General features: G+C 46.2%; 1 pseudogene; it reads left to right on the top strand.

Annotated features, from left to right (window-relative positions):
* The first annotated feature begins 24,648 nt into the window (after positions 1-24,648).
* Positions 24,649-25,973, top strand: LOC147690210 (metal transporter CNNM3-like; annotated as a pseudogene).
* Positions 25,974-72,089: the final 46,116 nt, after the last annotated feature.

Genomic DNA, 72,089 nt, shown 5'->3' with positions numbered 1-72,089 from the left:
CCAAGGGAACACCTCATCCTGATGTCTCCTGCATTGCTCTCTAGCCATCTTCCATTGTTTGAAAAGTATCTCTGATGGATGGATTGTCGGCACCATGATACCTTACGATCCGGCAATTGGTTTGGTGAGGGTGAATGTTGGAAAGTTTTCACATGGATTATGTTGGGCATGGTCATTTTAGAGTTGTTGAAATAAAGGGATAGGTTCTCATGATTTGGTGAACTTTTGCTGATTAGATACAGTTTAGCTTTCACCCCGGTTGCCTGGGGAGTACAGCAGTATGAGTTTGTACGAGTACAGTATTCTACAAACAGTGACTGACTTAGTTTTTACAAACTGTAGACAATATTGTGAACTAGCTGTACCCTGCCACGCGTTGCTGTGACTCAGTCTGGTTAAATGGAAGAGAAAGAAAAGAGTAAGCACACGTTTCTAATATGTTTAATTTCACAATGCTTGTGGGCACACAATATGTTTTTGTGACTATTGTCACGTTGTGTATATATAAACACACGCTAATGTTGCAAAGTGAACCAACTCCTCCCCCCTCCCTCCACCCACTTCCCGGTCTGCCATCCTGACACCAACTGTACATCCTCATATATGTAGACTATTGTCTCTATGCGTCCATTTGCAGCAACCAAATCGATAGGGTCTGTTCGGCCTTTCGATGAAAAACACGCGCGTATTGGACACACGCGTATTCGAATCCAACGTTGTGTATATATAAACATGCGCTAATGTTGCAAAGTGAACCAACTCCCCCCCCCTCCCTCCACCCACTTCCCGGTCTGCCATCCTGACACCAACTGTCCATCCTAAAATATGTAGACTATTGTCTCTATGCGTCCTTTCTTAATGTTGCAAAGTGAACCAACTCCTCCCCCCTCCCTCCACCCACTTCCCGGTCTGCCATCCTGACACCAACTGTCCATCCTAATATATGTAGACTATTGTCTCTATGCGTCCCTTGTAGTTTTTGCGCAGCAACCAAATCGATAGGGTCTGTTTGGGCTTTCGATTAAAAACACGTGCGTATTGGACACACGCATATTCTAATCCCACGTTGTATATATATAAACACGCGCTTAATCTAATCCAACGTTGTGTCATCATTTCAAATCAATCGGTGAAGAACTTTCGGAGATTTAAGATTTTGAACAAAGGAACATTGACATTTTTATGTGTCTGTTCGGACTTTCGATTAAAAACATGCGCTTATTCGACACACGCGTATTGGAATCCAACGTTGTGTATAAAAAAACACCCCTCTATTCGAATCCAACGTTGTGTCAAAATTTCAAAGCGATCGGTGAAGAACTTTCGGAGATTTGCGATTTTGAACAAACGAACATTTAAATTTTTATTTATATAGATAGATTGGACGGCATGGATTATAAATGAATAACTGCTGGGGCAATTATTTATTAAACAACGAGCATCGCCAGTGAAAAAACACTTTATAACTGATCAGTGGAAAGGAAGTTGTATGTATCTTAGACAGAAGAGGATTGCTACTTTACCTTCCCCGCTGCCTAAAATGCAACTCCTTATTATTGATAATGTGTTACTGGCTGTTCTCTGTTCGGGTTATAACTTTTGACTCGCTGCGCTTGAAAAGGATCCAGTTATTATTTCACTGGGTTATAATTATTAGACTCCAGTAGGGGCTGGAGATAGTTGGTTTAAAAATGATATATGCGATAATGACGGAACACTGATGGGTTTCCCTTACATAATCTTTTTCAGTCTATGCAGTGATGAGCTATTGATATGGCATGATTACCTGACTTCCTCCCTGTGGTATAGGATTACTGTTGCACACGGTTATGTTGTAAATTATATAGGCATGTTGGAAGACACATTGGTTGGTCCTACAAGGCACTGAATAGCCTTTCTCTACTCTTTTACCCCTTAGGTGATGTGGTAGATGGAATTTGTTGTCCTGAGGAGACCCACTGGAATCAGGGTATAGGTTGAACGTCAACAATGTTGAAGGGATTGTCTAAAATAGACTGATTTACAATTCAAGCAACACATACTCAGTTTGACTGTAATATTAGAATAGAGGAACATCCCTGCTGTTCAATGTATGTATGTGTATGTTATTTTTATTGTTCACATGCTACACCAATGAGCACTGAGACTCCTGCACCACTACATATTCTAACACTAACTAAAGGGATGTAAATGAATGCCCTATTTTCCATTTTGAAGGGCTTCGCTTGTTGCTGTTCTTGAAGAACACATTTTTCACAGGTGTTCATTGATCTGTTCTTGTCTGCTGTGATATTGAAATAAGATCCACAGAACCTTTTGTTCTTTTTGGACTCTTCACAAAATAGGGTTACAGAACCAAACGTGTCTTTTAGTCCTGCAGAACCAAACAACTTTGAAGTCAGAACAAATCACTTCACTTGAGCGCTACAGGAAAGACGCAAGTACATGATCAGTTCCAGGAAAAGCCTCAAACTACTATAATTGTGCATCACCACAGCCAACTGTATTCAGTGCTGCTGTGGATTCAGCTTGTACTCCCCGAGCCTTCGTAATCGGAACACCTTCACCATCAGCCTTTAACCAAAGCAAACTGTAATGATATCTACTTGTCTCATATTGGACCAACAGAGACTATAAATACCATATTGGACCCTCCACCAAGACTTTCTTGCTACAAGCCTTCCAGGAGACCAAGGAAGAAATAAAGGCAGTTAAAGTTGATCTGCAGTGAAACCCAAAGGAAGTAATTTCTGCATCCAGGAAGTCAAACAAGGCGCTATTTACAAATATGTAACAGACCGATTCAATGCCATACTGGAAAGATCTGAAAAAGTACCTATAAAACTGGACAGGACACATATATTTGCCCCAATGACACTGAACATAAACCTCCAACTGATTTGCTGGTGAGAATACACTTTTTTTGATTAACATGATAAAGAGGCCATATTGCCAGTGGCTAGAGAGGAGGGCCCGATGTCCTATAACGGATCACAATTGCAGCTCTTTCAGCATCTTTCATTCATAACACTAGTGAAACATTAAGCTTTCAAACCCTTCATAAAACATCCTCTGCAATCCAAGGACATTAAGTACAATTTGAATCACCTTTTAAATGGATCTTTTAAAGGGAGGGACAACAGTGCTTCTCCTTGAAAGAAGCACAATCCACACTTTAATTTACCCAGAAGATGTTGCTGGACCCCGCCATGCAGGGAAGTGTGCACCTGCTGATACCTATGAAAGTCTGGCACATGGTCTCCTTTTGGAAAAAAAGAAGGCAGCTCCCTGATAAAGGGGAACTTGTATCAAGCAAGGAAGCAGTAATTCAGTATCTATGGATAGCCTCAAGTGATTTGGATACCGGCACACCTATCAACGTAGAAAGATACCATGGGCAATTGTGGCATGTGAAAGGCTCTGCTGGGACTTTGCAAGAATGGAATACAAGTGGTAGGGTGGTGGTCTCCAGGTCTGGGATGGGCCCAACAGGACAAGTAACCCTTGATTTTTGTTTGTTTCCTCATTCTTTTGACAGCAGCCAGAGGGTGCTGATATGCCTTTCTGTTAGGCTTGTACACTCAGATATCTAGGGTTATCCTCTGGGAATGAATTAATGTGAATTGGTTATACAGTTAGTTATGTTGGGGAACTTGAGAGAATGGACCGATGGGGGGCGCGGCCGAGCCAGCGACCAAGATGGCCGCTTGACTCTGTAGCTCTGGAGCAGTTGCTCGTTCTTGGAGGGTCCGCCTTTGTACTAATGCCGAAGACCTGGGGACCTCGTAGCGGAATGCATCCGGGGAACTCCGGCTGCTAAATGAGCTGTCTAAGCCGCCTGGGTCTCGGGTGAACCTGAGGGCGGAGTCTGGAGGCCGCACGGCGGCTGCATTTTGGAGCCGACTTGGAGGACCTGGAGATGCCAGCTGCACTTCCCTGCAATTCCATGAGTATGGCTGGACCCCCTGCTCTGGACAAAGGCGGTGGAGCATGATGCTGGAGGTACCCGCGGCGAGACGTAGGAGAGGCCTTGCTGTCTAGCTCCCCCTTCGCTTATGGCATTCCGCTGCCTCCGCGCCTTCATTATCAATGCTGGGCCCAACTGGGTGTTATTCATGGAGCCCAAGCATAAATGTGAGTTATACTAGACCCATACTGATAGTTCCACTGTCACTGGGCCTTTAAATACTGCTGGCCCACCGGAGCCCAATTGTCCATACCCGTGGCGCACATGACCAGCGACCCGGCTGATGGTGCTTTGCTGCATGGGAGATACATTCATTGCCGGCTGCGACCCTCTCAGATACCGCTGCTTCTCTTCAAGGCGTGTGGAGTGACTTGGCCTCATTAACTGAGAAAAGTGAACTGCGTCCCATTCCAGTAGTGCTGCATATTCCGTCAACGAAGCAATATGGGCCGAACCGACCCTAACCAACGTCAATTCACCTTTGAGGCAGGGAAAAACCTGAGGCGAGAAGAAGCAGAGGGCCCTAACGATCTAGAGTCCAGCCAATTAGAGGGAACTCCCCCCATAATGGCTGAGTTACGAGCCGGTTGTCACACCATCGACACTCGTCTGGACACCCTCACCACCCGACTGGATGATATTCACGGTCGCCTCGAGGCCCAAGATACTCAAATGAAGGCAGCTGAACAGCGAATCTCAGACTTAGAAGACACGCAGCCAACCGTTCAGAAAAGATTGGAGCGTGCGGAGAACCTACCAAAACAGCTCACTACTAAAGCTAAAGATTTGGAGGCACGATCACGCTGCAGTAACGTCCGTATTGCTGGTATAGCCGGATTCACGGACACTGGACCCATGGCCAAATTCGTTGAATCGGTATTATCAGAGGTTTTTGGGAGGGTGGCTTCCTCTACTACTTTTGCAGTGGAGCGCACGCATCGTACATTGACCACGCCCGGTGCCTGGAGCAACCCCTAGAATGATCATTGCTAAGCTCCTGAACTACCAGGATAGTGATACCACTCTCTGGCTCTTGAGAGAACGTGGCATACTCACCTATCAGGAATCGAACATCGCAGTGTTCCCAGACTTTACACCCATGGTGCAAGCTCGTCTAAAGTATATTAGCATTAAACGCTCCCTACAGAAAGCGAATGTCAAACATGCCATGCTGTATCCGGCTCGACTTAGGGTTCAGATCGGAGGTAAAACACATCTTTGACACCCCCGAAGAAGCGGTGAGGTTTTGGAAGAAACTGCAAGACGGAAGCGGCGCACAAGAGAGAAATGGTGGCCATACTCCTGACTCTTGATGACCAGTGGGAATCTTATGCATAGTAATTGGCTGGTAAATCGCTTTGGCTCTGGTGTGGAACACCAAACATGGTTATTTTTTACATTTCATGGTTTGCCAAAATAATGTTGCTGTATCCTCCGGTACTTCTGATTGACTGATGTGTTATGAGTCCATATTGGGCGGACATGACTCTAGCCTTAAACGCTTTATGTAGAGACGGCTCCACTGGGACGTTGCCTCCCCAACTTCCACCTCCCCCCAGGATGTTATCATGCTCTCCTTTCCCCTCTCTCTACCTCTTCTTCTCTCTCTTTTCCGTCTATTACTATTGGATTAGGATTTATGGGTGCCTCGTTTTGTGGATCCGATGGGGGTGGGGTTGCGTGTGGGGATGGGATTTTTTTATTGATGTTTTCTGTTTGGTTCTATGTTGGTACGGAGCGCAGCTTACTTATTCTGCACAGTGTATTTTTTATAATCCCCTTTATTGAAATGATCTATTTAATGATGGTTAAATGACCCCTAGAGAAGAGCGTGGCTATTACTTGCGCCTTCGATGTCTATCCTGGAATGTGCGGGGACTGTCTAATCCCAAGAAGGGCCGACAGGTTTTGGCATACTTGGCTAGGTGTTCCATTCAGATAGCCTTCCTTCAGGAGACGCATTAGGCACCACTATCTATCCATTGTTTCACATGTCATTAGGCAGCCACCTTTCTTTTGCCAATTATAGTACATATTCCAGCGGGGGGGGGGGTGTTTTGATTCATTGCTCCCTTCCTTTTAAGGGTCCCAGAAGTTATAACTGACGATGAGGGCAGATATACTATTATGTTGGGACTGCTACGGGGAGTATTGCTTCTACTGGAAACCGTGTATGCACCAAATGTTGATATGGCTGATTTCCCCCCCAAAATCGCTACACATATTGATCGCTTGGGAGCAGACAATATAGTTATGGGTGGTGATTTTAATCTCACATTGGACCCCATTCTTGACACCACAGGGCCAGGCCATATTACGAAGCCACAAGCTACACTGGGCTTTACTGAACTATTGGATTCTCAGTTACTCAAAGACCCATGGCGCACGTCACACCCGGAGACCCGCAACTATTCCTTTTACTCCGCTCCACATGGCTCGTGGTCCCGAATAGATCACTGGTACCTTACCCCACAGTTCTTGTTAGAAGTGCAAATGATTAATTATCTCCCCCGCACACTATCTGATCATTCCCCTGTTTTGCTCTCAGTTGACTTCCCTACAATTCCAAGACAGTGGCCTCTGTGGAGGTTCCCTCCATCAGCCTTACTTGATCCGGTGTTGCATGCTGAAGTGGGTGATGCTATCAAGGAACATTTCTCACATAACAAAGGGACTGTATCTTCGCAGGCGATGTTGTGGGATGCTTTTAAGGCATTCATTTGCGGGGTCTGCATTTCTAAACACTCAGGGGTGCTCTGCTCTATCCACGGGGAACTGGGGAAAATTGAGCAGAAACTAGGAGACATGGATATATCTGCACAGGCCACCTCCTTACCCGAATCATTGCATGCCTGTGCAATTCTAATGACTGAATTCACTGATTCTGCTGCCCGGGAGATCACATTTCTGGGCAAATACGCTAGCACGTGGACATATGGGGAGGGTGAGTGACTTGGCAGGACACTAGCTCGCATTCTAAGGCCCCATTACCAGTCAGCATTTATCACGCACCTTGACACGGACACAGATGGCACACTGACTAAAGGAACCAGCATCACTGCAGCTTTTCTTACTTACTATACCCATTTAAACAAGACATGTGACCGTCCGACGGGACAGGCCTTGTTGGACTTTCTGCAAGAGGTTGCTATGGTCTGGTTAGAGTCGGGACAGCACAAATCTTTGGCTTCCCCGATAGATGTGGTGGAAATTAGGCACGCAATGGGAGACTTGGTTGGGAGCCGTGCCCCTGCGGCTGACGGCCTAATCGGGGAATTTTATAAAGCCTACCAACATGAACTAGCTCTGCGATTAATTGGTGTGTTTAACGAGGCACTACAGACCGGGGCTCTTCCCCAACAATGCGCGAGGCTATTATCACGCTACTGCTTAAACCAGGGAAATTGCCGTGCCACTGCTCGTCCCTACTTAACCATGATTATAAAATTCTCGCCAAGATATTAGCCACCCGCCTATCGTTGCTTACGGATACCACCTCCCTTCCCCCCCCCTCCCCTCCCCAGCACCTTGAGACCCTCACAGGTATGTAGTGCGCTTAACAAATGACTGATTAATTGATTGATACCACCTTATGTCCTTTTCAGGCGGGCTTTGTCCCTGGCAGGTCAACTTTGCTTAATTTGCAGGCTTTCTTTTCAGTCATAAACCAAATTGAACCCACATTACCGGCCGCGGCTGTCCTTTTAGATGCCGAAAAGGCATTCGATTATTTACAATGGCCCTCTTTATATGCGGTGATGCAGAAACTGGGTATTCCTATTGGCTTTCTCAATTTAGTGCGCTTACTATACTTTAACCCAGTGGCTCGAATGAAGCTCAGTGGTGAACTTACAGGCCCATTTCCTCTGTCACAGGGCACCAGACAGGGATGCCCTCTTTCGCCTTTATCATTTATTGTGGCCATGGACCCATTGACGTGACAAATACAGGAACGGCATCTCCATTGTGGCTTACAACTTCACACGGGTCCACTTGTAGCTTCATTTTATGCCGATGAAATTATGTTGTTTGTGTGGCAGCTGGTAGAGAACTTCTCCCCTGCTTTTCCATGAGGTGGTTCGATTTGGAGTATATTCAGGATTAGTTATTGACTGGACCAAGTCCGAAATTTTTCCACTGACCCCGGCACCTTCCCAGTAAGATTTTGAGTTCCCCGTAAAATGGTGTTCAGTGTCCCCCAAGTATCTGGGGATCTTCTTACATTGTAACGCAGCAGAGGTTACCCGCCTTAATTACGGGCCAGTGATCGACACTCTCATGTCGCAAGTATTTAAATGGATTAAACTTCCTCTTTCTATGGCTGGTCGAATCGCCATAATATAAATGGTAGGCCTGCCGCGGTTTCTGTATTTTTTTCTAATATTCCCATTGCATTAACGACCAAGTTTTTTGGCACACTCCGGTCTTTACTTATTCACCTCGTCTGGGCAGGCAAACAGACTTGCATAAGCTGGAATACTTAAATTATGCCATACGAGCATGGGGGCTTCAGAATCCCTGATTTTTATTTATATTACCTTGTGGCCCAAATCCATTTCCCGTATTATTGGTACCACCCTGATGCCCGACTCCAATATCGTAAACCTGACCATTCGCAAATATATCCAAACCTGTTATCCGTTGTCTTGCCACAGAGTCTGCCTCGCTGCCCCACTGAGATTCAAACGGTGCCGATAACGTGCTGGGCTTGGACTAAATTGCGGTGGTACCTGCAGAGGGAGGTCCTCTACTCAGCGCACATTCCTTTGGCAGATAATCCGTGGTTACCCCCCACCCCTGAGACTCTCCCCAAGCGTACATTGCTTAAACATAGACTTCATAAGATTTATTTACCGGCTCCCGGCCCTGTTCAACAACTGAACTACTCTCTTACGGAGATGCCACGTATATAGTCAGCTTCCTACTACATACCGTTTGGGATCCCTACTTGATGCCCTACCGGATCCCTTGTCAGACCCGGAGGAATTTCCTCCCCTAAAACTTGTCATCACCTCGCCCGATAATACTCATTTGGTCTCACCCCTATACCACTTATCCTCATCCCTCCGCCCTGTAGTTGGGACCAAGTAGCGGGCAGCATGGGAACAGGATTTAGGTATTTCTATAACAGACACTATATGGCATTTGTGCTGCACACAAACACTGTAGATCTCAAACAACCACCGCCATAAACTCCTACATTTTAAATATTTACATAGAATATGTGACCCCGATGTTTCTAGAGAAGATGGACCCCAACATATCACTTGCATGTGTCAGATGCACTACCCCTGTTCCCGATTTCCTACACCTTGCATGGACTGGTGCACCGGTGCGAGCGTACTGGGAGGAAGTCTTTCAACATATATCCCTAATGGTAGAATTGACTATAAAACCCACACACCAATGGAATTATTGGGGCATGCTCAGCCTATTAAGAAATGTGTCAGACTGTTCACTGCGATTGCCTTACTTATTGCTAAGCGACAGGTGTCACTTCACTGGGAGGATCAAGAATACCTACTGTGAAGGCTTGGTTGCGGGATATGATACAATGTGACACTACGAGTGACGTGTATGCAACGCTATTATCACCCACCTCATGCCCCCGAGATATTTTGCAGCCGCTAAGGGACTACCTAAGTACACATCCACTAGATGGTGACTAGGAGGGGACTGCGGAAAATTATACATTGGCTCTGCACATAGGGTCATCTGGGCATTAGGCCAACCAGTATCCAATAGTTGATACAGTTACTGCAGAATGGTTACTACTAAAATTGCAGGAATAGATAAAGCCAGATACATTGGATTAAGCACACAAGATGTAGATTTGACTACGTGTTTGTTACCTGCTCCTGTACCTTGTTCAGTGTTGGGGTATTGTTATTAATGTCATTATGACACTCCACTGTTTTGGAGTGTGGCACATTATCATGCTAAGATAATATCATTGCTTGTCTTATTGTTTGTTAAGTAAATCTCAATAAAGATTTTTTTTTTTTAAGTGAGAAGGGACGGATGGGAGTAGGGCAGGGAATTTCCACCACAAAGGCAACTTTATACCCAAATGATTGCTATACCATCAAGGAACAGCTTGGCCAACCAGTCATGACCAGAGGAAAGTTCCACACAGTGCTTGAGACAATGACATTGAGGGACACTACATTCAATGTCCAGGGCCAAAATAACTCGGCTAACTTGAAAGTTTTCAAGAGTAGTTAGCCAACCAGAAAGCTGACATTTCTTTTCTCTTGGAGACCCATCTTCTCTGTACAGACCTGAGTAGGATGCGGTCCGATTTATATGCCAAGCGTTTTTTTACCTAACACCTACCAAGACAGCTGAGGTGGGAATTCTGGTAAACTTACATAGGTCTTTTGTGAAATTTTAATCATGATGGGTAAAAATGGGTAAGGTGAAGTGATGGATTGCCATTTGCGAAAGTAGGAGGGAGATCCTATATATCATATGCCATCAACCAAAGACAAGAAAAGTTCCTACAACAGGTTATTCATAAGACTGTTAAGTTTTTTCCTGGTCTCTTAATTATGAGGGGAGATTTTAACCTATTAAAGAATGTTCTAACAGACAAGGTAGACAAGTTACCTACCTCCAGTAACACTTTATCTGGTAGAGACATTATCTAGCCAAAGATTCCTTACCTTAGAACTTTTTAGGCATCAGGCTGAATCCAGAAGATTTTTGATAGCAGTACCACTACGTGCCGATAGGTGGCGTGGTCGACTCCGTGCGACGTCGTAGGGGTTGGGTTTGTCGCTGTCGTGACGTCCGCCTCATCTATATAGGCGCGACCTCAGGGCGCTGACGTCAGTACTTTTCACGACTTTCCACGCCAGAAGCACAGAGCCATGAAGTGACTGGCCATGGTGTGTTCAAAAACAACTAGATCCCTGAAGGGGAACAGCCCTGACACCAAAAACTGATACGCAGTGCTGGTAGGAAGGGTGAGTTGATAAGGAATCTGGGGCTAGATCATAGCTCTACCAGATAAGGCGTTACCAAAGGTAAATAACTTGTAAATCTGATAGAGACATCGAGCCGCAAATTCCTTACCTTAGAACAGATACCCAAGCAATACCATCCCCAAAGGAGGGACTGCGAAAAAGTGTTAGTACCAAACTGCAGAAGAGGCCTCCCCTATGGACGTAATTGTCCACGCAATAATGTTTGGCAAATGTGTGCAGAGATGCCCACTAGGCCGCCTGGCAGATGCCAAGGACTAGAACCCACGCTGAAGAGTTGTGGTGGCTGCCATAGCTCTGGTGGAATGAGCTCTAAAGCCTTCAACAGGCTGTTTCTTTGCCGAAGCTTAACAGATTTTTATGCAGATGATAACCCAACGTGAGATGCTTCTCTTCTGCACAGCACGACCCTGCTTTGCTCCAAGGTACCCCAGAAAAGTTGGTCATCCACCCGGAACTCTTTAGTATGATCAAGGTACAACGATAATGCTCTTTTTAGGTCCAGGTGGTGGAGACGCTCTTCTTCCTTAGAAAGATGCGGAGGAGCATAGACGGTGGGCAAGGTGACAGATTGCCCTAGATGGAAAGGTGTCACCACCTTAGGCAACAAAGAAGCCCTAGTGCAGATCACTACTTTGTCTGGAAAGACATTCGGGTAAAGAGGCTGAGAGGACAGGGCCCGCAATTCGCTCACCCTCCCTGCAGAAGTTATTGCCACGAAGAAGGCTTTTTTTTTATAAGAAGGAACCGTAGGGGGCAATTGTGCAGTGGCTTGAAAGGTGCACATATCAAATAGGTGAGAACCAAATTAAGGTCCCACTGGGGCATGATAAATGGTGAGGGGGAAAACATGTGTAAGCCCCTTCATGAATCTATGTAAAATTGGAGAATTAAAAAGTGACGGTTGATCTGGCAATCGTAGAAAAGCAGAAAGGGCTGAAATGTAACCCATCAGAGTGCCCAGAGCAGAGCCCTGCTGGGCTAAAGAAAGAATGAAAAGAAGAATGTCAGAGAGGAATGCAGACAGGGAGTCAACAGACAGTTCTGTATGATATTTACAAAATGTTTGCAATCAGCAGGCATATACTGACTTGGTGGAGGGACGCATGGCTGCCACAATAACTTTGCAGACTTCAGGAGAAAGGTCCAAGGCTGTCAACTGTCACTGCTTGGAGTCCACGCAAGGAGGCAGAGTGTCAGGTCTGGGTGGAGGACCCTTCCCTGCTTCTGCAACAGAAGATCCTCCCAAAGGGGCAGCCTGATCAGAGGACTGATGCTCATCTGTAGAAGTTCAGGATACCAAACTCTCCCTGCCCATTCCGGAGCCACAGGATGGCTTGGGCCTGGTCGCTCTTGATCTTCTTGAGCACTCTGGAAAGGAGTGGTATGGGTGGAAAGGTGTACAGGAAGCCTGTGCCCCACTCAAGATAAAAAGCGTCGCCGAGCGAGACTCGCCTTGGAAACCCCAACGTGCAAAACTGCGGACATTGTGCGTTCTCTTCAGGGGCAAACAGATCTAACCAAGGCTCTCCCCACTACTAAAGAGACCTTTCACGGACTTCATATGGCGACCCTATCCGTTATCCACTAGACACCGACGGCTATGTTTCTCCGCCCTGGCGTTCAAGGAACCGGTCAGGTGTTGAACCACTAGGGAAAAGCCCTGTTGTTCCAGCCAAGTCCAAAGGCGTGGGGCCTTCTAATAAAGGGTCCATGACTCCACCCAACCTTGTTTGTTGCAGTACCACATGGTGGTGGTGTTGTCTGCGAACACCTGAACTAGCCTCCCCTTGAGAGATAGTGAGAAGGCTTTCAGTGCCAATCGGAGCGCACAAAGCTCCAACAAGTTGATGTGGAGGCCGGATTACGCCGGAGACCAGAGTCCTATGACCTCCTCATCTCCCAGATGGCCGCCCCAGCCCAGAAGTGACACATCTGTCACTACTGTGAGATTTGGTTGGAGAAGGGAAAGGGGTCTGCCTCTGACCCAATTGCGTTTTGTCAACCACCACTACGATCTTTCGCAGTTCCCACCAATATCTGGACTAGGTCTGCGAGATTTCCCTGATGCTACGCCCATTGGAACTTCAGATCCCACTAACAGAGCCTGCATGTGCCATCTGGCATGATACACGAGCAGGATACAGGAGGCCATGAGGCCCAGCAGCCTCAGGGTCACTCTTACAGAAATCCAGGATAGAGGCTGAAACATTGGTATCATAGCCTGAATTGCCACTCGGGAGGATAGGCTCGAAACTGCACTGTGTCCAGTACGGCTCCGATGAAAGGGAGTGTCTGAGAGAAAGTCAGGTGTGACTTCGCATGTTGATAGTGAACCCCAACGAATGCAAGAGGTTCGCCATATTCTGGAGGTGGGAGATTACTGCTTGGGGCGAGCCTGCCTTCAACAACTAGTCGTTGAGATAGGGGATGACTGGAACCCCTGATCTCCGTAGACAGGTTGCGACCACCACCATCACCTTTCTGAACACCTAAGGGGCACTGGTAAGGCAGAAGGGGAGCACAGTAAACTGAAAGTTCTCGTGGCTCACCATAAACAGCAGGTGTAGGGTCGATGGGCAGGCAGGTCGGATATATGGAAATGGGCATCTTGCAAGTCCATTGCTACCATCCAGTCTCCCGGGTCCAGGGCAGACAGGACCTGAGCAAGAGTGAGCATCTTGAACTTTTCTTCTCTGAGGAAGTAGTTGAAGGCTCTAAGGTCAAGGATAGGATGAAGGCCTCCATCTTTCTTTGGGACCAGAAAATAGCGGGACTAGCAACCACAGCCTATTTCTGGCCCAGGAATCCTCTCTATAGCTCACTTGACAAAGAGAGTTTTGACTTCCTCACGAAGTAAGACAAGGTGATCCTCCGTCAGTCGATCAAAATTGGAGACATGGAAGAAGGGGTAGTTTCAAATGGGTGGGAGTAAAACCCACCTGTCCGAGGTGATGTCCCACCAGTGGTGGAGGTGATGGCGTATCCTGCTAACAACTGGACGCCCATGAGCTGGGAGGATCAGACTAGGAAGGTTTGGAGGTGGAAGGGGAGGGGTTTGCGGCCTGACCTGACATCTGGCCTCCAGACCCTTGGGGTCAGGGTGAACCACGCCCAATGCAGCGCAGAGGTTGTGAAACTTGCTCGGTCTTCTGGCTGGTGTAGGGCTGGCGCAGTAGGAAGCCCCTTCCATAGCCATAAAAGGAGCAAAAGTTGGACGCAGGCCCAAGGACTAGGCTGTAGCCCACCACTCCTTCAAGCGCCGAATCTGCCCTGTCCCCGAAGAAATGAGAGCCATGTCCATGACGTTGACTTGTAATGTGGAAAACAAGGGGTCCCCTGCTACAAGATAACTTGCCCAAGGCAGGAATAGTACCAATAAATTACAAAAAAATCTTGGGCAACTATTCACAAACACAGTCAAGGTACGAGGCACATACTTAAACAAATGGAGAGACATGCACTTTGGTACAAAAATAAATGGAAATATCACTTTATCTATATACATATATTTTTTTTTTTGCACAGGGATACATGGTCATTGTGTTTAATCTCCAATAGAGTAAATGCAATGTATTCATATGACCTACTCATTCTAACACATACACATACATGCATCCACTTCACACATCTCTCCTATATAAAATATTAAAGAGGAATACATTATAATCATATACTGTATGAATACAAAAAAATGAGCAAAAATTGTTATTCTGATACACTGATGGTCAGTTCACATGTATGGCCTAACCAATGTGAATATTTTTCTACACGTATTTCGGCTGGTCGCCTTCTTCAGGAAGCCACAGAATGAATTAATCAGAATAATATCTGTTAGTATTTCATATTCTGAGTCCTGATGGCAACAAGCCTTTGCAATGCAATCAGTCTCTTCTTTGGGACCTTATATGTATTTAGCTATGCAACACTTTAACCTGGGTACTGAAACATCTGCTGTTCTTTAACATGGTGGGAAAGTAAGCCCCAAACTGCGTAACACGCCAGGTATGGGGACACATGGAGAGAAATGTTGCTTTTGAGCGGGAATTGGTATAGTCCAAAGCTCTGTTTTTAATATAAAAGCATCGCCTTCGGTGGTCCTATCACTGAAAATACAAGATTTGGAGAAAAAAATACTTATGTCTACAGGTGCTTGTGAAAGACAGTTTTTATGGACTAGAATCTAGATAATGCTAAAGTGATTCTGGTATTTTACTGACCTCTGATGGTCATTTTCTATCAAGAAAGTTAAATAGAGGCAGTTGCCAGAAAAATTAAAAAAAGAAAGTCCCTCAGCAGAAAGCAATTCTGGTATTTTACTGACCTCTACTGGTCGTTTTCTATCAAGACAGTTAAATAGAGGAAGTTTAACATAAAAAAGTCCCTAAGCGGAAGCAGACAAGTCCTAGGGCTGATCTCCAGAGCCCACAAAGTACATACACATTTAAGTATATACTAAAGTATATACAAAAGGTCTTGAATGCTCGACCTAAAAATTGAACTTTATCTAACCCATAAGTGTCGACAATAAAACTGGTGAAGCTAGAAAAGGCTATGCTTCTTCAGTATAGTGATGGGAGCCTATCTTTTGATGCTTATATGGACGAAGAATCTGGATGTAATAGAATGAATGAGTATCCGACTTAAATGAAGTTTCTACTAAAGATTGTCGAAATGCTTTCGTCTCAGCGTTGAGCTTTCTACTCCAGCATCGCACTGCCTGTTGTAGAGGAGCTTTTCAGAGCAGCCCACCAGCGCACTCTTCACAGCAAGCACCATGAGGTTGGCTTGGACACCCCAGAAAACTCAGATGTTCTCAGCCAGACATGTCGCCTAATGGCCACTTTCAAGGAAATTGCTCTGCCCAACGAGTCTGTCATGTCTAGGTCACAGCGTATGGCAAACTTTGTTGCTATTCTCCCATCTGCAACAGCTTGGGGCATGCAGTGTTTACCGACCGCAATGTGAGGCTGGTGCAAGGGAAGATATTCTTACCAAACCCATCTAGCCTTTTGTATTCCCTATCCTGTGGAAGGGAACATGCCACAGGAAGTAGAGGCTTGGACCACCAAGTTCTCAGGGGTTGGGTAGTTGGAAAGGAAAGCTGGGTCGCCTGGTACAGAGCGATGACGCTGCGGGATAGTTTTGTTCACAGGAGCCCCTGTGCTGGGCTTGGATCAGGTACCCAGTAGAATTTCTGTCAAGACCTCGTTAAATGGCAGCCAGGGTTCCAAGGTGGAGACACCATGCTGCAGGACCTCCATCAAGACATTGGTCCTGACTGCCACAGTAGGAAGCTGCAGGTCCAAGACCTCTGCAGCCCTACGCACCACCATTGCGAATGAAGCCCCCTCCTCCATAGCCAAGTTAGAAGGAGACAGCAAGCCAGGCTCTGGAAAGGTGTCCATGCCGCTGGCATCACCCAGGCCCTTGTACCAGTCCAGTTCCTTGTTGAGAAATTGGATTCCTAAGGGATCCTGCTGCCCTTCTCATTCCTCATCCTGTACTAGCCTGTCTGAATAAGGCACAGGATATGGAATGGAGCCCATTGAACGGCCAGACTCCTTCGTCTCGTCAGGTGATGGACCGGGTGAAGTCGAAGCATGCGTAGATGACTTTTGTTTCTTGTGGTGCTTCTTACCTGACCTCGACAAGTGAGAGGAAGAAGACTTGGATCCCCCGGAGTGGTGCTTGGACCTTCCTCTCGACTGAGACTGGGATGGGAACGAGATTTTCAGGGAGATCTCCGAGGCGCCTGGCGCAGGGCCTCAAGCAACTTCAGGGACTGCTCCCTCACAGCTTTCTGCACCATGGCCTGGCAGTGGGAGCACGACTTTGGGTCGTGGTCGCACTCCAGGCATCAAAGACATACCAGATTGCGATCCGAAACTGACATGGCACAGTGACAGGTGCCGCACGGTTTGAACCCCGAGGTCTTCTTACTGCCCATACCTACACACCAAAAACATCAACAAAAAGTCTGTAAAAAATGACAGAGGGTAGCTCTCTTCAACGGATCGGCGCTGGCTGGAGTGGAAAGTAAAGAACTTACGTCAGCGCACGAGGTGGCGCCCATATAGATGACGCGGACGTCACCACAATGACGAACCCTACGCCTATGACGTTGTATGGAGTCGACCGACGCCACCTATCGGCATGCAGGGCTACTGCTATCAAAGATCTTCGGGATCCATCCTGACGCCTGGACGTTCTGAGGTAAGGAATCTGCCGCTAGATGTCTCTATCAGATGCAGGGGTACTCACAAACATTTTCTGAGGAGCCAAAAAGTTCATTGGTGGTGTGACTGAGAGCCACATTGATGCTAGCATGGTGGCAGTTGGGCGTGGGAGGTGTAAGGTGGGCGATGGGGAAGCAACACATGTACATCTAGTGGTTGAATGGCACCTGGAATCAATTCCAGCTTCCGCAAACTGTGTGATCCTAGGCAATAGTTTTATTTCACTTTGATATTGTCACGGGAGGTTGGAGGGGAGGCATGAATGTTTTTACATTCATGTTTGAAAACTGTCACTTAAAAAAAAAGTGTGCTGCACTTCTATAATCTGATGTCCTAAGGTGAAACGCTTCTGCAGGTTAATGAAATACACTTTTTTGAATTTTAAAGGAACTGTATCATATTTCTACACGTTTATTGCAAGACATCTTTCAAAATTAAAGTGCTCTTAAACTTAAGTAGTGCAGAACAGCTTCTGTGCTTTTTTTCTTACTTCAGTTCAACTGCAAACAAATGTTTACCATTTATTTCACATCTTTATGACTATTAGTGCTTTGTAAAGTAAACAGCAACCTAGTGCTATTGTTTAACCAGGGGCCACATGCATTAGCGGTCGGTGGTGGGAGTAGCTGCCGGGCGGTGACGTGGGGAGGGGGAGGGGCAGGGTGGGGGGTAGTACTCTATGGATTACGGAGGATTACAGGTAAATTAACATATAAATAAATAAAACAAATTTTGTTGCACGCACTGCATCCCCAAATGCGATGCAGTGCATGCAACGAAATTTGTTTTATTTATTTATATGTTTACTTACCTGTAATCTATAGATTACTATCCCCCACCCTTCCCCTCCCCCTCCCCACGTCACCGCCCGGCAGCTACTCCCACCACCGACCACTACTAGCCACATGTAAAGGTCAGGAGAGTCGCATGTGGCCCCCAAGCCGTACCTTGAGTATCACTGTTCTAATGGATAGATCCGAACAGTATTTAAGAGAAATACCCAAGATCTCAACAGAAGGGTGAGTATAGCTCGAAGACCTGGGTTTAGAGAATGCCTGAAGCCACCACTATCCCCTGACTGTTGACTAGTCCCATTCTAGGCAGCTCATGAGATATATGCAAGACATTATTTGCTGAAAGAAAACAGCCTATTAAATATATATATTTTTAAAACTTTATTTATGCAGTGATCTAATGCACAAACACCATCACGTATTCAAAACTGTAAAAAAAAAAACATAGGTGCAACAACAAGTTATTAAAGGAATACCGTTATACGTTGCCAGTCTGTACAGGTCGGTGCAATCAAGGAACAATACTTCACATAGGAGATCAAGATCAATCATAGGTCCACACAAAGATAACCTTTTTAATAACTCATGTGGCAGAAATATTACTGACCTGGGATATGATCTGGAAACTTGTGTGGCCAGGTTGGACCCAAACTATATATTCCTTTGGGTAGGGGATTTTAACACGAGTAAGCGCCAAAATAAAAGTAGTACTGTATATAGTCATGTGGATTGTTTTGGGGTTGGACACCCCTATTTTACACATGATTCTTATGGGGATGCCGTAAATGAACCTATATACAGGTTACATCTTGAAATCATAGAACAGGATTTAGATGGAAACAGTCCGAGCCCTCCAACATTCTATGATAATGGCCACATGTCTACAATAGACCATATTCTGGTGCCAGTGTAGAATTTACACTTGATTAATTTTTTTTAAGTTATAAGCACTGTGTTAAGTAACCATGCTATATTAACTGTTTCATTAAACATTGTCTTTTACAATAATAGTGAGCAAATGGAAGCTGTGACATTGCTAAATACATCAAGGAGAAACGGGTTTCCCCTATAATGGGCAGGGGCTAACCAGCCCAAAATACTTGAAGCTATCCTCACAGAGCAATGGAACGAACTTCTTTGCTATCTGCACAGAATCGAGGGCAGACCACAATAGGTTGGCTGACACTTTTCATCATATAACACTAGGAATTACAGCAAACCTACATAGGCCAGTAAAAGTGGTGGAAATAGAATTGTACAAGGGTGGTTTTATTCCTATTGCACACAAGGTAAGTGGGCACTTCGAAGGGCTTTACAAGAATTACCTAGAATCACTTAGAGATGGGGGAAAATAAAGGATTTAAGGAAGGACTATATGACCACGTTAGACAGAATAAAGAAGGAATTGCAGGAGCAGGCCTGGGCAGATATAGATCATGCAGCTGATACCGGAAATCATATTCTCTTTTTGGAAAACTATATATGCCCCCTTTTTTTAAAGAGAGCACTACCCCTTCTATGGACTCGTCGGTTTTGTCAGATGCCTGGATTATGCCTTTTGGAAGTATTTTAACCCAGATAACTTAGTAATTGGTGAACCGGTGAGCTGCCCAAACATAACTAAGTCTGGGCCTCTGAAATGAGTAACAATGGAGGAGGTCAGTGCAGCTTTACAAGTGAGCGCCCACGTATAAGCACTGGGTGCCCGATGGGGTCCCAGTGGACATTTTTAAGTCCCATTCCTCTCTGTGAGTCCCATTATTGACCCAAATCTTTATTGCAGCACCTTATGGTTTGTTCTCGAAATCATGGAGCGAAAGCGGGATTGTCCCTATATTTAAAAAAGGGGAAGTGTTGACTTTAGGTGTTATTGCCCCATATCCCTCCTGGGTAGGGTAAATTTGGTGAGGCTGGAAGCCTGGGCCCAGGAAAAGAATATATTACGGACTCTCAATTTGGTTTCAGGAAAGAAATAGGGACTGTGGAGCAGGGAATTAACTTGTACTTTATTGTCAGTAAGCATACTATGGCCAGGGAAGGCCATGACTACTTATGTTTTGCTGACTTGTCTAGCGCCTTTTTACTTGGTGAATCGCGCCAAGTTATGGCAGGTTCTTATAGACATGGGCGCTCCAATTATATTGTAAGCTATCTCTCCCAGTTGTATGCTTCCCTAACTGCTTGTGTGCGCTACGGGAACAAAAGGGAAAAACAAGTGATTTTCTGGTGACCCTGGGAATTAGGCAGAGGTGCGTACTCGCACCATTTTTATTTTCACTGTACATATGTGGTGTGGACAGCTTTCTGCAAAACATCAATGCAGATGCCCCTAAGGCAGTGCCCCGGATCACCGCAAATCTACTTAACGCGGACGACGCAGTATTGATATCCAGAACGGCAATTGGCCTCCAGCGACTAATAAAAAATGTTATCATCTTCACGGAGAGTAGGGATTTAAAACTGAACTTAGCTAAGACCTTTACCATGGTAGGTGGGAAAAGCTAAAAAAAAAGGGTATTTAGTCATTATGATAAGAGCCAAAAGCTTGAGGAGGTGAAAACTTTTAGCAATCTGGGGATTGTCTTCTCCCAAAAAGGTGATTGGTCAACCAATTTGAAATCGACCAAACTAAAATTCAAAAGAGCTATCTCTGCAATATTTATTTTTGCTGAAGAGTAGGAAATAAACCCCTGAAAGAGATGACTAAACTCTACAGAGCTAAATGTCTCCCAGTGACTCTTTATGGTACCCCAGTATGTGGCGGAGAAACTCATACAGTTTCAAGAATATATCTATTTACATAGGCTATTGGTGGTGCCCAGATCAACACCAGCATTTATTGCTCATAAAGAACTGGGTTTAGAGTTCCTGGAGGATATCATTGACTTTAATACACTATAAAAATGGTATGGTATCTTGTCAAAACAGGGCGTTATGTTCACTAGGGAATCATTATGGATTGTTTGGGATTGGACTACTCTGGAAAAATACCCTGGCACCAGTATATAAGATCTTTGTTACTAGAGCTGGGTTTACTTTTCTAACACCCTAGAACACCACAGTATTTTGCAATTTAGCACAAAACAAAATTAAATTGATCTTGTTGGGAAAAAGGGCAGCCCCTTAGAGAATCACAAGACAAAAACGAAACCTACAGTGGCTAGTTACTATATGGGCATAAATCAAGAGGGGATTCAGGATTATTTGACTGAGGTGAAGAACACTTATGACATATTTTTATTAGTGAGACTTCGCCTCGAGATGATCCATCATTTAGTGGTTTTCCCCAAATCACATGCATGGCAGCTGAATTTACCAAGGTGCCATGTAATGGACTGGCAAGACAGAAATCCACGCACTATATAATGTTTTGCAGATTTTACAGTGATATTAGGTCATCGACATTGCACCCCGTCTTTTTTAGGCCTCGCGCCTAGCGGTGCACTGCACAGCAGTGCTCGCGCAGCGTGAGGCATTTTGGAGGTGAAAAACAGGGAATGTGAGCTGACTTAGGAATCACACATGCTTGCGCGTGTGCGTTTCCTTTTCAGCTCCCCCATTGGCCTTTGCGTGCGTCTTATTGTAAAAGACTGCACGCAATTGGCCAAAGGCGCGCGCATAGCTCCCCCCATGGCCTATTGGTATCTATTATGTGCACCAAGCGAGTAATAGACACCAATAGGCCGTGGGAGGAGCTATGATCGTGCCCAGACACAGGCGTCACGCGCGCGCCACTTGTTTTTCTTTACTTTTGGTATAAGCGCGGCACCTGCGCTTTACTTTTGATGTTATAAGTAAAGCGCGGGTGCCACAATTATACCAAAGGTAAAGAAATGGAAAAAAACATCTACTTCTTTACTTTTGGTATAATCGCGGCACCCGTGCTTTACTTATAACATTAAAAGTAAAGCGCGGGTGCCGCGATTATACGTAAGGTAAAGAAATATATATTTTTTCTATTTCTTTACTTTTGGTATAATTGTGGCACCCGGGCTTTACTTTTAATGTTATGGCGGGCAATGAGGGGTCTATCGGCGCTGTCCAGATAAGTAGCATAGAGTTGTTGAAAGAATGTAGTAGTTGGGGGTTGTCTCGCACCAAAATGCTTTATTTTGAGCCCCTGACTAAGGAGCACATTATGATGGCGGACGGACCTGAGTCCGTCCGCCACCATAGAGTAGGAGGGAACCTCCGCATGGGCTGCGGAGTTCCCTCCTGTGCAATTAGGATGTGACCGCCACCCTGGCGGTCACATCCTCTATTTTAACATTGCGGCGGGTGGGGCTTCAAGCTGCACCCGCAGCAATGTTAAAAATGCACGCATTGCATTTGTATGTAGAAAGTAGCAGGCACTGCGCGGTGCCTGCCGCTTTCTGCATACAAATGCAGGGGGGTACCATAGGTACCCCCCATGTGCACCCACACCCCCCCTTCACCTAGGGGGCCCGCAATGGGCCCCCGCAGTGAAGTTACACATGCTTTTCCACGGCGGAAAAGCCGCCGCGGAAAAGCATGTTTCAGAGCCCATCCTAATCTGGCTGACGGTTTCTGAGAGACACCGTCACCATATTAGTGCTTTTCCGCCGTGGTTGTGAGCCAACCGCGGCGGAAAAGCTGCGGACGGAAACCAGGACCCACCAGCCATCAAATGTGGCGGTGGGTCTTTGGTGGGTCCGCAGAGGATTTTCCGCATCCTCCGGGCCGGCGGTGGCCCGGAGGATGCGGAAAATCCTCCATCCTAATGAGGCCCTTAGTGTGAAATGGTGTGGAAAAGACGAGCACACATTTTTTGGTCTCCGTCCTGAGTTTTGCAAAAGGATAGTTCCTCGGGTTAGTGCCTGGGTGAAACTATGCAGACATCAGTTTAGTGAAGAGGATAAGGGTGCCCAAAACGTTGCTCAGACCTTTTGTGCGTGTTATTTTGACGGCCATGCAGGCAGACCCACCTACAAAAAGCGACCCCATACTGTGCGCACTTTTGGATTTAACAGGTTGTTTAACATAAAACAAGAGATTGGGCGACAACGCAGATAGGAAGAATACAATACAGAGGATAAAAAGTAGTAATGGGGACATCTCCTCTGCCAATCGCAACGCCCAGAGGCTTGGGGCCTCTGCAGCTGTGAGGCGAGACCTGGGAGCCTGGTCACACCAAGGACATGCCGGGAGCTCACACTGCCCTCCCGCCGTTTTGCTGGGTGTACTGTAGGGCATGGCGGGGTGTTGCCAGTGTCACAGTGTTGACAGCAGCAACACAGACTATTGGCATTTTTGCAAATGATGCACCCGGTGAGCACAGCGGATGGTCTCTGCCTTCTAGACGCCCTTTCCTCGTCTGTTCAGCAGACTACACCTAGTAGAGGTGTTCTGCGAGCTGAAAGATATTCCTCGGGTTTGTTAATGTACTCCCAGGAAGTAACTCATGCCCTAGTGACAGATCACCTGGTCACCGTTTGCAAGCTCTTGAGTTCCTGTGGCATAAGCTGGTAACTGTTACCTGTCACCGGTAGTACACTGTAACATTATGTTGTAGCTTAATGTACAGCATTGAATACTAGGGCATTGCTGGCATGCACACAGCACAAGCAGAAACACGTCTGTTATCTGTGTTCCGTCCGACATTGTAATGTTTTGTAACCTGTAACTCGCTGATCCTCATGTAAAGCGCTCTGATACCTCCGGGTCTAGCTAGCGCTATATAAAACTCTGCAAATAAATAAAATAAAACAAATAAGTTAAGCGCAGGTGCCGATTATACCAAAAGTAAAAAAATAGAAAAAAACATCTATTTCTTTACTTTTGGTATAATCGCGGCACCAGCGCTTTACTTTTAACATTAAAAGTATAGCGCGGGTGCTGCGATTATACCAAAGGTAAAGCAATAGATTTTTATTTATATTTCTTTACTTGGTGCCGCGATTATTAACCAGGACCTTTCTGCTGAGTTGAGGAAGACGCTCTGTAGTGTGACTGTAGGTTATTCCTCATTTCACTCTCTATCTCACTTTCCCTGATTTACAGCTCCACATAACATGAGCACTCCCTGCAGACAGGAAATGGTGAAACATAACTGTCCGAGATCAGCTCCATAGCAGATTGTCAAGCCTTCCTCCAGTTAGCGCTTCATTTCACAGGGGGGTCGATTGTCAATGCAGGTGAATGAGCCGTACTAGCCACGGCATGTGTGGACCCCTGGGCCAGGGTCTTGATACCCCTTGTTTTACTTGCTTTTGAGCTTCAATAATGGCGGACGCATAACTTCCCTATAACACGGCACACCCAAATCCTTTTTGTTTTTTTTAAATTATATTTTTCATGTTGCAAATTGGCAGTTCGTCTCTGGTTGTGGGGAGGGCTTCTTGGTTCCTTCTGCTGTGTCAGAGGCAGACACACTTGTATAATAATTTTGACACTGCAAACTCGGTCTGACAGATTTTTCCAATGTGATTTAATTAACTATAAGTTTTAGAGAGACACGTGCCGGATAATAAACTGCAAAAATAAAATTTACCAATCCTATTATTTCTAATCTGTTTTCCTTTCAGCGTCTTTACAATTCATTAATTCGACCCCCTCTCTTTATTGGTGGCTCGATTTCTCTCTTGGACCAATGAGAGTTGAATGGGTGGGCGGGGAGTGTTTGCAACTCTGCTCCACCTAATATGGTGTTGGGCAGCCAGACTATGATGGAATCAGGAGAATGGAGTTGTAGGCTGCTGGTGCTTACAGTGCTCCCAACGGACCCAATGACTCACGACCCGCCCCCTGCGCTGCTGGGCTTGCAACTCGAAGATCTCCAAAGTGCATCCTTTATTGGAGGTGTCATCTGTGTGCCCCTGGGTGCTCCTTCAGCCTTCGCCTTAATGGAGAGGGACTACTTAATGCGTCCTGGGCCTGGCTAGGTTTCTCAGGAGGTGGTCTAGCAGCTGCTTGCCGGGGACTGGGGTTCCAAGATGAGGGGCTATTGCAGCTGGAACCACAGGAATGGGGAGGGTATTCAGGACTGGTGACTGTGGCTGTCCCAGAGGGGGCTCCTGCATGGCTATATCACATTTGCACATGGACAGCTTTGGACCAGCCCTGGGATACCTTCGCTGGTGCTGTGGTGGTACTTGATGGCAAGTTGGCTCCAAGTACTCCACCTTGGCTCCTAGGTATCCTGGCAGCCCCGGCAGTGGTCTTGCACATGACTTGCAGCTTAGCTCCTTAAGCTTAGAACTAGTAGAGCTGCATGTACTGCACTAATGTGGATCCCAGAAAGAGCAATGCAATGCAAAGTGACTGGAGAGACTGCAACGATGTGGCACTGTGGCCCTCATTGCCACATTGATCCTGGCAGTGGTGGCCAATGCAGCAGCTGATGTCCTGCTGTACCTGGCTCTGGGTTTACCAGCGCCTGCCATCTTTTTGGCAGTGGGCTGTCTCTTGTTGCCAGGCGAGCTGGCTCCAGCAGCTCTCGCTTCACACTGGGGCCTGGAGCTGAGCGTCTGCACCCTCTGGCTGACATTTGTGTATGGTCGTTATTTTCCCTCTTTCTTTTCCAACTTGGCAAACTGCCGAATCTGGCCTTCCGTCTCGATATCAGTCCAAGCCTGCTGTCAGATAAAGTGGTGGACATGATGCGCAATGGTGAGTCTTACAACGAGTTTGTGAAAAAGGAGTTCAGCAAAGATGCTCTGAGGAATATGACTGTGAAGGGCACCCTGATGCCGGGGCAGGACTGCTTCATGCTGAGTGCCATGCGTGACCTCAGCACCATGTCACAGATCTTGCAGAGCGGTTATACTTGTATCCCTGTCTATGAGTAAAAGAGCTCTAAAATTGTGGACATCCTCTATGTCAAGGACCTTGGAACGGTGGACCCGAGGACTGAACGCCCCTCAGCACCATCACCAAGTTCTACAACCACCCACTGCACTTTGTATTTAAAGTCACCAAGCTCAATACCGTGCTGGAGGAGTTCAAGAGAGGTGAGGCCAAAGTCTAGGTCTTGTAGACCCGCACATTGATCACCGGGATTTGCTTATAGCACGGTTTGGTGTTTGAGAGCAGTGGATGCTATTTAGTTCTTACTGTACCTTTGCAATGGCTAACCAATTAGTTTCAGAGTGTTTTGTAACCTACCAAATAGTGCAGCTGTCTGGTTTGCTAAAGTCTTCTTGGGACATTTAGAAAGCTTCACTGGGAATGCATTTGGTCCATTGTTTACCAATGGCTTTGTTGTTTGTAAGTCACATATGCTTGGTTGCTAACTTTATTAGTTTTAGTCTTTCCAGCTAGAGTTTGTACCTCCAGTGACCCTATATTTTCACCAGGATTCGATTTCTGCTTTCCACTCTACACCACTCCAAGCCCCTGCACTCCACTCTGCACCACTCTAATCTTCACCACTCTACTCTATGCCAATGCCCTCCATTCCAATGTACTCACTCCAAGCAAATGCACGCTACACCATTCCATTCTAGGCCTCTCCACTTTACTGTGCACTACTCCCCTCTATGGCACTCCACTCTGCAACACTGCACTCTAATCTGTACCATTCCATTCTGCACCAGTGCACTCTATTCCAATCCCCTCTACGCTACTCTAATCTACTCTGCACCACGGCACTCTATGCCACTGCACTCTACCCTGCACCACTTCACTCTATGCTACTTCACTCTACTCTGAAACAATCTATGACCTGCACTTTATGCCACATTACTCCATACCATTGTAATCTATCTGCACCACTTCACTCTGCACCACTCTACACTATGTTATTATTTGCAACACCAATATCTCAAACTTTCGGTAATGCAAGGCATATTGCATTGCAAATGCTGGTTATCTCAAGGTATTAAAACCTGACAAGTTTATACAGATGTTGTTATCCTCGATTATATTAAGAAGGCACTTTATACACAACATTCTTTAACTTACTTGGATGATCTGCCTTTCGTCAAACCGATGATGATATTTGAGAACCTTTACTACTACCTTTTACAGGCAAAAGAAGTAGGTTGTTAATCAACAGGATTTTTGGCTATCTCTATAGAAATTTAATAAAGGGAGATTGACATGTAAGTTGATTCATCCTGCATTGTCGTTTTGCCAACCTATATTTACTGATTCGTTTTTGTATGTGTAAATAAGTATGCTTTTAGACAAATATAATGTATTTTATATTTGTATATAATTGAATGTTTTAATATGTAATTATGTCTTTTTACTGCTGTTCTTTTATGGATGTGTTCATAAATCTGAATAAAGAAAGATTGATTGATTCATAGGTCCACACAAGGACAGAGGAGTATCGGGTATCTGTAGCAACAAAGCATAAATGCACCCAACATTGTGTCTGTAGTAACGGTTTACCACTTCTCTAATCATCAGTATCAACATCCTCATCACTGTGGCCTCCCCCCGGGAGTCAGAAACTGGTTGCACAACGACACCCATGCTTCCACATCAGCCTGAAGCTGTTCAGCTACTCTTCATAGGTATCTCCTCTGCCAGAGACCAGTCTGCCACACCTCTACCCAACGATCCGCCGACAGAGCACCTGCCCCATTCGTACAATAGCGACGTGCTTCCTGACCAACACCAGCATTAGTTGTAAATACTTATAGGCCGTTTTCTTACCCTTGGCTCTCATCCTACTACCCAGAAGGTAGAACTGGGGCGTAAGGCCACCCTGCGGTGCCGTACAATTCTGTCCACAACTAGAGTCCAGTAGCCATACACCTACAGGCATCCCCATGTCAGGTGCATAAAATCTGCGTCTACCACAAAACCGCAGCGAAAGGAAGAAGCCCGATCCGGATATAGGCAGCTTAATGCCAGGGGCCATGTAAGTGCAATGATGAAAGTTAAAATGGATTTGCTTAAACCGCGTATTGCTGGAGACAGTTTTAGTCAAAGTGCAGATTCTTGCCCAGACCTCATCTGCCATTGGTTCTCACAAATCCGTCTCTCGAGCCTCACAAACTCTCGGGGGCCCGCAGGCGACATCAGCCCTCATGGCCTTATACAGCAGTGAAACCAGGTTTCTCCCCATTCCACGGTGCCCCTAGGGTGTCTGACATAGTAGGGCTGCTGGGAAGGTCCCCCGAGTCTGTAGAGTAAACTCAGCCAGGCCTGCATAATGTAGAAAGTGCCCAGGACCGACTCCAAAGGCAAGCTTTGCATATTCAAAGGAGATAAATATCTCATCTGGATGTTGATCGTTCCAATTATCACAACCCCCTTTCTACCAAGCTTGGTAGGTCATAGTGGTCTCTGTGTGTCACCTCAGTTCAAGTACCCATACTGGGAATTCTTCACGTAAGGGCACCCAACGAAGCAACACGTGCACCAACCGCTGCCAAACTCAAAGCTGTCTGCCTGACCTCATATGGCATGCCAGGAGACACCTCTGACCCTACCATCAGTAAATCTGAGAGGTCCACCCCTTCCACAGTCCCCACCATCAGACATTTTCCCAGTTGCCCCCTTCAGCCAGCCAGCGGACCGCGTGTTGTGCTTCTACTGCAAAATAATAGAACTTCAGATGCGGTACCTCCAACCCTATATCCTTATAGCTTCTCCTCAACATAGCCCTTGCCACCCTACTGCGCTTGTTCGCCCATAACAGTGAAGTCATCTGTGAATCCAATCACCTAAACACCCAAGTGGGCAAAGAGTGCTGTAACATATAAAGACAATACAGCAGGAGTACCATTTAAAGATATCGATCCTGCCCATAAGCAACAGCGGCAGGTTGTTCCAAAACATGACTGAGGAACGAAGGGAGTTCATGACCTGGCACATGTTCTATTGCATCCGGGCCTTCTGCGAGTGAGCAACCATGATTCCTAGCTAATGGAACCTTTCCAACTCCCACCGAAGACCCAAGTAAGGAAGGTATGCCTGCAGGGTCTCCACCAGTGCCACCATTAGAAACAACAGCGATTTCCTCCTGTTCAAACATAATCCCAAAACCGCTCTTAATTCCTGCAAAATACGCAAGAGCTCTCCAAGTGACTTCCAAGGTGTCTTAAGATAGAACAACCCATCATCTGCGTACAACGACACAAGGTGTCTTGTAGCGACCAATTGTACGCCTCAACGAGTCGGATCTTTTTGAACCCTGATTGCCAGGGGTTCCAAGGCAAAAGCAAAAAACAAAGGTGACAGTGGGACACCCTGCTTGGTGCCCCTTCTCAACTCCATCAGTCTAGGCAGCTGTTCCCCACCCTAACCCTTGCAGTAGGACTCATAAAGTAGGTGTATCCAGACATAACATTTCAGACCACAGGCAATGTAAGGGCTACCCAGCAGCAGCGCTGAGGCCCCCAATGTTTACGCCACCAAGTAGAGCAGACAACTCTAGACTGCCATCATGGAGGTGTGGGACCACCTAACTCGGATTCCCAGGCATCAGACTGGATCCGGAAATTTTTCTTGAGCAGTATCCCTGTGCACTCGCAGGTTGCGGTGTTTGGCTTCGCATGGCAGCAGCCGTACCAGAAGTGACATGTGTGGTGCCTATATAGGATCCACTCCAGCGCGCAGATGTCAGTTACTTTCCGCAACTTTCCACGCCCGAAGTGCAGAGCCACAAACCACAGTGACCACTGGTGTGGAATACTAGGGCCCTGAAAGGGGAAAGCCCCATGTCTAGAAATCCATTCACAGAGTGGGAAGGATGGGTGGGTCAGCTAGCTAGAGTCTCTCCCAGATAAGGCTTTACCGAAGGTAAGTAACTTGTTCATCTGATTGAGACTTCTAGCTGCAGATTCCTTACTTTAGAATAGATGTTCAAATAATATCTCCCCGAAGGTGGGCCTGCTGACCAATTTCACACAAGGAAGTTCTGCAGCACCAAACGGGCGAAGGCTCCATCCATAGGGACCTGACTTTCCAGGCAGTAGTGCTTAGCAAATGTTTGCAAGGAAGCCTGCGTTGCCACCTGGCAGATGTCCAGGACCGGAACTCCGTGTGCTAACGCAGTGGTTGCAGCTTTAGCTCTGGGGGAATGAGCATACATGTACTCAAGGTGGGTGGGGGGGGGGGTTGCTTCTTAGCAGGTCTTGTGTAGCAGATTTTGATACAGAGCAAGATCCATTTGATGGTCTTCCTTCAGCTCCTTGTTTACCACCTTTTACCGCCTTCCGAATTTGTACTGTGTTCTCTGCACAAGCGTCCCTTGGGCTAACACACGACCACACCCTCCAGGCCCAGACACACGGGTGCCCCTGCTCCTTACACCTGAGACGTGTTGAGAATGCGTCAAGCTCTGCCGCTCCCCTTCCGTGAAGCACACTCCTAAGTAGCAGCACATCAATCCACTCCGCCGCAGGCCGCCAGTGTTCTCCCCACCGAGGGGGGCTTCAAACATCAGGGGCCCCACTGTACACTGTTCTCGGGGAGCGGACTCGCCGTACACGCCATGCTGAGGTTGGTGCCCTCCTCTGCGTTTGATGCAATGTCTCACAGACTGTTCCAGGGACAAAGACACAACCTCCCTCCAAACGGACACACATGGGCCAGCAGCAACTTTTTCAGGGCAGGATTTTCATCAGGGCATCCCCATGCTGTTGCAGTAGGGTCCGGCCGCCACTTTGGTCACACTTGAGGCTGCCCCAGGACCTTTCCCTGCAGCCCAAGTACCAGCCGCTTTCCCCGCGGCCTATTTCTAGCAATAGAAGCGATGCAGCAACACCCTATCCCATCATACACCCTCAACAGCTCAGCAGACAGTCTATCCTGCCACAGGCCCTAGCTCAGTCCATTCCTGGCCGGCTCTAACAAGGTGAATGTGTGGAGGGGCCCCCGGGTGCTGATTTGTGGGAGGTAAGGCCCGGCTCCACAGTCTGCCTACTCACAACCCTTTCTCAGCTGGCCAGGTGCCTGCTGCATCGTCTCAGGATAGGCCCTGCTGGGAGCCGCGCTGTCAAAAGAGGCAGGCACAGTGCCTAGATACAGCTGGTAGGCTGACTCGGTGTGCCCTCGAGTTTCTACTTGTACCCGACAACGCCACTGTCTTCTGCTGCCACCCCAGGTCTGGCCCAATTGAGCCACCCAGCTGGCTCAGACCCAAGTTGCACCCGATCAGGGGTGCCCCCTGGGTGTGCCCACCTCCGCCCTTCACACTGGCTGCCAGGGGAGACATTAGTCCTCGTAGCTCTTCTGCTGTCCTCAGCTCTGCTGCGTCATGGCAAACGGGTCAAGGCTTTCCTCGAATTGCTCTACTGGGCACCACAAGATTGTCGTTTCTAGGGCCTCCAGTGCCCTCAGCAACCTCCAGGACTACTCTCCTCATTGCTAGGAGGTTGTTGTATCAATTACAGGTCTTTGTTGTCCTTTAGGAACATGAGCTGAACAGAATGTTGAAGGATTAGGCCTGGCGGGACGGCAACTGAACTCAGCTACATCCTGTCGACCATAGGCCACGTCACGGCACTCCACCCACCCCCAACGCTTCTTTGCAGCCTTTTAAAAGCCCTTTGTCTCTCAGCTAGTCCTGCTATTAAAGTGATGTTTTTAATAAGTTTGATGGCACCTATTGAGTAATGTGCTCCATGCCAGAAGTTGCAATTTTCCAAATTGCTGAACCTGGCAAAAATTTCACACTTTGAGCCTTGTTCATCTCATTATCACTGTTAAATATTGAGATTAAAATCTTTACAAAAATCTTAGTGTGGTATTTCCCCCTTCTGGGCCTACTTTGGTTCTCCCTTGGTTACACGTAGACATACATAATACATTTGTTTGTGTGATATGATCTAATTTCAGCAACCTATGCATATTATTTATTATTCAGTGACTTTTCCTGGGAATTAGTCTGAACATTTCGTAGAACGTAATGTACTGTTTTTCTTGTGGCCAGTCAGTAACCTCTCCTAACGTTTCTAGACATGATATAGTAGCTTAGCTGCAGGTCTTCTAACACAACAGTTTCTATCATATAAACTGTATTGACCCCTTGGAGGTTAGAGGGGAGAATTCCTGCAGAAGGACAGATCTTGGAACAGAGGCAACAGCCTTGGGAAAACACTGAGTTAACAGGTCCCGCTGAGAAATAATGAAGAGAAAAGAAACAAACATATGTAGGCATTTACCATTTTGGCGGAGGTACGCCTGGCTACCAGAATAACACTGCAGACTTTTGGCAGAAGGTTGAAAGCTGTTAACTGTCACCGCTCAATCTTCAGGCAAGAAGGCGGAGCATTGATCGGTTTGGGTGGAGAACCCTCCCCTGCTGCTGCGACAGAAGATCCTCCCGAAGCAGCAGCCTGATCAAAGGCCAATGGCCATGCTCAACAGCTTAGCATACCAGGCTTCTCCAAGCGAAAGCCGCCTTGCAAACTCCAACACGCAGAACTGCTGACATTGCGTTACTCGTCCGTGGCAAACAGATCTAACCAAGGCTCTCCCCACTGCTGAAAGAGACCTTGCACCACCTCCGGATCGAGATGACATTTGTGATCTGATATGCGTCTTTGGCTGCGTTTACTTGCTCTGGCATTCAGAGAACCCATCAAATGTTGAATCACCAGGGATATGCCCTGCTGTTCCAGACATGTCCAGAGACTCGGGCCTCTTGACAAAGGGTCAACAACCCCCGCCTTGTTTGTTGCAGTACCACATGGCGGTGGTGTTATCTGTGAACACTTGGACTAACCTTCACTTGATGGATGGTAGAAAGGCTTTCATTGCCAGTCTGATCGCACATTTCTTCAACAGGTTGATGTGGAGCCCGTATTCCGCCGGAGACTAAAAGCCTCTGATCTCCACCTCTCGCAGATTGCCGCCCCATCCCAGAAGTGATGCATCTGTCACTACTGCCAGATATGTTTGGGTAAGGAAGAGGGGTTTAGCGCTGACCCAATCGCAGTTTGTTAACAACCACTGCAGATCTGTGGCAGTTCCCTCCAAGATCTACACCATGTCGGAGAGATTCCCCTGATGCTGCTCCCACTGGAACTTCAGGTTCCACTGGAGAGCCCGCATGTGGCAATAGGCATGTGTCACTAGCAGGAGTCCATGACATGAGTCCCTTTCTCACTGCACCATCAGGATTCAAGCAAGCCGGGCCGACGACGGCTGAAATGCCAGAAACCGGTCCCCGGTAGCTTGTCTCCTTTCTGGTGAAGAATTGGCTTGGTAGTTTAGTCTGCCCTGTTCCCATGATGCACTGTGCCAGGGACAGACTGATTTGCATATAGCCAGGTTCTGAACTGGGATGGTGCAGTGAGATAAATAACGGTGATGGATCAAGCCCTGATATTTGGACTGGGTAAGAGTGGTCTGCTTAATTCAGACACTCTGTTCATCACCACCCCCTTTTCTGAATCGTTTTTGGCCACTATAGGTGTGGCAGGGTATACTCAGACATGAGTCCCTTTCTCGCTGCACCATCAGGATTCAAGCAAGCCGGGCCGACGATGGCTGAAATGCCAGAAACCAGTCCCCGGTAGCTTGTCTCCTTTCTGGTGAAGAATTGGCTTGGTAGTTTAGTCTGCCCTGTTCCCATGATGCACTGGGCCAGGGACAGACTGATTTGCATATAGCCAGGTTCTGAACTGGGATGGTGCAGTGAGATAAATAACGGTGATGGATCAAGCCCTGATCTTTGGACTGGGTAAGAGTGGTCTGCTTAATTCAGACACTCTGTTCATCACCACCCTCTTTTCTGAATCGTTTTTGGCCACTATAGGTGTGGCAGGGTATACTCAGACATGAGTCCCTTTCTCACTGCACCATCAGGATTCAAGCAAGCCGGGCCGACGACGGCTGAAATGCCAGAAACCGGTCCCCGGTAGCTTGTTTCCTTTCTGGTGAAGAATTGGCTTGGTAGTTTAGTCTGCCCTGTTCCCATGATGCACTGGGCCAGGGACAGACTGATTTGCATATAGCCAGGTTCTGAACTGGGATGGTGCTTTGAGATAAATAACGGTGATGGATCAAGCCCTGATCTTTGGACTGGGTAAGAGTGGTCTGCTTAATTCAGACACTCTGTTCATCACCACCCCCTTTTCGGAATCGCATCTGTCACTACTGCCAGATATGTTTGGGTAAGGAAGAGGGGTTTAGTGCTGACCCAATCGCAGTTTGTTAACCACCACTGCAGATCTGTGGCAGTTCCCTTCAAGATCTACACCATGTCGGAGAGATTCCCCTGATGCTGCTCCCACTGGAACTTCAGGTTCCACTGCAGAGCCCGCATGTGGCAATAGGCATGTGTCACTAGCAGGAGTCCATGAGGCCCATCAGCCTCAGATTCAGTCTCACTGAAATCCAGGCTAGAGGCTGAAACATCGCTATCATGGCCTGAATATCCTGGAGTCGCCATTTGGGAGGATAGGCCCGAAACTGAACTGTGTCCAGAACACCTCCAATGAAAGGGAGCATCTGAGAGGGAGTCAGGTATGACTGGTACGTTGATAGTGAACCCCAGCGAATGCGGGAGGTCCACAGTAGTCTGGAGGTGGGAGACAACCGCCAAGGGCGATCCTGCCTTCAACAGCCAGTTGGTGAGATAGAGGAAGACTGGCACCCCTGATCTCCACAGATGAGCTGCAACTACTGCCATCACCTTCGTCAACACCCAAGGGGCACTGGTAAGGCCAAAGGGGACCTAAGCTAGAGTCAGCATTTTGAACATCTCCTTCTTGAGGAAGTAATTGAGAGAGCGTAGGTCAGGGATAGGATGAAGGCCTCCTTCCTTTTTGGGCACTAGAAAGTGACGGGAATAGCAACCACGACCCACTTTTGACGTCAGCACTCTATCTCTTTTTGGCCAAAAGAGCCATCACTTCCTTAAGGAGAAGGGATAGGTGGTCCTCAGTCAGCCAGTAAGTAGGTGGCATGGAGGGAGGGGCAGTCTTGAAGGAGAGGGACTAGCCCCTTCAGACGATCTGCAAAACCTACCAAATCGATGTTATAGACCACCAGTGGAGCAAGTGATAGCGGATCCTGCCCCTCACTGGGTACTGGGTGCCCATGATGGTAAGAGGGCAGACTATAAAGGTTTGGCGGGTGTGGCTGTTGGAGGAGTGGTGAACCTGCCCGAACTCTGGCTGGCCAACCAACAGAGTCTGTGGGTACCATGTCCTCGGCCACGCAGAGGCTGGGAAGCTTTGCACCACAGTGGCTGGGCAGGTAAAGACTTGATTGGAAGCCCCTTCTGTGGACACGAAAGGTGTGAAAGGCAGATGGGGTTGATGAGGGGCCATGGATGAGTACCAGGGCCTGGTCCTAGCCCTGCTATCCTTAAAGACCTCCAATGCTGAATCCGCATTGTCTCCAAAATGACAGGAACCATCAAAGGGCATGTTGATAAGTAATGTTTGGACATCCCTCAGAAAAGTCAGTAGTTCTGAACCAGGCATGGCACCGTAGGTACATGGTTGATGAAACCTTTTTGCCCAGTGGGTCGGTGGTATCTTGTCCACAACTAATAGTGAACTTCGCTACATCCCTCCTGTCTGCAACAGCCTGGGAGAGCACGGCCCGGGCCTCCTCCGGAACCATTGGCAGCACCTGCGCAACTGTATCCCACATAGCTTGAGAATAGCAACCCAAAAGGCATGCAGTGTTCCCACTCTACAATGTCAGACTGGTGGAAAAAACATTTTCCTGCTTAAGTTGTCCAGTATCCCGGATTCCCGATCCGGTGGTATGTTTGGGAATGCACCAGGATTTACGTGGGAAGAGGTGGCTTGCTCCACCAAGCTCTCCAGATTAGGGTGTTTTTTGAGGAATTTTGGGTCCGCTGGAGCGGGCCTGTGGCGGTGGGCTATTGTCCTGTTCAGAGGAGCCCCTCTGTTGGGCTTGGGCCAGGCCCAAGCAGGACATCAGTTAGTGCTTTGTTAAATGGGAGAAGTGACCCGAAAGGGGACACTCCCGGCTGAAGCACTTCCATCAAGACGTTTGTCTTGACTGCCACTGAATGCAAGCAAAGGTCTAGGACCTCAGCCATCCTCCTCACCGCCATTGTGAATGAAGCTTCCTCCTCCGTAGCCACATTAGGGGGAGAAAACATGCCAGAATCTGGAGAAGTTTCTAATCTTCTGGCGTCCGCCAAATCATAACACCAGTCCATGTTGGCATCACATGGCTGGCATTCTTTAGAATCCAGCGATTCTTTCCCATTCCTCCCTGAGTCCTAGCACATAGGAATAGGGCTCAGGCTCTGGCCTGAAAGGCTTGACTCCAGTCACTGCCGGAGAATGTGTTGGCCGATGCCCCTCCGGTAGCTCCATGTCAGAGTCTGGAATATAAATGGGGAAGGCGCCGGGGAAGGTTGACATGGCACGACCGATTACGATCCAGATCCACATGTGGATCCCTTGGGCCAGACTGGCGACGGAGTCACCGACGTGGATCTAGTAGGTGCCCCTCCCGAACCCACAGGACCCAAAGGCGTGCATGCGAGAACGTGTCACCCAAATATGAGGGGCATAGCCTCATAATGTTCTCTCAATTGGGAGGTATTCCCACCCAGAAACCCGAGAAGGTGCAGAGATGGCCCAGGCGCTGGCTCAACGGCAGAGCAATGCTTCGAGTGACGGTCCCTCATCTTGTCAACCGACGGAAGAGGTTATGCCGAAGAAAACTTTGACTACTTCTTCTTGTGGCTGGAATTACCCAAATGACCCAACTACTTCGAGTATGACGAGGATCTCTGACTCTTCAACCGATCCCGGGATCTTCCTCTCGACAAGGATCTGGACCGTCACGGTGTCGCACACTGACCCGCCAGGAGTTTGAGGTAGCCCTCCCTCAAGTCCTTTGAGTACATGGCATGGAAGTCAAAGCAGGCTTTCTGGTTGTGGTCGTGCTCAAGGCACCAAAGGCACACAAGGTGCGGGTAAGTCACCGACATTGAGCGGTGGCAGGCGCCACAGGGCTTGTAGCCGGCCTTCTTAGAGGAAATTCCTGCCACACTAGGAAGAAAAAGCCCTCAAAACTCTTCAACAAAACGTTAAAAAAAATTGTCAAAAAGAGACTAAGTGTTATTCTTCCAGGATCTGCACAATCTGGCGCGGATAGAAAACAACCAATATCAGCGCTCTGGGGTGGCACCTATATAGGCACAGGCACGTCCCTTCCGGTGCAGATGACGCCATACAGAACCAAACAACACCTCCTACCAGCGTTCAGTGGTACTGCTGAAGAAAAATGCCCAGATCCAGCCTGAGTCTAAGGTAAGGAATCTGTGGCTAGAAGGCTGTATCAGATAGGTTGGACATGTACTTTTAAGATTTACATGTCCTAGTAGGGAAAAACTCCTACATTTGTTTTTCACTACTGTGAGGCCTACCTGTAACTGTTAACATTGGGTTGCCTTAGTACATTTCATAAGTGCTCATTTTAGTATCTATGAAATTGTAATTAGAATTTTCTTTAATGGTAAAGTTGGATTTTAAATTACAATTTTGTAAATGCTACTTTTAAAAAGAGGAAACAGGTTTGAGTCTGGCGAGAGGTTCAAGTATCCTGTGACTCTGGGCAAATCCCTTAATCGCCCCTTGCCAAAAATGAAAGTGTCCATCTGTAATGCAACTGGTGCTCATGTGAAGCACTCTAATACCTACAGGTCAAGTTCGCACTATATGAAACAGCAAAAAAACAATATTTCCTTGTGGGCTTTAGTGACTGTAAACAGGTAGGTAAAGATGAAAACAAGGGATTCATTTAGAAACAATATTTCAAGTATATTTATTATTAATCAGTGATGTCTAGAATGGTTTAAAGAAAAAGAAATTAATTTAGAATGCAGGTGTATATATTTTAAAACTTGTATTGAAGGAAACATATATTTAATTAAATGATAACGGGTTCACAACATAAATCTCATAGTACATTGACAATGAGTGTTACAGTATCTTTTCCAGGTTTTATAAGCATATGCTGATGTACTTTATGCCCACATTCTTACATACAACTAGAGACTGTTTTGAAAAAAAACAAGATTATTATTAGGTGTTAAGTTTCCAATTCCAAACCTCTTCAAGTGCCTACACGGAATTTCTAATCGGCACAGTCAAAGGCTTTGGCCGCATCAAGAGTAACTTCTGCAAGTGGGACCCCTTAATTGTATGGTAAGATCTATTGAGCCTATTAAGGTGTGTGTGAGGTCTCTCATCTGCCTCCCAGGTAGGTAGGTTATCCTTCTGATCTTCATTAATTGAACTCCCCACTGCCTTGCACAAGAGGGTTGCCAGAATGCGTTTTAAGATTTATTTATTTTTTATTAATCAATTTTATTGAAATTTTTTCTCACAACATATAAATTCATTGGTTGCATGTTCAATAATCATCAGGATAAACATGACAGTACATACAGTTGACAAAAGAAAAAGGACGGCCTAGCAGGGCACCTCCAACAGACCATACAGTAGGTACAGTTGTACATGAAATAAACTAAGGAAAAGGCAGATCATCAGGGTGGTAGCATATTGAACCATTTACCCCACACTTTACTGAATAAGTCAGGGCACCCCTGGGCCTCTAATAGGGCCTCTTCCTGGATCCCACACCAGTCCACTCCTCTCCTCCAACCTTTTACGGAAGGCGCCTTAGCCTGGGAACAGTGCGCCGCTATATCTCTCTTGGCCACCGCCACAGCTGCCCCCAACAGACGCTTGACCGCCCTAGAGCCATCCAAGCCATCAAACACCGCCAACAACATACGCAGCGGATCATGGGGGACCTCCCATCCCAGGGCCTGCGTGAGCTCACGCTCCAACCCCCCACTCCCCCCAACACCCCCCCCCCCAAAACGGCGCCAGTGCTGGACAGCAGCATACAATGTGGTAAAATCGGCTAGGGCGGTGGCACGACGTGTACATGCCGGAGAGGATTTCAATCGGGCCTGGAATAGACGGGTTGGGGTAAGACGTGCTGCATGGAGGTAATAAAGTTGGACCAGGCGCAACTTGGAGGATGTGTTCAGGGTTTTGGGCGCCATAAGGGCATCCCTCCAATCCGCCTCTTCTAGGGGGCCCAGCCAGCCCTCCCATTGAGCCCTGAGCCGATCCAGGGAAGCGGGACCATTGTTGACCTGGGACCGATAAATAGGGGACACTCCCCACCCTCCCCAAATTTCCCATCATCACCTGAGCCTCCAGCGGGCTGAACTCTGGGAGGGAGATAGGTGGTGAGACATGTGTAAGAAAGGCGTGTCTAACTTGTAGGTATTTATAGTGTTGGGAGTGTGGAAGAGCATGGCGCTGCTGCAGGTCTGCAAAGGAGCGAATGGGGTCCCCCAACAAGACATCTCAGAGCACTGAAACTCCAATGAGGTCCCATCTTCGGAACCCCTGCAGGGACGAGACCTCTTGCATCCAGGACCCGTGCCAAAGTGGCGTCTGCCGAGTGAGTTTCCGGTCCCACCGCACATGGCGAAGAGCCGTACGCCATGCCAGAAACACCGTCTTGGTGACCGAGGGCAGGGCCTCTGTCACTGGGCTACCATACAGAAATGCCTGAATCCGCGGGAAGTCCGACGTGCTGAGTTCTACGTGGTATGCCGGGTCGGACCAGCCGCCCGCATACCAATCATGGATGACAATGAATTTCGTGGCCAGGTAATAGAGGTGGAGATGCTTGTTAAGATTTTATTGTCGCAATTCAGCAGCGATATCGGCCGATATGATTGACACTGCAATAGCTTCTTACGCAGTTTTAGAATTAACGAGATGACTGCCTCATCCTAAGACTCTGGTAAGGAGGAGCCCCTCAATAGCATGGCATCAAATAATTCAAATTTTTATTGTGATTGTGCACACTGTGTTCCTCTAGACGTGTAATTATTTAACAGGTGCGTGCAACTGCTGGTGTGTATGTTGTCTAACCTACACATGTAGGTTTATCAATCGTGCCAGAGACGGTAATTCTTTGGACGCCACAAGCACTGCAAAATAATTTATCATAAAAACGAAACAAACGTAATCTTGGCTTTCACTTTGTACAAATTTTTATCAACTTCTAGTTCTAAACCATGTAACAAGCATGTCTTTTGCTCATTCTAATACAGAGACCACTCCTGTGATCTACTTTCATGATCTTGATGAAATCCTAATTGCTAAATATATCATATTACTCCATACAATACATTGCAAGTTGTTGTGAGGACAATCTTATTAACATTGAATAGCCCAATGCATTTCGGGATGCACTCCCTTATTCAGGGGCTGGTGATTGTAACTAAAATACAGACAAACATAAACAATCTTAGAGAGACACAACAGTACTCTATCAACGCAACAAACAGCTTATGAGTGTTACTTTATAAAGTTCCCTTAGATGCATAAAAAATGAGTTGCTATGTAGACAACAAGTATGACAGTGACCTTTGTTAGGAGGTGTGATGGAACAGAACCTCGTATTCTTACAGTAAATCAATCAAAAAACAAATGTGTACATGCACTTCTCTGCTAACGCCGAAAAAATATCTAACAGTGACTATTACTAAGAAATGTGATTAAAGAAAACTCACACCAATGCTGTGAATCAATACAAGCTAGATGAAACCATGCCCTTCAAAAAGAAACCACCAGTGAAGCAGTGTGTCTTTAAAAACCCTATTACAAATGTGTCCTAACCACTTCCTGTGCCTCTTGTTTATTAAAATAATTGTACCTTCACTGACTTCTCAAGGTTTACATGCTCTGTATGCTGAAAATGGCTGCACAAACGAAAACATAAGGAATGTTATCTGAAACTGCTGCTAGAAGTGTCCCCGTTGTCAAGACTGTAAAAGAGTACCATATGAACTAGACCTACCCGACTGTAATTTGACTCGATATCAAATGATATCCTGGTCCTGCTTGTATCACAGCCTTCTCATTGTTACCACAATTAATGCGTCTCTTCACAGGATAAATAATCCTCACTTCGCCACGATTCATAATTACACTGCGTCTGTAATATTAGAACAAAAACCCACCATGGGGGCGTGGCTTGGCAGCAGACAATGGCGGACATGCGAGTGCATAGCTCCAAACCGGCCGTCCATTTTATTAGGGTCAAAACGATGTCTCCTGTTCTCGGCCGCGCTCGCTAGCCTGACCGCAGTAGTCCTGGTGTACCGCTGCCTCGCTGATGACTTTCTGAGGACAGTGGGGCTGGGCCTTCCAGCTGCAACGGAGGTCTGCGTGGCTGCCAGTCGGGCCCCGTTGAGACGGCAGGCGACTGATCCGGGAGGCTGGGTCGCGGCGCCCGGAAGTCCGGCAACTGAGAGGAGGAGCGCAGCACCAGGCCAGAGTGGTGTGATGTGGTCACATCCCCAAAGCATATTTCCAGCACTGATGCGGACCGAGTGTGGCCTATAATGACGCAGGCAAGCAGTGGAGCGGTGCCTGGAGCTGCGTGCACTCATGATTGGGCAGGCCTGTGAGACGGCCCACTGGGTGGTAGGAGCGGAGTTCTCCAGGTGCCCCACCGACTGCGAGAGTCTGAACCTGGTGCACACATCCCCACCCATCTGGCTATTGGGGCCCCTCTGCCATCTGGGATGGAGTTGTACATGGTGAGAGTGTGTGAGAGCGGAGCTGAGACCGGTCCTATTGCTCCCTCCCCCCCTTCTTTTGCGACATTGAACTAGCTAGCCAGATTGGAGGAGACTTGCGTACCATTGGGTGATGGGGGGCTCTGATGCCTGGGGACGTGCTTTGAGGTGCAGCTGGACACGCCCAAGCTACGTGGGCCTCAGGATACTGGAGAACCCTGGCCTGGACCCCGTTAGAGAAGCATTGCCTGGCTGTGGGAAGCTAGACCCTGGGCCGGTTCTGGAGGTATATAGCGTGGATTTCTAGGGCCTATGGTGTCCTCTAGGCTTGTGGAACTAGTGTTGCCAGAAAACATCTGCATGCCCCCGGATGGTGAAGAGGAGATTATCCATGGAGCAGTGGGTGCATGGCACTAAAGTGAACTACGGCGCACTGTGAACTCTTAACAGAGAATAGTGGCTTGGGGCAAGACTGGCCCCCAAGGAATGTGTCCCACACAAGGTGACCCCACTGCGTCTCACAGAGGTTAGGGGTCATACGCCCGGGGATCTTGCCAGCTGTTCCCACGGTACCTGGCTCTGTGGTGTGTGTGCTGAAGAACGTTTGGGACTGCGGTAGGGAGCTGACGGCCTTGCAGTACAGTCATGGGCAAACCCAGAGGGAAGGCCAGCTCGAACTGCCCGAAGACACAAGGAACAGAAGACCCTGTACAGCAGCAGCTGGCCAAAATCCTGGAGGCAATTTCAGACACTAAGGAGACACTGCACCAAGATATCAGCACCATATCTGTGGGACTGGGCCGCCTGCGTGCTGAGCTTCAGAAAGTTAGTGACCGAGGAAGGTGGTGGAATCCTCCCTTGGGGAACTGTCTCCGGCCCACCAGGCGACGATTAAACAGATGGCGGCCCTCACTAACAGGGTTAAACAACTTGAGCGTAGAGCGGAGGACAGTGAAGGGTGCAACTGAAGGAACAACATTCGTGTCCTGGGTCTCCCGGAGGGAATTGAAAATTGCCACATGAGGTCCTATGTGCGCACAGTTGTAGCTCCGGAGGGACTCTAATGCAATTCTATACTCTGGAGAGAGCGTACCGTGTCCCGGCGAGTCTGCCAGTGCCGGGCCGTCCCCAGATACCGGTGGTGGTCAAATTGCTACACTACAGGGCCCGGGACATCCTACTCCAGAGAGCTCGCTCCAATGGTCCGTTTGAAGTGAACAACAGCAAGGTCTCCATATTCCCAGATTATACCCTGGAAGTACAACGGAATCAAGCCTCCTTCCTGGAGGTCAAGAGGGCGTTGAGAGCAGAAGGTCTCCAATATTCTCTTTTCTTCCCTGCCCCCTTTACATCATCGAGAACGGCAAGACGCACTTTTGTGATACTACTTCTGTGGCCAGGGATTGGGTGGAAGAATATAAGACTGGGGCGCTTTGGATGGCGCAAGAACAGGTACCGCCTCATCAGACCAGGCGATCTGGAAAATGATCCAGGTGACGGCTGCAGCAGAATGCCCCAAAGAAGCCGAGCCCTTCGCAAACGGAGCGCGAACGGGCGGTGGCAGAGATGATGGAAGACGACAAGCAGCAGTCTGAGGTGGGCACGAGCTTGCCGAGGGGCACAGGGATATGGGACACAGACTCTTTGAATATATTGACAGGTTAATCTTGCCAGAGGTCATTCCGCCAACAGCAGATGATATCATTTAGAGGGGAATGCCAAGTGGAGTGGACCAGCCTTTGGAGCTTGGGCTTCGGGAGGTGGCAGGACCAAACAAGAACAACAAGGTAACATGGTCCAGGTTTGATTATTGAGGCGGTTGGTGCTCATCACGTCCCTTTGGTACACCACCTAAGTACTTGAAACTTTTGCCTGGGTCACGACCCCCCCTTGTAGGACCATACCATAGGTGGTTTGGGCCTCAACTGACTGTACATGATGTGGAGGGTTTGGGCTGGTGGCCGTTGCCATGCTGCTCTTGGGGTGGGGAGTTGGTCCATGTTTGGATCTGTTCATTTCTTTTTGCCCTTTACTGGTTTTGTTTGGGCATAAGACCTGTCTTGCCTATGATGTGGGCGCGTTGTTGCATTTTTGGCTGGGGGGGTTGAGGGGGGAGATACTTAATTGATAAATGACTGCGCAGACGCTCACATTTCTTACGTGAAATATTAGGGGTTGGGATCCATATCTAAACGCCAAAGCATTCATAACTATCTTAAGAAGCGGGGTCCAAGTGTGTGCCACGTCGCTCTCGGCCTACGCCCGGGGGACTTTAATTTGGATCCGTGTGGGAGTGTCTTTTGAACTTATAAGATCGGTTATAGATAAGGAGGGCAGGTCTGTCTTCCTATTAGGGAGGCTGTTTGGCAGGGAGGTCGCCCTGGGTTGTGTATATGCCCCAAATCAGGACCAATCAGCCTATATGGCTGACATTTCGACTTGTATGGCAAACAAGATGGTGGGCCCAGTACTTATAGGTGGGGATTGCAATGGGGTAATTGATGTAAATATGGATCGCTCACATCCCCCTCTGCCTGGGGCCCAGACCCGCAGAGTGGCGACTGGTCTGTGTGATTGGATGTACCATTAGGGGGTGAAAGATGTCTGGAGAATACAGCACAGAGACGCACTAGAATATTACTTTTACTTCCACATGCACCAACTCCACACCCACTTGGATGCCTTTTGGTACTCCCCCAGCCTTAGTGACTATATCAATCATACAGAATATCTGGGACGCACCTTGTCTGATCATAGCACATTGTTATTGACGTTCTGCCTTCATGGGAACAGACCCCCAATACCAACATGGTGCCTCACTCCAGGGTCCCTTAGGATGTTCCCTTTGCTGACGCCCTGCAATCCTTAATTTGTGACCACTTTGTTGATAATGAGCTCTCGGCCTTTATTGCTTTGATAGAGTGGGAAGCATTTAAAGTGGTGTTGCAGGGACATTACATGGGACAAACTGTGGGGGTGCGTAGGGAGCTACAACACGAGCTGCTAGAACAAGAAGGGGAAATAAAGGAGTTGGATTATCTCCAGGGGCGCGATGCCTGAGCTTGTGCGCACCTACTGGATCAGCACGAACAATACACCTCTACAATGGATCGGCTTAAGTTATATGATTACAAGTCTTATATGGATGGGGTACTAGGAGAAGAGGGACAGGCTGGTCCGGCCCGAGACACAGGCGTCCCCGATTATGCGCATTGGGAGGTTAGATGGTGTGACCCTGCACGACCCAAGCGATATTAATGCATTGTTTAGGGATAACTATAAATCCCTGTATGCTGCTCCCTGGGCCCTTCTAGTATAGCTGTTAAAACTTTCCTGGAGCCGCTCAGTCTTCATACATTAGACGAAGAGGCGGATACGGACCTAGGTGGGCCAATTACCCTGGAAGAGGTGCAAGGCGCAATAGCCACTATGGCCAATGGGAAGACTCCAGGCCCAGATGGCTTGCCGGGGAAATTCTATAAGAGATATGGGAGTGAATTAGCGCCGAGGCTGGTGACGCTATATGCGGAATCCCTTCAGGCGGGTTGCCTCCCGGATAGTATGCGCGATGTGTTGGTGGTCCCACTTCCTAAGACAATGTCCCTGGATGCTGAAGCGACAGAGTTCAGGCCCCTCTCCATGCTCCACACTGATTTTAACATCCTCAACAAAGTGCTGGCATTTCGGCTGCTCCCACACATGCAGGACCTAGTCCACCCAGACCAAAACTGATTTATTCCTTCCCGCAACATCTTGTACAACCTCCATTGATTGTATTCGGTACTTTGCCACCCTGAGGCGCCTACTCTTCAACAGGCTGCTATTCTATCACTTGACCAAGAAAAGGCCTTTGATACCGTATAATGGGACTATCTTCTGGCGGTTATGGAGCGTTTTGGCATGGGGATGATTGGGTGGCTTGGGTACGATTGTTATATACCTTCCCCATGGCCAAAGTCAGAACTGGTAAGTCCATTTCCTCCCAATACCGGGTGCACGTGGCACCCGTCAGGGTTGCCCTTTGTCGCCACTTCTATTCACCTTGGCGATAGAGCCTCTGGCTGAGCTGTTTCGGCAAGGAGGTGAGGGCTTGAGGTTGACCCTAGTGGGAAGGACACATATTATCTCCCTATATGCCGATGATTTATTAGTGTACCTCTGTGATGCGACTAGTGGGACAGACATAGGGCTGTGTCAATTGGAGATGTTTGGGGACTTGTTAGGATTACGAGTCAATAAACGTAAGACATATATTCTCCCCTTAGATGGGCCTTTAGCGCGCCCGCTAGGGGTGCCTACGGACATAAATTGGGCGTCAGAAACCTTCCAATATTTGGCATTTCAGATCTTCCATTCTTTGGAGGACCTGAGAGAAAGGGAGTTTTTTCAAGTTTTATTTATTTATGTTTTGGCTCTCGTCGAGGGCCACATAAAAAGACATACAACAAGTTCAAAACAACTACAAATTCAAACATAATATTCCATAAACATATGTTAAACAAGTCCATGAATCATCCGTTAACAAAAGTACAACAAAAGGCTGACACAAATTAAGTTAAATAACGTATTAATAAATATCTAAAAATCCTTTAAAAAATTTAAAAATGTAGGAGCAGAACATTTCATTTAAGGGCGAGTATAAAGATTGAAAAAAGATATTTACATTGGATATACCTAAACGGATGCAAATTGGTTTTAGCCATTTAAGGCGCAAAGTGCGGAGTGCAGGGCAAATGAGCAAAACGTGCACACGATCCTGTATACTTGAGTTACAAAGATTGCACATTTTAGATGTTCCATACCATTTAGATAGAAGTACATTTAATGGTAATAGGTCATTACGAAGGAGGAACCACAACCTTCTAATGCCATGAGGTATATTCCATAAAGCATAGGCTTGGGCTTTCTTGGCAACATATGAGTTAAGAAGAAGATCACAACCCCCTTTTCTTTGTATTTCATTCTTATCTGATTGAAAGCATAGTTCCCAAGATGCCTGTTTTAACAGGATTTTTAGTTGCGATTGAGAGTGCAGGAACAAAATACTTTCATCTAGTTTCAGAAGAGTCACCGCTTTTCTGAAATTCTTTACAAGTTGTGAGAACTCTTTAAAGTTGCCTAATAATTCGCTTTTATGTAGGGCTCTCATCGTCCCCGGTTCTGCTCTGGCGAGAGAGGCCACCCAACGAACCAGGGCACATAATCCCTGCACCCAACTGCTCCTTAGCCCAAACGCAAGTCTGCAAGCTGCCAAAGAGCAGTTGGTGTTTAAAGAAGACAAGGATCTTAAAAGTTTCCCTTCAGTTTTATGGCAGAAATCCCAGAGTTTTAACTCCACGAGTTCAATACCATAAAGAAGGGTAGCGGGGATCTTAGCCCTATATACCTCAAGCATACAAGAAAAATGTCTTTTACCGGTCGCTGAGTATAGTGAATTTATGCCTTTACCATGTGCGAGGGCTTTTCGAGAGCAATGATCAATATGAGGCCTCTCGCTCAGGTTAGTCGCGATGATTTTTCCCAAAAAGGTGTAAGTTTTGACTACCTCCAGCTTTTGACCGCCAATGTTCCACCCAAAATTTTCCGAACGGCATTTCTTTTTCCCCCCTATGCACATGATTTTACTTTTAGATATATTAATCCTCATAGAGTGGGAAACTGCAAAGGCATGGAGTGCTTGCAACCTATTTGCTTAACCTTTAGGTGTTAAATCCAAAACAAGAATGTCGTCGGCGTACATCAGGCAGGAGATGGAGGCCCCCCCTATCACTGGAGCAATGCCCTCACAGACAGATACGGCTGCAGGTAGGTCCTGCGTATATAGGGAAAACAGCAGAGGCGCCAAAAGGCAGCCCTGTTTCAGGCCGTTTAGAGAAGGGATACGATCAGAAAGACCCCTTTCTCCCCCCTGCAGCACCCTACACCAGGTTTCCGTATGTAATGTACGAACAAGTTCTAACAAGTATGGCGGTACTCCAAGAGTTGATAATTTTCTCGTTCTACGATCCACTCTATCGAACGCTGTGGAGAAATCAATGAAGGCTGCATACACAAATCCCCCTCTCACTTGCGTATACTTGTCCGATATCACATGAAGGGTGGTCAAATTATCTAGAGTGCCGTGCTCCCTACGGAATCCCGTTTGTTCGAGTGGTAAAATATTATTCTCATCCACCCAGTCGGAAAGTAGATTTAAAAGACACTTCGCAAAGATCTTACCGACTGAGTCGAGGAGAGCAATCAGACGATAATTACTGGGGATATCCCTTGCGCCCTTCTTAAAGATAGGGACCAAGATGCTACCCCTCCAGGATGCTGGTACCTTCTTCGAATCAAAACAGGATTTGAATAGAGGATAAAGTATTTTACTCCAGAGGGAGGGCTCCTGCTTCAGGACCGTCATGGGGAGTTCGTCCGGCCCCATTGCACCAGACGAACGCATGTTCTTTATGGCCGCAGCTATTGTTTCCTCTGATGGGTACTTAATTTCTCCTTCCGAAAATAAATCAGGGAGGCTAGTATCCATTGACGTACCATACCCCCCATAGAGATCCCAAATATAGGTAGACCAAACATCTTCGGCAATAGGGATTGGACAAGGAGTTAATCTATTGCCACATCCCTTCCCGATTATGGACCAAAATTCGCGGATCTTACCATGCGCTACTGCTTCCCTTAGATTGATCCATACTAAATCCTCCTTTTCCTTTTTTAGTTTAGCTTTTAATCTAACTCTCTTTCTTTTTAACCTCAAAAGTTCTTTTTCCCGTTCCCCAAATGTACTTAAAAATTGAGCTCGGACTAATTTATTTATTTCTTTGTTCAGTGTGCACAAGGCACTAGGCATGTATACCCGCTTCGGGGGACATCTAACCTTTTTTACGTCCAGGATGATGTTCCGCATGAAGTTTTCAAAACTAACAATTTCCAAACCATACCAAGCATTCAGGTCTGCTATGGTTTTACATAGAATAGTATGTACCCCAGAAATTACAGATGGGTTCCAAAAACATCTACCAGAGGATGCATGGAAGGCTGTGTCTTTACTATTAATCGACCATGATGCCGTACTAGGAGGTTTTAGGGAAATAGTCAGGAGTATTATATTGTGATCACTCAATGTCGTGGGAACTATCATCAAATCCAGGATACGCGGGAACATGTTATAGTCCGAGATCGCATAATCAATTATAGAGGGCTTACAGTGAGATTTATGCGTAAATTTCGCAGGTACGTCAGAGGGGAATCTCCCATTTAAGATAAGCCCCTCGACTGCCGAAAGTTCCTCCAAAAGAATCTTCCCTCTTTTACTAGTTATTATTTTGTCTGGGAAAAGGGATTGTGGAATAAAATGCGCCTCTTCTTTGGCTTTATTTCTAAAAAGGTTCATACTGGAGTTAGATATTTTACAATTTAAATCACCCACAAGTATAACTTCTGGAGAAGGTGATATTTTTTTAATCTGGCCAATATATTGAAAAACCTGCTTCAACACACCATTAAAACACTCTTCCGGAGGGATATAAACATTAATAATTATAACCGACGACATCTTTGGGAGGGTGGGGAGATTTGCTATAGTTATGGCTTGGAAAAGGTTACTTGGGTCAGTATACTGAGAGAATTTCCAGTTCAATTTATTTGATAACATGCACGCGATACCCCCCTTAGCATGCCCTTTCTTGGAAGCAACCGCCGGGACCTCCAACACAAAGTAATAATTTCTAACATCAATTCTATTAATACACCAAGTTTCTTGAATACAAATCACGTTTGCACCCAACGTGAATAGAAACTCGAATTTCTCTGGACTACTGTGTATCCCGGCAGCGTTCCATGAGATGATTTTCAATTGATTGTTAAAGGTGCTGAAACAATTTGGGATTATCTGTGGATTTGGATGATAAAGCGTTATGCAGCCAGTTCCACCGATTAGAGTCCTCTATTTGCGAGGAATTCTGAATCAGTGGAAGTGGTTTAACCTGGGAAACCAAGCGTTTCCCTTTTGCAACCCAAATCTTTATATCTTTAAATGGTGAGGTAACCCCAGTTTGTCTATCATCCTTTTGGGACATCCTATGGGAAGCGTCTTTATATCCAAAATTCACTATCGGTAAAACATCGATACCTGTGCATTGGAAACTCTCTACCTGTTGCAAAACCAAATTTACAATTATTTTAGAATAAAATTTGACCCTTATGCTCGAAACACTGTTTCCCCCTAGCAAAGAGACTAACTCAATGTCGCTTGATTGAATGCGGTGTAACTTATCCATTTCACTAAAGCGTTTGAGTAGCCATGTTCTATTTAGTGGTAAGTCGACATCAAATAGCGGAAGAAAATCCAACACATAAGTGTCCACATAAGATGTGGCCTCTTTTCGCTCAAGAGTGGGAAGTAACGGTTCCCCTGACCCAACTGTAAAAGTAAAGGGAGAGGCCAGTGGATTAAGTAGCTCAGAATTAACTGGATTAATACTCCTTAAATCCGATTCAAGGGAAGATTTTAAGCCCAAGCCGTCCTTTTGTGTTAAATCCTCCCTAATCATGGGTAGAGAGTTTCCAGGGGACTCTGAGGCACGATAGGGAGGACTGGCTTCCAAAATCACCCTTGCGGTAGATGGAATAGGTTCAGTGGCTTTATCTTCCTTATCAGTTAGGATTATAGAGTCTTGAAAAATTATCCGCCTCTGTCTTTTCTTCTTATACTTACGCACCAGTTTCCTTTTGTTTCCTTTATATTTTTTGTGTTTTCCATTTTTTTCCCTTCCTTCTTGATTGACCTCGGAGATGGCTTTTTTATTTTCCGAGCAGAAGATTGGAAAGAGTTCTTGTGGTACTTGAAAGTCAGGGCTAGGCATAATTTCTTCCGCTATCCCCAAATCCGCCTTCATGATACAATTGGGTGCAGCAGTTACAGACAAACCTTTAGCAATATTATCGTGTAGTGCAACTGGCACTGGTTCAGGGACCTTTATCTTGGAATTTTCTGTACACACCTCGGCTTCCCCCTTATTTAGTTTAGTACCATGCGAGAAGAGGGGGGTATTCCTCATTTCCGGTGCTTTTTGCAATAGATTTTCTAAGATTTGTGTAACAGAGTCCAAAATACAGTCCGAGCTGCCTACAAATTTTCCCAGTAGGAACAGTATAGAGGCTAACAGATGTTCCAGTGCAATCAGGGATTCTGATAAAGGTTTATCTCCTGCCCCGACAGTAGGACAACTGCCGGATAAATTAAGAATTGGACTCCTGGAAGTACTTAATAAATCAGACATACATTGCCTATTCACAGAGGGGGTACTACTATAGAGTAGCAGCCCGGATGGTGTCGCCCCTCCTAAAGGATTATTAGTTTCCGGAGCAGCCGGGCTGATCGGCTTCACATAGCGGCCACAGAGTTCCAGGTCAATCGAAAGCGGGGGTGAGGCTTGACCATCCATGCTGTTCAAGGGTGACTCCAAAAGTGGAATGGAGTTATTGGCTAGAGAATCATTAAGTGAGAGTGCAGGAAGATTATTAGCCCCGCCCTCCTCAGAATGCACAATGCCGGGGGTGTCAATGAATGTCACTTGCGGTGGCTCAAAAGGCACAAGAAGAGCGTTGGTATCTACAGTGTGAGTATCGTTCTCTTGGATGTCTGGGGCTGTAATATCTTTTTCAACAGCCATTGAGGGTTTTTCCACCGGTTTTTCCCAAAGTTCAAAGAGCTGACATTGGCCCTTTAGCAGCTGGTTATTCAGAGTCTTATTTCGCAAGGGATTTGATTTTGTTTTAGCGCAAGTTCTTCCTCCCACCATTCTCCCAGAGCGAAGTTTTTTTGTCATCTTTTACTGCAAGCTTCCCACACTCCGGCGTTGCGAAGTAATGGTATTACAATATAAAAATACGTAAAAGTTATTAAAACACGATGATAAAATGTAAAATTAAATCAGTGCAGTCAGCGTTCAGGTACTATGGATGACGGAAAGGAGCAGTCCCTCTCAACTGAAGTGTTTACTTCATCCGGACCAAATAGGATAACATATGGAAGAATAAAATTAAATAGCGGGGCCCAGCCCAGCCTACCTCGGCCACTGAGGGCCACAGAGGGCCCGCCCTTTGCCCGGGCTTCGCTCGGCGTCCCGCGAGGCGGGGATGTCTCCGTATTTCTGCGCCTCCTGGCGCGAAACTGACGCGGCCGGTGCCGCTGGGGTTGCTGGGAAACGTAGTTTCCTTGCCTCAGCGCCGCGCTCCACACGGTAATTTCTTCAATACCGGTGAGTGTTCAGAGAGCGGGAGGCGGGCGGGCAAGGTCGCTGTGACAAAGTCCCAACAGCAGCGTTTTTAGAAGCAGAAAGCAATCCGGGCAGTCTTTCAGCAGCAGCAGAGAAAGGGAACTTGGGGAAAGCTCTGAGATCCCTTAAATCTAATGTCCAGTTTTGGGGCACATTGTGTCTCCCCATTATGGCCAGGATATCCTTGATCAAAATGATTATGCTCCCTCAAGTGTTATATTATTTCTCCAATATGCCAGTGCTATTGCCCACAGGGTGGTTTCGTACCTTGGATTCCCTGGTGAGAGACCTAGTATGGGGGGATTGCAGGCGCAGAGTGTCACTTTTGATACTGCAACACCCTATTGATGCGGGAGGTTTGGAGTTCCTGACTTCGAGCTGTACTTGCTCACAGCCCAGATGCAATGGCTGGCCCATTGGCAAGAGGGTGTGAATGTAGACGGGACATTTTTAACAGAACGCAGCCAGATACCTTGCCTGTTGTTGGCAAAACTCCTAATGCACACGGCAAGAGTTCCTTACACAACTGTATTACAGACTACGGCGTTGCAATGTTGGAGGCGTTGCCTCAGGAGAATACCTTACACTCTGAAATACTCCCCAGAGCTTCCCCTGGTGGGACTGCCTCATGGCGAATCACAGCAGCATATGACTGCTGAGCAATTGTCCCCTTGGGCGGTGGTAGGACTTGGACCCGTGGGGGACTTACCAGGAGAAGATTTTGCTTCCCTTAGCAGAGTTGGTGGAGGGGTGTGGACTACCCGCGAGCCAATTTTTAGTATATGAAACTCTACAGAGGACGTTTGCTCAGCTATGGGGCTGTAATAGGGAGAAACCAGAAACACATACTGTGCTGCATTCCTTGATTACCTTGGGCACAGCGAGACATCACAATAAATGGTTCTATGCGTCACTACGCAAGGCCTCACTGATCCCCTTGACCCGGTTGTTTGGGAAATGGGAAACTCATTTGGAAAGGGACCTCACAGACATGGAGTGGTGCTGGATCTTGGCATCCCCTAAGAAAGTAGCACGAAGCACACAGTTGAAGTACTTACAATTCAACTATGTGCACATGGCGTACTTAATACCGCATCGGATTTTGTAATTTTTGGGGGAGAACTACGGCGTTGCCGTAGATGCAATTGGAAGGAGACGCAGATTTCCTCCATACAACCTGGGCATGCGGGGTCACACAGACATTTTAGCATGAAGTACTCCAGGCTCTCAATGATACAATAGACTGTGTGCTTCCTTGCACTGTGGTGGTCTGCCTGCTGGGACTCTTCCCTAGGCCACCCAGACATAAAGTTCGAAATAGATTCATAGACTTTGCCCTGGTGCTGGCAAGACGACGCATAGCAATCACATGGAAAGTGTCTGTTGGACTTCAAGTCGCGATGTGGCGAAGGGAGGTAACAACATGGGCTGGGGCAGAGGAGAGAGCGCTACGTAGGGAAGAGTTGAGAGGGCTGCAACTGTGTCCGATAGCAGATCAATGTAGAGACATATTACATGCATGGGACCACTCCGAAACCCCGGGCTCCATGACTGGAGACAGCGACACCTCTCCGGAGAACGGAGGGAATGACTGAATGGAATAGATTTGTTCACCCTCTCGCCATTTCTTCCCCCCCCCCTTACAGAGAAGGCTTGGTTCGTTACGTGAGAATAACTAGTGGGACGGGTCGGGGGGGTTCTCCCCCCCTTTTTTCCCCGACCCTTCCCCTCCCTCTACCTTTCCCCTCCTTACCCGGGCACTAACTAAGATTTATGACACACGTATAGTACCCTACTAGACACCGAAAGGCAGATAATTCCCCAGTTTTTTTTCGTTTCACCATTTGACGTGTTTTTATTAATTAATATAGCCATCGGGTTACGAAGTGGTGGTGATTCCACATGCCCAGAGAGTGTATGTTTATATGGGACCAGGAAGCCAGAGGAACAGGCGTATAAATTGGGGGTCCTGGAATGCCTGACTGTGGTACCTCTAAATGTTGGTATACATACCTGCTGGCACAGTCAACTGTCAAAAAAAACCCTGCTGAAATGACTATGTTCCGAGCATTTGGCTACTGTACTGACTTTTGTAATGCTTCTCCAAGAAAGATTGTATCATGTAAGTTACGGGTACTGTATTATGGAGATGATATGAATGTAGGTATACTACTATAATATAGAATGTTAATAAACATATGTTAAAAAAAAAAGAGAACAGAAACTCACCATGAATACCGCACCAGTAATAATGCGAAGGTTGTTACTCCTAATTCTAGCTAAAAAAACAGCAGTTCAATTCGTACCTTATCAAAAGCAGATTCCTTCCTTAAACTTCTACTCATCCGTGACCCGGGCACTGACCCCGTTGGGCTTAGGTTTATGTTCAAAGGAGGAATTATAAAAGAACAACTAATACATCCTCAGAAGAGAGTATTGTATCAAAAAAAGACACGGATCCCTTGAGAGCTCCGATAAAAAGCATTCAGCAACAGAAGACAACACCAGCGGCACAAAATACAGAGACAGCATCCTACTCCAGTCAGTCTTTTTTGTCCTCGGGACACGACTCAGGACAACCACCAAATACGACAGCATCATCAAAAGCATCAACAAAAGCAAACTACGTAGAGGAAAAACAAAAGCAAGCAGAGAACTTACGGAGTCAAGACAAAGCTTAGTTATCAATATTTAATCAATAAAATTAACGGAAGAACAATTAAAGTACTAGAAAAGGAAACATTGTTTGTGGGAACATACAATACCAATATGCTAGAAAGTGAGGGTTCTCTCTTCAGGGTCACGAGAACATTAAGGTTAAGACACTTTATTTCGAATGTATTACCTCCTCAGGGCATCTTAAATCAGAGTGAGTTCATGGAATTTAAACCCAGGAGCATGTTTCTAGCATGAACATCACATAATTTACCGGTTTCTTTTATCTGCAGAAACCTGAATTCAGGCCTAAAAGTAAACAGAATTTGACCACAAAAGAGAAAAACATACTGTAAACATTGGCAACTAACAGGGATCTAGAGTTTCAACCAACGGATAAAGGTGGGGTCTTGTATTGATGGACCAGTCTTTCTACGTATCAAAGGTCTGGAACATGTTAGTGACATGTTGACATACATTCAATTGGACAAGGATCCAATTGGTGATATTGTAGTGTAGTTCCTATATTCCCAATAGGCTCTGCGCATTGGAATAACATAAACAATAGCTTAGACGTAGGACTGAGGTCGACTAGGTCTCTATTGAATATGTTAGACTTAATTGTGTGTGCCAGCTAGCTCAGAGGTCACTATAAACTTTCTCGAGTAAACAAGAAGATGTTTAGCTTTCCTGAATAGACAAGAAGGGATTAGCTCCTGACAACCATATCACATGACAACTTAGTTCCCCCTGCAAAAAGGAATATCTCCAGAGTCGCGGAAACAATAGATAGCTATTTTACTCAGTCAATCGACTATGCTTAGTTTCACCAGAATTACAGAGAAATAGAGAGACGGGCGTTTTCAATAAAAGGGTTATTTATTGAGCAGTCTTCTTTCTCATGCAAGAGAAATGAATTGCCACAATTGCAATACTTGTTATAAAGTAAAGTGCGTACAGTAAAAGGAGTATTATGAAATAATACTGTAAAAGCATTTATATGGTTTCTAAGCGATAAGATACTTAAAATGGATAAAATGCATACAATGATAAAATGATGACTAACGTACTCAATTGGTGTTTCTAAGATACGCCTACCCCAGTGTACCTAACCTAAGCCTAGTACGTGGGAAGGAGTAGATGAGTTACAGTTTTTGCCAAGAATCTGAATCAAGAATTCTCTATGGGTCTAATCAGTTCCGTACCTTAGGTATAGAATGAAGGAGGTCTTGTATCTCTCTCTCTCAGGACTCGATCTCCCAGAAACCCGCAAGGGTGACCGGAAAACACTGGAGCTGGATTTCTCGGCATGAGAAAAGACAGGTCGGCTTCCTTCGGCACTCGCATCAGCAGGGCGTCGGGCAAGTAGATAGCCAATCTGCTCCAAACCACCGTGTGTTGCTTAAGGCAGATGCTGGTATATTTATACCTGGAAGGTGCCGAGTTTGACGTAAGGTTGGACATAAGACGTCACTAAGAACTGGCAGTTCTTTGAGGACTCTCAGGAGTTCTAGGACAAATCAAAACAGAAGCAGGGGGAATTTCCGGGCTGCTGGAGGCTTGGTTTGTTTAAGAACGCGTTGTACTTTCTAGGAGTCTATGGGAGTAGCCTTGCCGTATTTGGACTGCATTGGCTATGACTTAATATGGATATGATTATTATGCCTTTATAAGGATATGATTTGTTATAACCACATAAGGGCATAAATCGGGAATATCTAATTAGGGTCCTAGATACATTCACAATACCCACTCCACGTATAATGTCCATCATTACTAAATACTAAGCAATACTAAACATGTAACGATGCATGTGTTTTTCAGCCCACCCCAAAATACATAGTTAGCATTTGAAATGGTATATACACGAAAAATGAGCATAATATAAAACTGCACGCTTTTAGTAAGCAGTGGTGTCATTCAGATAATGCATATTTTGTACATTTAGAATGTTGACTGAATAAAATCACGAAATTTACATTTATGAAATGGCTCTTAATACAGAAGAGATGGTCGAGACCATTTCATCACATATTTATACAAGACTGTACATATGCTAGAGGCTAAGTCAAAATATTGTCTCTAGATATTTTAAAAATAGAAATCTTGTTCTCTAAGAATAGTTCTACTCTAACACCTTGGCTGCTAGTGGTTTTCCCTTCCTGCGCTGACATTCCTTGAATCTCTCTATTCATGACGAGCTCAGCTCGTCATAAGCACAGCTCAACTGTGCCTCATGACGAGCGCAGAGTATCATGTGCCAAAAAGGTAAATATTTTGGGAACTGGAGAAAAAATTATTTAGTTTTCGGGAAGAAAAATAGTTTCATGTTTTTTAGAAGTTCTGTTTATCAAAACTGAAGGCCGAATTCAGAGTTCAGGGAACGCTGTGTGCTCGCTATTTCAAAAGTTATTCTCGTGGTTAGGAGAGAACATTAACTCAGATAGGCTGGTAAAAAATGTGTCTACAACAGCGGGTCAAAGTTGGACCACATCCGAAAAAGTAGTAATAGTGCATATGTGCGAAGCATTGCCATCATCGGTGTTCAGATCAGCAATGGTCACGGAAGGTTGTACCTGTGTGCCACTTTCATCTCGTACCTCACTGCCACCTAATCGTAATGATGAGGTCTCAACGAATGCCGTCATCAGAATGGGTAGCAGCTGGGGACAACACGTTGCATGAGCCGTTACCGAACCAAGCAAAGTATCGACATCCATAGGTACTGCTGATGGGAGTGTGAGACAGACGTCTAACACGCATTCGTCTCCGCAAAGCAAGCATCGTAGAACATGTAGGATGCAATCTTGCCAGATTGGTCTGAATGAAAGAAACCAGGTAGTATTCAGATCTCTTAGCCGAGCCAAGCCGAGGACTTTAGTGATATGCTCTCGGTATTGAATTGCTAAGATCGTGTCTTCCATTGTAGCCTGAGTTTTGTCTGTGACTTGACTTGCCATATCGGAACAGAAGGAACAAAAATAAGATTCCTGCTACGAGTCCCAAGATGAGAGGCAGGCCGTTGAACACAGAATGCACAAAATTCGGGAAGATGCCAAGAACTTCTTCGAAGGGTGTTAGCAGTCCCGAAAAAATTGTCTTAAATACGTGTGCGATGCCACTGGTATCTGACATGTTTAAGATTTGACTTAGCATTTCTACGAAATGTACGGGGCAATTTGTTGATAATAATGCATGTAACTCTGCTGCTGTCCTTGTAACTTGCAGATCATACGTTTCTCTAGACGAGGTTAAAGGCACAGTTTTTTGTAAAAGAATAGACTTCATTCTGCTTAAAGTATCAATTCGAATAGAAGAGATATTCAAAGAAGGCCATATTGCCTCCTCCATGTCTGGTTCGCTGTTTGGATACAATACTTGCATACAACAAGTGACCATGGAAGTAACGCTCACGAGATAGGCCTTTCCTGGCACCATGCCACAACAGCTGTGGTCACTTATTAGAACGTTAAACAATAAACAGAAGCAACCAGCAGCTGACCAAGGTTTCGCACATCCACTTCATCTGTTTCAAAATTATTAGGCGGTGCGGCTACTCTCACCATCCGCTGCCAAGGATGTGTATCAGACCAATAGTTATGTAAGAGCAGAGAGGCGCACACAGTGAAGTCAATAGTATAAGAGAGTCCAAAAAGAATTGTAGATCTTCGGTTCTTATTTGTAAAAGTTTTCTTTATTTTCACGTACAGCGGCACAGCCAACGCGTTTCATTCCCATTCGTGCCTTGGGAATTTCATCAGGGCTGCAAAAATACATTGACATGTATAAGTATTTATCAAATATTAAAAAGACATTTACCCAAAAGGGGCACCAGTCCAAGCCAAATTGCATAAACGTGCGCACCCATAGATCCAGATTCGTTAACCAAGTTATACAACTACTAAGTGTCAATTCCAAATTTAAAATTACCTAGTGAAAGCATATACCCCCTCACCGGTACTATGCATTCACAGGGCCAGTACAAGCCACTGGGTTACGAGACCAAATACCTAACAGACCACTCATTTCATACAGGAAAGGTAGATCTCTCAGGGATGATCTATGCCAGAGCTATGTGACCAACCCACGTGAGTCATGGTTTCCATCTAAACCCTCAGGCTTTTACACATGCGGGTCATGTATTGTTTGCGACTCAGGCCTAAACAAAAAGACGAACTTTACTTACAACACCTCGAAAAACTATAAAATCAATAGCTTTATCAATTGCAACACGACTCACGTAATCTACGTCTTAGGGTGTAGTTGTAACATCATTTATGTGGGGAGCACCATCCGCCCTCTAAAATCAAGAATCCAAGAGCATAGAAGGGCAATCATCAACAAAGACAAACGCTACCCTGTAAGCTCACACTATGAGGAGAAACATCCAAATGATACCTCATTTTGGTTCCATGGAATTGATCACATACCATTGGACAAAAGAGGGGGTGACCGTGAGCTAGCTGTTAGACAGAGGGAAGCCAAATGGATTTGCCGTTTGCGGGCGACACAAAGGGGACATAATACAGATAAAGAACTTCACTACTTCTTGATGTAATCTCTCCCCCAGTATAATAAGTCTCCTCTTTTCCATTCCTGTAAGTCTAATTAGGGGCCTTGCTTCCTTCAAAACACAGGAGATGTTAATTTAACCAGGCTGAACAAATGGAAGAACATTATGTTGCTCTGTAAGAAACAATTTGCTGTAACACTTTTCCTTCCATGTTTTTCCTATTCTTTCACAGGTATATCATCTATTCTCTCCTTTGAAGTTATAATTTTCTGCCCAATAATATGTGTTTCCGCATACATATTGTAATATTTTTGCATAGTACTTTCATAACTCTGTACAATATTGCCTTACGTTGTATCACCCATTTCTCCTTCAACACTGCAGTGCCCGTATAACAACTTTTACAACAATTTGTAACTTTTTTAAGATACACTTGACCGCCTACTCCCCACTGCACTCTTCATGAGGGATACTCTATCACTCTGATACCTTGTATGTTATGATATTTCACTATACCTATCTCATTTGGGAACCATAATCCTCTGTTCACACTTTAGTTTGGTGATATCACTGTTGGACGCGCCTCCCCTATCTTTCATTATCTGACCATACTTGTTACAACCGAAATTTCGCCAATCAGTAATGTCTTGCACGCTTATATACCGCGAATCGGTCGCTTTCCGAATACGGAAACATGAATGTGCCTCCCCTATCTTTCATTATTTGACCATACTTGTTACAACCGAAACTTCGCCAATCAGTAATGTCTTGCACGCTTATATACCGCAAATCGGTCGCTTTCCGAATACGGAAATATGGATGCCCTCTAAACTTTTCAGCCCCAGCAAACATCATGGACCATCTTCTGTTACACAATTATGCCCTGGTGTTGGCATATCCTACTTAAATATGGCAACCTCTATGAGCCGACCCATGGTACTACATTAATGAAAATAGCATGGACTCTCATAGTTTGATTTGTCCACTTAAACGACTGATTTTTAACTATACATTACTCTTGAGACTATTTACTATTATGACACCAAATGCTTTTCATACCGACTTACTGTATTTATAAAAAAAGCACCAATCGAAAATAATATGCACTCTTCTGCTTGACTGATCCTTTTAAGCGACTGGCCTTCAGTCATGTATCACCTTGGCTGTCAATTACTACTGTGACACCAAACACTTTCCAAACCGACCTATTTCGTCTTAATAGTACCAGCTGAAAAGAGTATGGACTTTTATGTCTGCTCGATCTACTAAGGCGGCTAAGTTTACACCACGGATTATTTCGATTAATTTGGCCAGTGTGCTTTATTATTACACTAAATTGCAATAAGGATCGCCTCGCCGGCACCACTCTAAGATGGCCGCCATATCAGAATAGATATTCCGCCACCCTTGACAAGGGCGGATCCCGGCGTCATGTGACCTTCTCTCAGTGACGACGCACTTTGCTTTAAAATACGGCGCGCGACGAATCTCCGGTGCATCCAGTATTCCAGGAGGAGGAGCAGCGGAGAACGGGGGCCATACCTAAGGTAAGCGAGACTCCCAGGCATTGCTGGACTAAACCAAACGGGCGTCCGAGGGCTGTTGCAGATAAGGCTTTAAAACCTGGTATTGTCGATTACTTGCAGGCACCGTGGCGTCACTACGCTTCTGCAGACCCTATTGAAGCCGGACACTTTTCCGAGCGTTCAGACTCCCCTTCCCCTCCGGAGTTCCCCCGAGGTACACCTTTTTATACTAGGGGCAATGGCAGCTACTGGGGGAAACAGTATTTTGGGGCGGGACTAGGAGTTTGTCTATAAACATACAACTAATATTTGGCAGTTGTTAGCAGGCTACCTTTGACACCACTCTCTTTATAGATATCGGTTTTATTGCCTTATGCTCTCTAGACAGGGCTGGTTGATATATAACAATGTGAGATTGCTACTTTTTTATGCCGACCTCAGGGAATTACATGCTGCCCAACAAAGGAGCGCAGTTACTTAAATGCCTCTCAACAAACTATACCGTGACTCTGTTACTTGACATAATTAACAGGAGGGGGCTTAAAACTGGCTATTATGAATGGGGACATCAAATGGGACCAAAAGATACATGTTGGTCCATGACACCCATATAAATGTGATAACTATCTCTCCTTATATGTAGGACTATGATTCCAAGAATGTGTCTTTTAATATATATATATGCAGGACTAACTTTTACATATCCGTTTAACCTCTTACGTACAGGGGTCCGGAATCTCTACTTTTATTGATTTGTCATAGTGACAGTGACCTGACATTTCGTGGGGACTTGGATCTTCATTCCACTTGGAACTTAACACAAAGTATCTTGCAGGTATTATATACCCTAATTTTTGATATATTGATCCAAAAGGGATCATTTTAATCGCCCTTTTGGTTATCTCCTATTACTTATATCAACAAAAGTCATTTTGTGGCTTAAAAGGTAGTTCAGTATCTTAGACTCCTACAATCCCTTATATTATCCTGTTTTTTAACTACCTTAAATCACATTCATTATAGCTTTCCTTTTTCGCTGTTCCCCCCCTCTTTCATCATTACAAACTGGAACTCAATGTTCCCGCGAGAAAAATTGAATTTGTAAATAACATTGTCCTTACGCACTTCTGTATAACATTTTTATTATAGGTACACATTGTGACCTACTGTGACTGTCCTTCAAACTGTTCTCGAAGAAGTACGACCTCGAGAGATACCGCACAGACTAGATGGTCCAATACATGGTGAGCGGCAACACTCTCTCAACCATCTCTTCATGCATTTCAGGGTCACTCGACCTGTGCACATTGGACCTCTTCACCAGGGACTCCCCTTTTTCCTTGGTTTTCACCTTATAAATCTTGGACTTCAAGCTTGAGCACAGGGTAGTCGGATCACATTCCTTCACCTTGATCTTTATTTATTTTTTCATACTGGGAATAAGGATATCTGAATCACAACCCTTCTTTCTTTCGCTCTTTTCCAATGGTCCGCATGGCCCAAACACTTGCACATTTCGGGTGCCTAATTCTCCAATAGGCATGGTGTGGTGTTTTTAATCAGGATCAAGCATTTTGGCTTGTACTGGCCCTGTGAATGCATAGTACCGGTGAGGGGGTATATGCTTTCACTAGGTAATTTTAAATTTGGAATTGACACTTAGTAGTTGTATAACTTGGTTAACGAATCTGGATCTATGGGTGCGCACGTTTATGCAATTTGGCTTGGACTGGTGCCCCTTTTGGGTAAATGTCTTTTTAATATTTGATAAATACTTATACATGTCAATGTATTTTTGCAGCCCTGATGAAATTCCCAAGGCACGAATGGGAATGAAACGCATTGGCTGTGCCGCTGTACGTGAAAATAAAGAAAACTTTTACAAATAAGAACCGAAGATCTACAATTCTTTTTGGACTCTCTTATACTATTGACTTCACTGTGTGCGCCTCTCTGCTCTTACATAACTTATTAGAACGTGGCTGCCGTTGGAAATCTGTCTGAAAAAAAGGCTCTATCTGTGTTGCAGGGGTGCCGTGCAGGTGACATGAAAGGTTATTTGATGAACCTTCGCAGGCTCCATGCAAGTTAATTCCTTGACACAGAAGTGTACCGCTTAGTGATTTTTTACAGTTGTTACCACTAAGAAATACCTCTTTCTTGCCCCCACTCCAACATCTATGTGTATAACGTAAATTCCAGGTTGACTTGATGTATCCTTTACCCAACCTTTCATACAGGCCTGCTGGGTTATACTTTGGCAGGATTGAAACTGAAAAGTTGTTATCGGGATTGTAATGGTGCCATGTATTATCCATTCAATGACCGGTCGTTCTGACTTTGTCAATGGCAATTTTTCACGTTTTTCAATGCTCAGCACCGTATAGTCTGCCCCTCTTTTTGCCAAAGAGATGTGTCTATCAGTAAGGTTATAGATAGAAAATAATGACGTTGTGTTGATTAGACGCCATGGCATGATGCCTGAACGCAAATTTTGTAACGTCCAGCCTAAATGTACAATAGAACTTAATTGGGACAGGCCATGTTGTAACATTAGCATATCCTGTTCTATTATATCAATAGCAGATGATACAATGCTGTCCAGTGAATAAATTCCGGAGGACAGAGTCGTTAACCCATTGTCCACTACAGAAAGTGATTTTTCCAAATGAATACGATCAATTTCTCGTATTTTTTCTGCAGTTTCAATTTGTGTTATTTTCAAAGCTTCATTATAAGCTGCGTATATACCGGCGTATATGAAACGTTTTTGACGCTGTTTGCGAGGTCCCAGTAAGACATCTCGCAAGTCAGCACCTTCTTTAAGTAAAGTTAAGTGTTGCTTAATTTCGGGTAGTGTGGATTTCTGTAGCCATTCAAGGCATAGTTTTCCTACACTGTATGTTGTAATTATCCCTGGATGTTGTCTCTGAGAATATCTCGGGTCTGGCCTGTTCTGTTTGAACCCCTGTATTTTGTTCAGGAATCTATTTTGACAGTTATTAGTGTCTGTGGGCCAGATCAACCATTTGTTCCAATCAGAATTTGTTCTGTTTTGTTTTAAAATATAGGACACGTATAACCCCTCATCTGTAGTTTTATTTTTTTCAGGCATAGGCTCTGGTATAAGGGTTTTTTAAATCTTTTATCTTGGCTAGACCAAGACAGGTTGTTTGTTGAATGGTGTCATTCAGGAATATTATTTGTTCTGGGATCATGCAGGCTCTGAATAATGATTCTAAACCTTGTACCTGCCATTCTTTTTTACCCCAGATAGTTTTTGTCTCAATGTTGTTTTTCCAAAATTCAAAACCAAATGTAGACATTTTTTCATAAAATTTTTCAGAATAAATCAGTTTAGTGTTTGTCAACATGTTTTTAATTCCTGTCTCATTCATAATTTTAAAATAAAAAGTTTCTGGATCAGTGATATTGAACCCTGAGAAGTATGGGAATTTCTCATAAAATGTTTTCGAACTACCTTTTGGCGGAGTTGGACAATGTTCCCATTGATTATAACTGAAAACATTTCTAGGATTAGCGGATTTATGCAAAAAATGATGCCCAAAATGATTAAAGCAATACATTGCTTCATAATTCGACGATTCCTGTAAATAATCATGTTCTGTAAATTTTGCTGACATTTCTAAATCTGACATCATATTATTAATATTTTCAAAGTCCCAATCATCAGAGAAAGTACTAGGTGATGCAAAGTCACTTAAAGAGATCTTGAACTGGTGTGGATATTTCAAGAGTTCAACCGGGCCATAGATTTCGTAATCAGTATTGTCCCATGCTACACCACCAGGTACAGGAACGGCTGTGATGTTCACTGATGCTAGTTCTCTTTTATCAACGTGAGAGGATCTGTGAGGTTTTAGATCATCAGAGAAAGTACTAGGTGATGCAAAGTCACTTAAAGAGATCTTGAACTGGTGTGGATATTTCAAGAGTTCAACCGGGCCATAGATTTCGTAATCAGTATTGTCCCATGCTACACCACCAGGTACAGGAACGGCAGTGATGTTCACTGATGCTAGTTCTCTTTTATCAACGTGAGAGGATCTGTGAGGTTTTAGAACCAAGTTGATGTTCTGACTTGCTGTGTCCATTGTACTGTATCTTCCATCAATCATTCTTCCCAAGCTTAAAACTAAGATGAGCCAGAGCAGGAGGAAAAGTACACCTAACACAATCCACAGTTCAATCCACTGTGAAATCAAATATGTTTCTCCAAGTTGATGAAAGAGTTCGTATGCTTGTCTTTGAAAGTTTTGTTTGCTGGCTTGTCTCCATGTTCACTTGGATCATCAGAAAAGTCATCGAAATTGAAAAAGTAGCCAGATGCAGTTCTGTCAATTATTTGGATGGCATCAGGATTGTTATTAATCTTTGTAGTAGCTTCTTCCTTTTTCATATTAGCGTAATCTGAGGCTATATCATTGTAGACAGGTGTTTCTTGACGAACTGTTGCAATTTGGGTTTTAAGAGGCACAAGTTCCATGGCTTTATTGCATAGTCCTTTTTTTATTCACTGCAGGTTTATCAAATGTGATTAGTCTCTCAGTTTGAACCTCTTGGATTGTAGCAAGGTTTGGTCTTCTGATACTTCTTGGGAGTCCACTGGGCCTACTACTTATTAATGGCCACATGGTTGTGGTTTTACCAGGTCGATTGATACAACTCTGTTTCCCTTTTTACCAGCAAGGGCGGTAGTACGACTGATCTTGTTCCGCGGATAGCTAAGACAGGTACTGCTTTTCTGTAAGAAGGCCCAAATTCCTTCTTTACCGCAATCTTTTCTCTGACCAGATCCCCAATCTTTGGAATCCAGACAGGTCTTGCTGGGACAGGTGGTTTCTCTTCAGTGGTCGTTGGCTTTAGCTTTGTGTTACTTAGACTTCCTCTTGTTTCATTCAAGTCCTGTAAAACAGCCAAACAATCTTTGATATCAAAAGCTTTTTGTTTCACCACTGAAGTCTGACAATCAAGGTCTTCGATAATCATTCTTGTACCAAACAAAAGTTCATACGGAGTGATTCCACCCAGAGAATTTCTTGGCAGATTGTTAGGACTATGTTAGACACTTATTAGATGTTTGACCCACCCAGCACCTGGACCTAATACCCTCGCTATTATAGATTGCTTTATGTCACGTTTTTTTCTCTCCACTACCGCATTTCCCTCAGGATGGAATGGACTAGAGTACCGCAATGCAATGCCCATGCTAGCCATGGCCTCCTTGTAGGCTCGAGAGCTAAACGCAGGACCCTGGTCAGAATGTAGCATGCCAATTGCGGATGTGCTGATAAAGACTCGCAAATCTTTTATAACAGTTCTGGCGTCAGCCGAGTGCTGGGGCCACATCCAAATGAATCCCGGCTTAATATTTATGGGATCGCATTTGTCCGGTCGGACGCCTGCGTGTAGATAGTCTAATGCTGTCTAATAAAGGTGTCTGGGCTGGTCTTACTGTGCTTGTCAGATATCTGGTCCGGTTCATAACTGCGATCTCTATTGCAGTCCTGACACTCCATTGCAAAGTTATACACTTGCACGCTCATTCCCGGCCACCAGTATCGTGATTGCAATTCTATTAGAGATTTCAGGATCTCTTGGTGCCTCAGACCCATTCCCATGTGTGCTTCTTGGATCAAGAAGACTCTCCAGTTCGTGTTTGGAATTACTCTATCCCCCACTCCAGGGATTTGAGCAAACGGAACGGAGTTCGCATCAATTATGTATGTATTTCCGAGTGGATAGTTTAGAGGTAACGCCGCATAATTGCCTTCCATTGAGGCTTTTCCTGCAAGTAGCGTTTCTCCATCTATTTGTTTTTTAGAACGCTTTTTTGTAGCTACGGAAGCCGGTTGACCAGCTGCCGCTGTGGCTTTATTAGCCAATGAATTCCCTGCAACGTGAACTCCATCACTTTGAAGACTCTGCATATGTATCACATGAGTCTTTTGTAGTTCTTTCTGCAAAAGAACTACTTGTTCCCAAAGCTTTTTACGTTTCATTGTGCCACCTCTTTCATCTTTGTAACCATTTTCAATACAGGTCTGCATGGAATTATTATAAGATTCGACGCAGTAATGCGAATCGCACACCATTAGTGTGGGGAATTCGCGATCTGCATTTTCAAGCGCCATCTTCAAAGTTCGTAGTTCAGCTTGCTGAGCTGTACAGTTTCCGATTGATTCAGTTTTAGTGACCATTGGTCTGAATTTACCTAAGCGCCAGCGACCTTTAACAATCGCGCACGCTGAATTGTAGACTTTTTTATCCACAACGTAGTGTTGTGCAAATCTGTCTGTGTAGATTACACAGGTGTACTGTTCTAGAGGCAGAATTTCGATCGACAGAGGACATTCTTGTTCGTATTCTAATGTTCTGTTTTCATTCTGTGATCAAATGCGTGTATCATGTCAGTTGTATCAAGAGAATTAACCCATTGTATCCATTTTGGATCTAATGCCATAGCATTTGGAATGCTCGGTCTTGTTACTGCTTCAAGGGCCGATACTGCTGTTAAAACAGATATCCTCTTCCCATGAGCTAGGGCTTTTTCTTTTGCTACAGCCGTTTGAACCGCAGTTAGAATTTTTTCAGTAGAACTGAATTTCCTTTCAGCTTGTGTGTACAAGTGTGATTTGTAAGCTATTGGTACTGTTTCTCCCTCATTAGAGGTCAGGTATGTAAATCCGCATCTTCCTGGGATGACTCAGATTACAAGGTTTCGTTCGTTTGCGCGTGTTTGCAGTTTTGTTTTAGTTAACATGTCTGTTTGTAATGATCGTAAAATGTCTGTGTGTTTCTGAGTCCAATTGATCGGTTTGTAATCAGGTTTTATTAATTCGTAGAGTGGTTTAACCCTCTCTGCATAATTTAGAGTGTAAGTTCTTCCGAAGTTCAGGAAACCTAGAATTGATTGTAAGTTTTTCAGCGTTTTTGGAGCTTGGAGTACTGCACACTTTTCTAAGAAGTTGTCATCTAGGCCTTTGCCTTCAATTGATAACTCATATCCTAATAATAGGACTGTGAGGTGGGCAATTCGTGATTTTTTTTTTTTAAACATATTTTATTGCAGAAAAACATTACAGTACATACGCAGACTGTGCATCCCCCCGACGGATTTGTGACAAGATAGAACGCAGATCGGCAAGGAGACCTAGCCATGAATTACATTTTCGTACCTTGAATTTGAGGGCAGCACATCATGCATAAATCAGACATATCGTCCAGCTGTATTGTGACTATATATCAGTTCTCAATTAACATATAAGGAACCTAAAAGGTGAACAAAACCCAACCACCACCCCCCACCCCCTTGGCTGATCCTACTTATAAATGTATAACAAAACATGTAGCAGTGTCGACCTTATTTCTCTGTGCGCATCTGCGTTAGGAACCCAAATAAATGAAATACATTCCTGTGAGGCAGCGACCCCGCCGCCCCTCAACGGAGGCCGCCCTCCCCCGCACCTACCTCCGTCCTTTCCACCGGGACTGCGAATGTGCAAGCCAAACCCCGTGAGGCATACAGGAATCGACAGTCCAGCCATAACCAACGCATCCCCGCCCTTCTCTCTTCCCCAGGGACCAACCAGAACAACGAGCCCGGAGGAAGCATATCCTTCCGACCCCGGAAGTCCCGCCCTCGGGGCAGAGTCAGCACAGGATAAAACCAGGACACGAGAAGAGAACAGAGTCGGAGTATCGTGGCAGGAGACTCAGACTGGCGCTGAAGAAGGAGAACAGACGGGTGACGACGAGGAGTGGACGGAAGAGTGGTGGAGCCCACAGGAGGTGGCTGAAGAGCGGCCGTAACTCACTTGGAGAGCCTTCCCTAAACCCCACTCACTAGGAGTTCCTGTAAAGCCCTGTAAATACCCTTCTCTTTAGCAATCACGACCCCTGCACTGTAAATATAAATATATAGCACACGCACTGTTTGAGTGACGATCGTTTACTTCTTCCTCGCACCTCCCACCCCGACACCCTTTCTATAACCGCCCCCCTCCGTTCCTGCCTTCCCGTGCCTTCCTTTCCTCACGATCTCTCTTCTTCCCCCTTTTATCACTACTCGGGTGACGGTGTTCGGTATATAGCTTCGGAAACCAAGGATAAGACTAACGGTCCTTTTGTTTCTCCTCTCTTACCGCCCTCCGTGGACCTCCCCTGCATCGGAGCTGTCGGTGGAGTATCCGAGACCCAGGACTACACCCAAGACCCGGAGTGGAGAGCGAATCTGGACACCCCCTTGTTTTCTTTGTTCTGTGACATTCCTTCTGCCTTCCTGTTAAATAAACCTACAGTATTGCCCACTATATACGGCCTCCTCGCCTGCTTTTCCGGCCCGCAGGTCGCCCACCCTCACATCTGGTGTCAGAAGTGGGGTCTGCTGGAAGCATGGAGGCCGTGGTTAAACAGATGGCGGAATCCCAGGAGCAGTTCGGCAAACTTATGGAACAATTTCTAAAGACCGCTGAAAACGACAGGGGACAGCTCCATGACGTCCTAAAGGGCCAGGGGGCCACCCATGAACAAACCATGGAAAAGCTGACTACTGCCCTGGGACAACCAAGACCGGTCACCTCATTCCCGTCAGTTGTCCTGCAGAAGTACGTCCCGGGAGAGGACCCGGACTACTTTTTCACCAACTTTGAAAGGCTAGCCCAAGCGGCCAATTGGCCTGTGGACCGTTGGGGTCAATACTTGATTCCCCTTTTAACCGGCGATTTGCAGGCCGCCTACCAGCAGGCCAACATACAAGGCACCACCCCTTATGCGGACATCAAACGGTGTATCTTAGAACGCCTTGGCATTGATGATGACACCTATAGGGTTAAATTGCGACAAGCCAAGGAGAGGCCTCAGGAAAACCCAAGGGCCCTCTCCTTTCGGATCAGGGATCTCGCCAACAGATGGCTCCGACCCGAGACGGCTACCAAAGACAATATCTTAGAGAAAATATATCTGGAGCAATTCCTGAACTCCTTGCACCCGGCCACCCAGCGCTGGGTGAGGCAACACTCCAGACTCAATCTTGAAACCGCTATAGAGATAGCCTCCGCCTATAGCAGGGCTCACGAGCTCCAGCGGGGAAAAGAGGAACATTCAACCCGGAATTCGAACCCTATGGCCACACGTCCTCCTCGGCCCCAACTAGTGCGAAGATCGGAACCATCTCCCCTTTTGGGCCCTCCGGTCCTGTTCCGACCCCCCAACCCTGGACCCCAGTGCTACTCCTGTGGTGGGTTCGGCCACATCGCCCGGATGTGTCCCCAGAAGGAGGAACCCATGGACATTGGCTTTGTAAGGAACTACCTGTGCAACCCTCCCGGGTCCACTCCCCCGCCGTTCCACTGTCCGGTGACTGTGAACGGACAGAGACTCATGGCCCTTGCTGACTCCGGGTGTCGTCAGAGCGTAATAAGACCACAAGATCTGGCCCAACCTGTCCGTAGCCCTACGGGAGTAGTAGCCATACAATGTGTACATGGAGACACCAAGCGGTACCCTACTACTCAAGTGCAAGTCCAACATAAGAGGGACCCCGGAACCAACCTAACCGTAGGTCTTGTACCCGCACTACCTGAGCAGGCTATTCTAGGTAGTGATTATCCGGGATTGCCTACGCTCCTTCATGACACGTCTAAGTCCCTGACCCAGGGGTGGAAGGACGCTCCATATCCGGGACAGACTCCTCCGGATAGACCGCCCAAACCGCATAAACCCAAGAGCCAGAAGAGAAAGGAGAAGAAGGAGTACGTCAGCGCATACCCCGCGTTAACAGAGGAACACCCATGGCAGACCGATAGAGAGTTCAGGGCGGCACAACAGGAGGACCCCCTTCTACAGGAAGCTTGGGGAAGGGCCCTTGACCACGAAGACCCCTTACAAGTAGGTCCTTACTTCTTCAAGAGAAACGGGTTGCTGTACCGGGGAGGGGGGACACAACAGAGCGCACAGTTGCTCATTCCCGGCCCCTTCCAAGACAAAGTCCTCTTCCTTGCTCATAGCCATCTTTTAGGAGGCCATTTTGGAGATGAGAAGACCAGTCAAGCCGTCTTAGAGAAGTTTTATTGGCCGGGAGTATATCAGATGATCAAAACCTACTGTCGCGAATGTGTGGTCTGTCAGAAAAACAGCCGTCATAGACCCCCGAGAGTACCTTTGCAACCCCTTCCTCTCATTGATGTCCCCTTCAGCAGGATAGGTATGGATATCATAGGGCCCCTCCTGCCCTCCCGCAGCGGGTGTTGCTATGCTTTGGTTATAGTTGACTATGCCACCCGCTTCCCAGAAGCCATACCCCTACGTCAACCTACTACCCAGGCTATAGCGAAAGCCCTGATCACCCTGTTCTCTCGGGTTGGGTTTCCCCGGGAAATCCTGACTGATCAGGGTACCCCTTTTGTTTCAGCTCTTATGAAACGGGTCTGTGCTGAGCTGGGAATAAAGCAAATCCGTACCTCGGCATACCATCCGCAAACGGATGGATTGGTAGAGCGTTATAATGCCACCATAAAACAGACACTAAAAAAACTCTTGGGCTTAGAAGCCAAAAGATGGGAAGACATTCTGCCCTTAGCTCTGTTCGCCATACGCTGTAAGACGCAGAGCAGCACGGGCTACTCCCCTTATGAGCTCCTGTATGGCCGTCCTCCTCGTACCCTACTAGACATGGCCCAGGAGGCCTGGGAAGCAGAGCCGGATCGAACACGGCCACTCCCGGAATATATGGTAAACCTAAAAACTCACCTAGCCATGATCCGGAACATAGTCCGGCAGAATCTTGAGAGCGCCCAAAACAGCCAGAAGAAGCAATACGACAAGGGCACTCGTCCCAGGGTATTTGCTGTCAACGATCTGGTCCTACTCATGATGCCCTCGTCCGACCAGAAACTCCTGGGTAGGTGGCAAGGTCCGTACACCATTCTCCGGCAGGTGACGCCGGTTACCTATGAGGTGGAATTAGACGCCACACGCGGTACCTCCCAGATATTCCACGTGAATCTGCTTAAAAAATGGGAGGGACCCCGTCCGGTGTTCTCAGGAACCAGCAACCCCCTGGTCTTTCCTTTTGACCCTTGTGTTGACCCTGAACTGCATCCTATACAAGCCCAAGAACTACGCAAAGCCCTAGGGCCTCTTAATGGGGTCGTCTCTTCTTCTCCTGGTCAAACCAGTGTCACGGAGCATACCATCGAAACCGAACCAGGAAAAATAGTCCGATTGAGACCCTATAGAGTCCCCGAGGCCCGTCGGGCAGTGATAAAGCAGGAGATAGACGACATGCTAAAGATGGGTATAATAGAGCCCTCAGTCAGTGACTGGAACTCCCCTATCGTCCTTGTCCCAAAACCCGATGGGTCGGTCCGCTTCTGCATAGATTTTCGGGAGGTTAATAAAGTGTCCACATTTGACACCTATCCCTTGCCCCGGGTGGATGAAATGATTGAGAGGATAGGGAAAGCAAAATATATTTCAACCCTAGATCTCTGCAAAGGGTATTGGCAGATACCTCTCCGGGAACAAGACAAAAAAAAGACAGCCTTCTCCACCCCGGAGGGGTTATACCAATTCCTTGTCATGCCCTTTGGTCTTCATGGCGCACCCGCCACATTTCAGCGTGCTATGA

This window comes from Lissotriton vulgaris, chromosome 9 (assembly GCF_964263255.1).
Source record: "Lissotriton vulgaris chromosome 9, aLisVul1.2, whole genome shotgun sequence".
Taxonomy (NCBI): Eukaryota; Metazoa; Chordata; class Amphibia; order Caudata; family Salamandridae; genus Lissotriton; species Lissotriton vulgaris.
The sequence above is the reverse complement of the archived record's forward strand: the minus strand, read 5'-3'. Positions and strand labels throughout refer to the sequence as shown.